A 72,089-nucleotide genomic window follows, 5' to 3' on the forward strand; every position below is an offset into this window, starting at 1 on the left:
GGCTACAGGTATCGCAGATAAGGGCCAGGGACAGGGCACAGATAAGGGCCAGGGGCGCATACTAGGGACAGGGCACAGATAAGGCCCAGGGGCACAGACTAAGATGGTGGTGGCGCATACAGGGGGCAAGGGGGCAGACACAGGTCACGGGCTGTGCTGAAAGAGCCAGGGAGGCACAGGCAGGGGCCATGGGATGCGCTGACAAGGGCAAGGGGGGAACACAGGCAGCGGGCACACACATACCTGAAAAGCTGTGCGCTGCTGTGCCGCTGCCTTGCTGCTTCTCTTGCCTGCCATTACCTCCTCAGGTCAGTACTGTAACTTGGTGGGCACTGGGCGGGCCTAATTATAACAGCGCGCTGTCGGATTATACCAGCTTGATTCATGCACACACTGTCTGGCGGGGGTGGGGGGGGGGGGGGGCTCAGGCAATGTCGCTGGCGCCGCACTGTAAGGGCCTGGCCTAAAAAACTGTATTAAAACTTGACTGACATGAAACGCTGCGGGCCCCTTGTCAGCCCGGGCCCCCGAAGCAGCCGCTTCCCCGGTAGTTACGCCACTGCTATTTGCTGAAGTGAGACAACCCCAGTCTTGATAAATCTGTCTTGTAGAAGTCCCATGTGGCCGGCTCTCGATTATCATACATGCCACACGTGCATCCTCCCAGGTAAAGCACAGAACACATTGCCATCTGAACGCCCAGACCTTTATTTTATACAAAGCTCACAAAACACCTCCCATGATAAGTGACAAAGTCACAAATGTCCAACAAGAGGGAATGTGGGAAGAAGGAGCTGAGAGATTCCAAGTCCAGCTGTCGTTCCTCCGCACGCCTCATAAAACCGGCCGGGGCTGCTGGGTGAGCAGGAGGCCAAATCTCTTCTTGATGGAGAAGCGATGTCGGGAATATTTGTCATCGGGAGAGAAGCGGGCGGGATGGGCTGAAGAGGTCGGCTGTCCACTGGGAGCCACTTTCTGGAACACACAATCGCCATATACATTACACATCCCGGTAAGCACATGTTCACACCACAAAGTCACAGTGCTACTGAGGAAACAGGTTGGAGAAGAGTAACGATCCTGCCACCAGGGGGAGCAGCCGCTGACTGGTCTCTCATACAGTAGAGGCTGCACATAGAAAGGCTGTAGTAAAACTACAACTCCCAGCCGGCCATGGCAGTCATAAGCTGGGAGCCGCATTTCTTTTTACCTGAAAGCTTAACAATTCTCTATATGGCACACACCCATTATATGTAACTACTGCACACGAGCCTTCACAGCCTATGCTAACGGTTATGTGAACACTACAGCGCCCCCTGCCCGTCCTCACCTTCATGGTGTACACCCGATCTCCCTGCTCATCCAGGTAATACTGCAGGAACATGTCTGCCGCGTACAACAAAGCCCTCACTACAGCAGGCCACTCGTGCTCTCCAGCTCCACACGTTCTCCTCGTGCACTTCCTCTTCCAAGGACACGTCACTTCCTTCCTGGTGGCTTCTGGGAATTTGTGTCTGTCAGTTGCCGATCATACGCCCTCTACAGGCCAGAACTTGTATCACCTTGTAGTTAGCTATTCCTGCAGTCCCTATGAGTTTATAATTCACAGCCAAAGGGCAAATACATAAGTGTGCAATAAATACCGAGTGACTGCGTGAGTGGCAGACTGTGCTACTGTGCCCCCCAAAGGTGTACGCAGACCGTAGGCACGCTAAAAAGAGCCCAAAGACTGTTTTGTACTGCGTTTGCCTCATTGAAGTGAATGGATCCGACGAGAGAGATCATTTTCGGGTAGTCAAACGTACCTAACTGAACTAAGCACCAGCGCGGTGTTTTCCGTATTTCTGTTCCATTAGAGGAAAAATCGCAGATCCGTTAAATGAGTTGAATGACGACTACCAATCACCTGTCTCTAGGGCCTCATGCACACAGCCGTTGCTTGGCAGTCCCCAATGCACGGGCATCCGTGTGGATTCTGCAGACAGATCCAGACCCATTTAAGGGTCCATTCACACGTCCGTGGTGTGTTGCGGATCCGCAACACACCCGGCCGGCACCCCCTATAGAAATGCCTATTCTTGTCCGCAGCTGCGGACAAGAATAGGACATGTTCTATCTTTTGCGGAGCTGCGGACCGGAAGTTCGGGCCGAAACTCGGAAGTTCGGGGCCGCGCTCCGCAAATGCAGAAGCGGAGAGCACATAGTATGCTCTCTGCTTCACGTCCGGGCCCATAGAGAATAAATGGGTCCGCACCCATTCCGCAAAATTGCGGAACGGGTGCGGACCCTTTTGCGGACGTGTGAATGGAGCCTAACTCTATCAGAACATGTTGAAGTGAATGGGTCTGCATCTCTGATGCGGGGAGCACACGGCTGGTACCCAAATATTGCGTACCCACTGTTTGCGGGCACCTAAATTGCTTCATGCCTGGCGTAAAAATTCTTTCTCAAACTAAGTCAACCAGTAGTCAATATAGAGCAGGGATGAGAAACCTTTGGCACGCCAGCTGCTGTGAAACTACAACTCCCAGCATGCATATTTTCCTGGCTGTTCTTGTAACTCCCATAGAAGTGAAAGGAGGATCCTGGGAGTTGTAGTTTCAGAACAGCTGGAGTGCCGGAGGTTGCTGATCCCTGGATTAGGCCCCTTTCACACGAGCGAGTTTTCTGTACAGGTGCGATGCGTGACGTGAACCCGCAATGCATCCTGACCCATTCTTTTCTATGGGTCTGTGTACATGAGCAATGATTCTCATTTTTGCGTTTCGTGAGAATCGCAGCATGTTCTATATTCTGCGTTTTTCATGGGTCTTCAGTGAAAATCGCATTGCATCCAGATTTAAGGCTACTTTCACACTGGCGTTTTGAATTCCGTTTCTGAGATCCGTTTCAGGGCTCTCAAAAGCAGCCCAAAACGGATCAGTTTAGGCCCAATGCATTCTGAATGGATAAGGATCCGCTCAGAATGCATCAGTTTGCCTCCGTTCCACCTCCATTCCGCTCTGGAGGCAGACACCAAAACGCTGCCTGCAGACAAACGGATACGTCGCTGATGGTTGCTAAGAGCTGTTGTTTGTAAACCTTCTGTTTTTTTTCCTGTGCGTGAAAAACGCATCAAAACGGATTGCACGCACGTGGACAAAAACGAAACAACTGAACGCAATTGCAACCAAAACTGACTGAAATCGCTTGCAAAATGGCGTGAGTTTCACTGAACGCACACTGAGCCAACCCGTATCGTTCGTGTTAAAGAGGCCAAAAATGACTCCATCTGCACATCTGTGTCTGATGCTACGTTAGGGTCTCAGTTGCAGATTCCATCAAAAATGCCAGACTCCTGAACGGAAACCCCACAGACCCCATTATAGTCAAAGGGGTCCGTTCAGCACCATTTGTATCAGTTACGTGCTGCATCCGGCACTTCCGTTATTTTCATTGTCTGCTCTTATAACAGAGCAAAACAAGAGAAAAAACATTGCTGGTGTGAACCCAGCCTAAGGCCTCATGCACACGACCGTTGTTGTGTTCCGTGTCCGTTGTTCCGTTTTTCGTGATTTTCTGCGGACCCATTGACTTTCAAAGGGTCCGTTGAAAACTCGGATAATGTACCGTTTGTCATCCGCGTCCGTGATCCGTGTTTCCAGTCCGTCAAAAAAATATGACCTGTCCTTTTTTCACGGACAACGGTTCGCGGACCCATTCAAGTCAATGGGTCCGTGAAAAATCACGGAGGCACACAAGATTGTCATCCGCGTCCGTGATCCGTGTCCGTTTTTTTCCTATCATTTGCAAGGCAAACTTGACTTAGATTTTTTTTTCACTTTTCATGTCTGGTGATCCTCCAAAAATCAAGGAAGACACACGGAAACAAAAACGGATAACGGAACAACGGAACCCCGTTTTGCGGACCGTGAAAAAATACTGTCGTGTGCATGAGGCCTAAGTAGAAGATTCAATATTGACAGGAAATTCTGAGCAGAACACAATACTGAGTTTTACCAGGACTCTGCCGGAATATTCTGCAGCAGTCCCTGACTGAGACTGAAAGCTGCTAGAGAGAAACTGAACTGACAGACTAAGGGCCTCTTTCACCCAGGCGAGATTTCCGCGTGGGTGCAATGCGTGGGGTGAACACATTGCACCCGCACTGAATACCGTGATTTTCACGCATCACTTGTGCGTTGCGTGAAAATCGCAGCATGTTCTATATTCTGCGTTTTTCACGCAACGCAGGTCCCATAGAAGTGAATGGGGCTGCGTGAAAATTGCAAGCATCCGCAAGCAAGTGCGGATGCGGTGCGATTTTCATGCACGGTTGCTAGGAGACGATCGGGATGGGGACCCGATCATTATTATTTCCCCTTATAACATGGTTATAAGGGAAAATAATAGCATTCTGAATACAGATTGCATAGTACAATAGGGCTGGAGGGGTTAAAAATAAAATAAAAAATAATAATATTTTTACTCACCTTAATCCACTTGTTCGCGCAGCCGGCATCTCTTCTGTCTTTAACTGTGAGCAATAGGACCTTTGATGACGTCACTACGGTCATCACATGATCCATCACCATGGTGATGGATCATGTGATGGACCATGTGATAAACGCAGTGACGTCATCAAAGGTCCTATTGCTCACAGTTAAAGACAGAAGAGATTACGTACTGCTGGTAGCATTCTGTTCCACCTGGTAGTCTGTGTCACATGGCCTGTTATGGGTGGGGCTTACAGCCTTATCATCTCTCCCACTGCCTGAGTGATTTCACTATGGAGGCATGTGGGAGCTTGGCTGTAAGTTGTATCTTAGCACCTCTCAGACCATGTTTACACTCCGTAGGTAGCTTGGTGTTAGGAACCCATGCCATGCTGAGATACCTTGACGGTGGTGCAAAAGGGCTCCGATGTGTTCCTGACTGGAATACATTGGCTAAAATCTCAGTTCTTAACATCAGCTTGAGGGATTAGCCAGTGTTGTCAGTTGCTTATCATTGTGGGGCACCTTTTGCAGTGATTTATGTATTTTTATATTTTCATCCACACATTATCCCATCTTGTGTAGGATGCCATTGTGGTACATGTGGTCCGCTGCCAACATCCTCCATTGTATGCATTCTTGCTGGGGATTGCCGTTAGCAGCGGATCACATGCGGAGGAATTGCTCCCCCGGTTATAAAAACGCAACAGTGTTTGGGGGTTTTGAGCATTTCCTCCCATTTAGGCCACTTTATTTCAGTTATTTAACCATTTGTTCTGGCCATCACTATGCTTGACTGCACCAAAATTAGTTCAAGAGGTTTCCTAAAAACAGATCTGTCCATCAGTGGGTGGCAGCTGAATCTCCACAATCCTACAGAGATCCAAACATCATTCAAGCACGTCATCTCCCAGGGGAACATGGCCGCAGGGCATCATCGCTAGGTTCTTATGCAAGTTTTTTCAATACCAATTTGATGAGTGAGCCGGTTCTTTAAAGGGAATCTGTCATCTCCCAAACTAGAGTAAGCATTGCAAAGGGTAAAGATCATGGATTACAATTACTCCTGCAAACAAGAGGTAAAATGCAGGGGCGAATTTAAGGGTGCCTTCACATGCTGTGGATTTTGTTGCAGAAATTTCCGCAACTGAAAATCAGTTCCATTTACCTGAATGGGGCTTGCAGAAATCTATGTGCTTGTTGCCTGGAATTGATTTTCAGTACTGAAAAGTTCTGCTATAAAATTCAGAGTATGTGAAGGCACCCTAAAGTGGCCCCAATGTTGTAGGAGGGTCCAGATTGACAGGAGGTGGGGGAACACAGGTCGATGGGGCCAATACAAGTTGGCAGGGTCATTAATATCATAGTGCAGCACAGAATACCATCCCACAGAACCAAATATCACTCCCCAGAAGCTGTCCCTCTGTGGTTGCCATCAGTAGCTGCCACGTTCTGTCCTCCTCCTCCAATTGTCTTGGATATGGAGCAGGGGGCTTAGGGGTGAGATGTGGGCTGCAACACCAAGCCAGCCCTCCTTCAGCATGCTGCCTGGACTTCCTCTAATAATGAGCCCCATAGTTCCCCCAGTAGTACGTACCTGGCCAGCGGCAGTGGAGAGGGCTCGGGTGGCCCTATGGACATCAGCTCACCAGGAAAAAATCCTGTAGGGTCTATGGCAGTTCATCCCTGCTAAGAAGACTGCTGAGCATGCGTACGGAAGCAGTGATGGCCAGTTCGCCCGCGAACACATGCGGGCTGCCATCTTAACTCACAAGTCCGGCGAGCCGGTCTGAAACAAATGCAGTCACCAGGAGCAGGCAGTTCCGAGAACAGCCACCAGGGGGCCTTCATCGGGCTGTTCTCAGAACTGCCTGCTCCCGGTGACTGCATTTGTTTCAGACCGGCTCGCGGCACAGGCACAGGTAAGGACTCACCTGTGCATCGCCGGACTTGAGTTAAGATGGCAGCCCGCATGTGTTCGCAGGCGAACACGGCGAACTGGCCATCACTGCACAGAAGCCTCCACCTAGCAATGTAAAAAGGTAAACAAACAGACCTTGCCCTGCACAGTGCAGGGCAAGGGGGAGCATGAAATGCTCCGATGCTCAACTCAGAGAGGCTGAGTGGGGGAAGAAGGGGTTATGTCCGGGTTCAGAGCTGAACCTCTTTAAGCCCATCATTTCCTAGCTCACAGTTACAGGTTATTTTTATTTTCTAGAGAAGCATAAGGGGGTTCTCTAGATAAGCTGTTGGACAGCAAGTGGTCTATTTCCTGGTCTTGCACCATGGTCATCTTCTGTTTGTGTGTGCTTCTCAGAAGAACCCCATCCTGCCGATACATGGGCATCCCAGAGTACTTACCCATTCCTCCTCCTCCTCTTCTATCTGACATAGAAAATACATACAGGCAGCCAACAGACAAGGATTTCTGTGACCAGATAGTTGGAGGCCACACAGAATGGTGTCACTGGGCACATGTGGTCCCTGGACCATAGGTTGTGTGTAAAGTGCTAGACCCTAAAGAAGCTCCTGTACGTGCAGCCTGCGATGCTGTGCTGTCTGCTGGAAGGGCATTTATAATGCACATTTAGTTACATTTATCTAAAAAGTGCAAGAAGACATGCTCATAGCACCAATGTGTTTTTCTTTTATTCACTATGGCTATTTTTCCACAACATCCTATGATGACACAATTAGGCAAAGTTCACACAAACACTCTAAAATGCATGGTTGTGTCATCTCAAGCACATAGGTCTTCAATTAAAAAAAAGAACTTTGATCTCCGTATCTGAATTATTTATACTGGAAGGGATTTGTGCAAAATAAACCATAGCTGGGGACACCAGTGTTAAGCTTTACACAATCTGTCCAGAGTGCATTGACTCGATTAGTAAGAGCCATTAGCCTATCCGGAGAGGGGTCAATAACTGAACATTAGCTGAAATATTCATGTTAGGATAAGGTTGCTTTTCCAGCAGCGATGCCCAGATGTTCTTTCAGTTGAGGATATATTTAGGAGATAATCTTAAGGAGATGTTCTAGAACATTCCAGCCATACATCCAAATTGGGTTGTTTCATATGAATTTGTATCTATGAAACAACTGCAGACACTTCCCCATGCTACTGGCCATATGTTATATGTTCACACAATGCAGATTTGTTGCAGACATTTCTGAGACTGTCTCACCCATCTACATGCAATCAAGTCACACCTCTCATAAAACAGCATGCAAAAGTCATATGTATCACATACACTGCCCGTCCCAAACAAAAGTCGCCACCAAAAATATTTCGTTGGACCGCCTTTAGCTTTGATTACGGCACGCATTCCCTATGGCATTGTTTCGATAAGCCTCTGCAATGTCACAAGATTTATTTCCATCCAGTGTTGCATTAATTTTTCACCAAGATCTTGCATTGATGATGGTAGAGTCTGACTGCTGTGCAAAACCTTCTCCAGCGCATCCCAAAGATTCTCAATGGGGTTAAGGTCTGGACTCTGTGGTGGCCAATCCATGTGTGAAAATGATGTCTCATGCTCCTTGAACCACTCTTTCACAATTTGAGCCCGATGAATCCTGTCATTGTCATCTTGGAATATGCCCGTGCCATCAGGGAAGAACAAATCCATTGATGGAATAACCTGGTCATTTAGTATGTTCAGGTAGTCGCTGACCTCATTCTTGGAGCACATACTGTTGCTGAACCTAGACCTGACCAACTGCAGCAACCCCAGATCATAGCACTGCCCCCACAGGCTTGTACAGTAGGCACTAGGCATGATGGGCGCATCACTTCATCTGCCTCTCTTCTTACCCTGATGCACCCATCACTCTGGAACAGGGTAAATCTGGACTCATCAGACCACATGACCTTCTTCCATTGCTCCAGAGTCCAATCTTTATGCTCCCTAGCAAATTGAAGCCTTTTTGTTCTGGTTTGCCTCACTGATTAGTGGTTTTCTTATGGCTCCACAGCTGTTCAGTCCCAATCCCTTGAGTTCCCTTCGCATTGTGGGTGTGGAAATGGTCTTACTTTCACTATTAAACATAGCCCTGAATTCTACTGTTGTTTTTCTTCGATTTGATTTCACCAAACGTTTAAGTGATCGCCGATCACGATCATTCAGGATTCTTTTCCGCCACATTTCTTCCTCGAATACGATGGGTCCCCACTATCCTTCCAGTTTTTAATAATGTGTTGGACAGTTCTTAACCCAATTTTAGTCGTTTCTGCAATCTCTTTAGATGTTTTCTCTGCTTGATGCATGCCAATGATTTGACCCCTCTCAAACAGACTAACATCTTTTCCACGACCATGAGATGTGTCTTTCGACATGGTTGATTAAGAAATGATAATTAACTCATTGTACCAGTTGGGGTTAAATAACTTATTGCCAGCTGAAAGATAATCGTCCATGCAGTAATTATCCAATAGGAGGCTCACAACTATTTGCTTAGTTAAATCCAGGTGGCGACTTTTTTTTGGACAGGCAGTGCATATCAGCATTACAGGTCTGGAAAGCTGCTAATGTGGTATCACACTTTGAAGACATGGGGTAGATTTATTACAACTGGTGCTAAGGAAAAATGGCTTAGTTGCCCATAGCAACCACTCAGATTCCAAAGGAGCTCAGCTCAGTTCTCCTTTACTCCAGTTCGATAAATCTACCCCCCTATGGCATAACCCTGCTCATACAACTTTTCATCCCACTTTCTGGGCAGCACATGGCGATTAATGCTTACGGGACTTGTACAAAGATGATGTTTTTAAATCCTTCTCACAATTTCTACAATAGCTCTAGAGATTCCCTTTTTCGTTATCTGCAGATTAGACATGCTACCATAAGGGAATTCCCTGAGCCCAGACCTCATATTTCCAATTACACCTTGATAGCATTCTCAATTTACAGGGACCTAAAGGAATCAATCATTTCCGCAATTTATACCCCTCTTATACAAGACAAGGTGTTCCCCCATACATATAATGCTAGAGATTACTGGTAGGAGTACATTCCTGACATGAGGACCACCAAGAGATCCTCTCCTTCCCTCCCCTGCAGTGAACAATAAACTCATCCAGATTTATATGGTACATCACTGCTATTTAATAACGCCTATATGGCTTTTCTGTATGGGAAGACTGCCCTCCACTCAGGTCAGATTTCTGGCATACGATTTGGGAATGTTTATAGGTGTACTCTTTGGAGCACGTAATTAAAACTCTGACCGAAGTTCTGGGGTGCCCTATCCCTTTGCTACTAGAACAACGGTCCCATCACATCCATATTTTGGTTTAGAGACACATTGTTGTGATCAATGTATTGCGGTGGATGGACCCCCAACCTTCCCCCCTGTCAATACTATACCAATTGAGCAAATCATCTATAAACGTAGGCAATGCCCGTCTATATTCTTGAACATATGAGGGGCATGGTGTAGCTCCTCTCTCACGCTGTATTCCCCTCAAACTTTTCTGTCCATCAGCACATCTCACCCTTCAGGAAGCACTAGACCTCCATTTTGGTCACCTTACCATGTTCACTCTGACATCCATACACGTGTTGGTCTTCCTGCCATTATTGCTAGTTATGTATATAAGCCTGTGCTCTTGCATTGCACATGTAATTTATGCTAGGCTTGGATGATGTAACTTCCCATACTATGACTAGGCTTGAGAGAATAAAGCTTCGGAAATAGCAATCTGAAGTGGGCTTTGGTACCGAGGTATCAGCCAGTACCAAAGCCCACTTCAGATTCCTATGCGTTATGACAAATGGTGATTGGCTGCAGTGGCGTCAAGTGGAGCAGATACATGCTTTTAAACATGTTAAATTTGAAGATAAATTCTATATTGTGAGATGGGATCAATCGGGCTGAAAGAAGGAGACACCGGGGCATATCTTTCTGGAGCCCCCAACTGTTCTTTGATCAGGCAAGTGAAATCAAAGACCATTTTACCTACCTTGTGACTTTCTCATGTACATAGGACTTCTGCATGCTGTGGATGTTTGATGAGCAGTGTGATTTTATTATATCTACGGTATATAAAGTATTTTGTGGTAGTTTTTCTGCTTCCAATAGTCTGTACCTGCTCCAAAAGGGCATTCCAGCACTTTTTTTTAAATTTTTTTTTATTTGCATCAAAAATAAATTTCCTCATTCAGATGAATGGGTCTGTGAGCAATCCAGAAAAAATGCAGATCGGACATGGACACAAAATATGGTCGTGTGCATGAGGCCTAAATTATACAGACGGGTCAGGCTCCCACATTACACCCTTGTCGGCAAATAGGGTAAAATTCCACTTTATAATCTAAGGTACAGATAGAGTGAATAAGTGCAGATGAAGAAACAATCATATCAGTCACATCTCCTTCCATCTTGGGCCAAATACTACTTTAACAATAGGTAGCCCGCAGTAACCACAACACACAGATATTTTTTTATGAAAAATAATTATATCATTCAGAAACATGACAATAGCAGTAACACATGGGAACCATCAGAGATAAAATGTTGAAATAAAAGGTACAAATTTAAAATTCTTTGGGGGAAGGGAGGCTGTTTCCCTGAGAGCTGAGATATTTGGGATGCAAATGTCATCTCCACTCTGCACCCGCACCTATCCGGACTACAAGCATGCAGAATATTGCTCCTTCAGCGTAGTGTCATTAACTTCTGTCCCACCCGACTTAAGTGCATGCCGCTCAATTGAGTATTTCCAGGCTCCATGTTCCTGGCTACTTTGCCCACTACACTTCCCATTAAATTGATGCACCCAGCTTTCAGCTAAATGATTTAATGGAAATTCATGAGAATATCTTTCCCAGTATGCAATTAAAGGGATTCTGTCATGACATTTGAGGCCTATAACCTAAACATATGGCCAGGTCCCTACTAATAACCTGAATCCGAAACGGTCCTTGTTAAATGTGCCTGTGGCTCTATTAGCACATAAAACAGGTTTTTATAACCTGTCATTCACCTACCTAAGGTGCCCAAGGGACCGTCGCTTCATACAGGGTGCCCATCTGCAGCCATCTCCGTCTGGTGCCCAGCGCCGCCTTCCCACTACAAATCGCCGCCCTCCCTTTCTATAGAGCCGCCTCCCTCACCTCAGCACCGCCTCTGAAATCGTCCGCTCCCTCAGCCAGATCCCGTGCGGCTGTGAGGATGGCTGCAATAGGGCAGTCAAGGCAGGTTTGAGCGAAGTGCGCCGAACGGCGCATGTGCACTTCGCTCAACGAGGCCGCTGCCAGGAGTCCGCACGGGCGCATCAGGTTATATCTAGTACGCACGCGCGGGACCTGGCTGAGGATGATTTCGGAGGTGGCGCTGAGGTGAGGGAGGCGGCTCTATAGAAAAGGAGGGCGGCGATTTCTAGTGGGAAGGCGGCGCTGGGCACCAGACGAAGATGGCTGCAGCCGGGCACCCTGTATGAAGTGACGTCCCCTTGGGCACCTTAGGTAGGTGAATGACAGGTTATAAAAACCTGTTTTATGTGCTAATAGAGCCACAGGCAGATTTAATAAGGACAGTTTCGGATTCAGGTTATTAGTAGGGACCTGGCCATATGTTTAGGTTATAGGCCTCAAATGTCATGACAGAATCCCTTTAAGCACATCTTATTGCATGTCCTCCATCTTGTGATGAAAGAGCAACTGGGCATGCTTACAACAACCACAAATTTATCATAAAACCCCAACCCCTGCCAAGAAACCTTTGGAGTAAAACCCTCCCCACCTCCCCAACCCCCAATATAACCCCCAACCCTTAGTTTGTCAGTCTGACTTGGGCCCGTCCTCAGGATTATTCTTCCTGGCACAGTGCCCATTCTGCTGGAGACGTGATGACTTCCTACGTCCGGATGCTGGGGGGCGCAGAAAGAACAGGAAGAGATGGCGATAACAAGGATGGCTTATAGCAAATTTCATGAATCCATCTGAAAAAAAATAAAATAAAATAAAAACTTTTAGAAATGCTCTAGAATGTTTCTCTGAATTGCTCACACATAGGGCCAGATTAGAGTGTAAATGGAGAAGGTGGCCACAGATATTTGTGCATATAAACCAAAAAAGGGTAGTTTCAAACTTGCTCACATACCCCAAAATATTAAAAACTATGGAGTCTTATTGACTTAATTACATGAATTATCGGACAGTGGTGTCAAATATGTAGAAACAGACAGTTCTCTAATAACCTATATGGCACATGACTGCTGCAACCAATTAGTGACCTCAGTGATGAATGGCACAAGACCAGCGATTAGCTGCAGCGGTCATGTGCCGAATACAGCTATGGCACCGCAGCCAGTAAACATAGGTGAGGACTGGAGTGGTAGGGTTGGAGAGGATTGGGGGCAGGGAAGTACATAATAATTTATTACTTTATCACACTGAGGGACACTAGGGAGATTTCCATATTGCTCAGGCTAAAAACAATCATCTCACCTCGGGTAAGGCCGCTAGTCTCATGTGGGCACAGCTCTGAATATACTTTGCCGCTTTCTGCAGGAGGTGATCCCACCAGTGAACGAAGAATGGATGAAAAGCCATCAGCAGAAAGTAAAAAGCAGCCGTCAGCATCACAGGTAGAAAAGAGCTGGAAGGGATTGAAGGACAACAACATCAGAGAGATACAGTAACTGGTAATACAGACAGACGGTTCACACCCAAGACCAGACTAAGAACCCTGCATCACAAACCAGATGAAAAAACAATAACTGTTCAGTGCTACAATACTCTTCACTACAATATAAAAAGCCCAGCCGAATGTGAACTTACATCAAAAGCAAGCTTTGCCAACTCCTCTGCAGAGCGAGTAGCATCCTGAGCTGCTAGGACTAATGAGACTTCTCGGAAATCTATCATTCCACTAGCATCCTGAGGAGATAAAACAATGCACACCCTGAAATGTGGCACTAGATACAGGTAAACTAGGAAATATTACTGCCATTAGACTACCTCCTCTTGTGTGGCCATAGAGTTACAATACAAAGACTCCCGTAGAAGGACTAAGCTAATACCTTTTTCATAAAATAAAAAAAATAATAAAACATCTAGTCCACTTTGCCACAGTAAATGCATGAGCTTCTCAAATGGTGAGGCTCTTGTGGAGACTACAAGGGGGAAGTTTGATAGGATGTCCATGCTGCCTTTCTATTTATATTGTCACTAATTTTTCACACAATTTTGCCTAAATCAATAGAACAGGTGAATATAAGAAACATTGTAATATACCTTTTCACAGAAAAGTGCCTCCTCCCTCCCTCTAGCAGCTCACTCCTCCCCCTCAATTGATTTCTATGGGTTTCATGTAATCTGATCCTTTAGTGAGCTGACAGAGGAGACAAAGCTGCAATATAATTTCCCTTTGCCATGGCGAGATGAAAAAAATATTATATATATATCTCCTTTAAGATACAATGGCCTCGGGATACAATATTTTCAACATACAATGGACTTTCCTGGGCCATCTTACATGGAAACTCAGATTGAACTGATTAACATGGCCACGTCCCCTGTAAGACATCTTTATTGGGTGTTCATTAGTTCCTCTTTACAATATATTGCGTTGCTACATCTCCTGTACTGCCCTCTGTCTGTGCCAGGATGAGCTGTTCCTTTGGATGTCAGGTGAGGGAAAACCACACACAACAAGCCTCTTCACTATCAAAAATAATAAAAATAAAAAAAAATCCATTCTCTAGACCAGGGATGCTCAACTTGTGGCCCTCCAGCTGTTAAACTACAACTCCCACCATGCCCTGCTGCAAGCTGATAGCTGTAGACTGTCTGGGAATGCTGGGAGTTGTAGTTTTGCAACAACTGGAGGGCCGCAGGTTGAGCATGCCTGCTCTAGACCATGTATGGCAACAGTATATATTTTTCAGTATTTTATTTTTTCTTAAAAGGGTATTCCAGGACTAGAAAACCGATTGCCTATCCTTAGGCCCTCAACATTAATTCCGTGGCGGTCTGACTTTTGGCATCTGTGCAGATCATTTGTTTGACGGGAACATGGCACTCAGGGGAGCGGTTCGGCCTCTACATTATTTGGATGGCTCCACACCCCCGCAAGCTGTACATTTACAATCACAGAAACATATATATTGTGAGCTAATTTTCTATAACTCCATGAAACAAAAACCCCTGAAACATAACTTTATAATATCTATAAATAAATATCCCCCACGTATATAAAATAATCTTCGATAGTTGCCAACAGATTAGCTAGTGTGACTGGCTATAAGATATCAAATACAAGAGGCACAAGTAGGGCTAATTCTATACTGTAAATACCGCATGAATAAACAAAGTGGGCCTCTTAGTGAGGTACTAGCGGTTCCCGTGATTTTGGAATACCACCACCTGATGAGGTACACTGATGAACTCAGTTGTTGCGGTTTCTGGAGAGTAACCCACAAAGGTATGTTGTCACCGAGAGATGACCTGTCCCTGGGTGTCCCTTTGGCTATCCCTGCCTAAAAGCAGTGCACCCGCCCTGAAAGGGGCGACCCCACTTCTCGGTGGCTAAACCCTGAGAAAATGCCCTAGAAGGCCCTAGATGAGTTTGTCAAACTGAAGTCCCGACGTGTTTCCCCATTAATGGTAAAAATGGGTCATCAGGGGACAAGAAAAAAGTCCAATCAAAACAAAAGATACTGAGGACAGATAATAATGGCTACCCAGAGACTATAGGCGCAATTGTACACCCACAAGGGTCCCCTATTTATACCTAATGTGGGTTCTGTTCAAAAATGGCCCTCCCGCACTCAAACTGGAAGAGGAAGTTCACAACTTCCGGTATGTGGAACGCAAAGGGCGTTCCAAAATGGTGCCAGGTTAATATAAGATACTAGAATGGTAAAAGATAGGCAGTACACCTACAAAGTACTTGCTCACATAAGGTCAAATAAGTAGTTTATAAATGATACATATCCTCGTATTCAGCGATAGAAACAGAGCATGTCTCTCCATCGAGGTGCGACCAACTTCCTGTGAATGGACCGCACTTCCGGTAATGGAACGCACCTCGGATCCTTGGTGCGCACATGGGAGCGCTGTGGAACGCAAATAGGAGGAGGATAAGTTTATGCTATCGTGTGCGCTCCACCCCATTGTTCGGACATAGAACAGTATTGTTATAATTATAATAACTGCTAATTATTATGATAGGAGAGGGTACAATTAGAGGAACAAATGCGCAATATAAAAAGGTAACCTAGTTAAAGTGAGGCTACATAAAGGGGAAAATTAAAACCTGGGATACAGGGAATAATACCCTGAACGTCAGGACCCCCAGTAGATAATAATGTACACTATACACCAATTATGGTCAGATAAGAAAAGTAGGTTAGTGTGTGTACATAAAGTGAAATATAAAGATACCATATTACTAACACATTTTAATTTCAAAAGGAACAGAAAAAGTGAAAAGGAGCTCAAAGGAAACACGCAAAAGATATCTGTTCATTGAGGCTCAGAGGGGACACAGATTTGAGACCGTGTATCCACTGGCCCTCTTTGCAGAGAATCCTTTTATCCCAATCGCCACCCCTAGGGGATCTGCGAATTACCTTTTAAAGTCCTATAGTCACCATTATGATACTCCCAGACGTGGCGTGCTATGGGTTTGTCCCGGCGACGACCAATATCTCCAAGATGATCGCCTACCCTACGTCTTAATTCACGCTTTGTTTTTCCAATGTAATTGAAGGGACAGGTACAAAGATAAACCACACCTTGGGTCTTACAATTAGCAAAGTCTCTGTTTCTATCGCTGAATACGAGGATATGTATCATTTATCAACTACTTATTTGACCTTATGTGAGCAAGTACTTTGTAGGTGTACTGCCTATCTTTTACCATTCTAGTATCTTATATTAACCTGGCACCAATTTGGAACGCACTTTGCGTTCCACGTACCGGAAGTTGTGAATAACGTCCTCTTCCAGTTCTTCGCTTCTGAGCGCGGGAGGGCCATTTTCGAACTGAACCCACATTAGGTATAAATAGGGGGCACTTGTGGGTGTACAATTGCACCTATAGTATCTGGGTAGCCATTATCTGTCCTCAGTATCTTTTGTTTTGATTGGACTTTTTTCTTGTCCCCGATGAACCATTTTTACCATTAATGAGGAAACGCGTCGGGACTTAGGTTTGACAAACTCATCTAGGGCATTTTCTCCGAGTTTAGCCACCGAGAAGTGGGGTCATCCCTTTCGGGGTGGGCGCTCCGCTTTTAGGCAGGGATAACCTAAAAGGAAAGGTCATCTCCCGACAACAACATACCTTGGTGGGTTACTCTCCAGAAACCGCAACAACTGAGTTCATCAGTGTACCTCATCGGGTGGTGGTATTCCAAAATCACGGGAACCGCTAGTACCTCACTAAGAGGCCCACTTTGTTTATTCATGCGGTATTTACAGTATAGAATTAGCCCTACTTGTGCCTCTTGTATTTGATATCTTATAGCCAGTCACACTAGCTAATCTGTTGGCAACTATCGAAGATTATTTTATATACGTGGAAGATAGATATAGAGATAGATCTAGAGATATATATATATATATATATATATATATATATATATATATATATATATATATATATATATATATATATATATATATTATATTATATTATATATTAAAAGTTATGTTTTAGGGGTTTTTGTTTCATGTGAGCCAAGCTGTACATTTAGTAGTGACTGTGTTGGGTTATTGCAGGTTTGTGCCATTCAGTCGAATGCAAAGCCTCCAATGTGGGAGGTGAATGGAGCTTTACATAGCCAAGTGTATGTCTAAGCTCAATGTCATTAAGTGAGAAAAGCAGTCCACCATGAGCACCAAAGCCTCACCTTGTGGAAATAACTGAAGACCCGGGAAATGACATCAGTCTGTGTGAGACCCAGCTTCTCTGCTAGCTCATCCAATCCCACACGTGAACAAACTCCCTCCAAGCAGAGATCAATTAGCCCCTGTACACTGTCAAATGAGAACCTATGGAACAAGGGAACATACTCATCATAAATACAGTGTTCCTATCACTGTGGGGGTGCACAGTAGTTCCAGGTTTTGTGCTGGATCCACTTCTGAATTTTGATCAAAAACTGCACGTGTGTTTACAGACTTATTGGGGTTCTGTACCTTTTTATTACTGATGATCTATCCTTTGGACAGATCATCAGCATCTGACCGGCGGGGGTCTAGCAGTAGAGACCCCCACTGATCAGCTGTTTGAGAAGGCATCGGCGAGGCAGTAGCAAAGTGAATGGGGCTGAGCTATGCCCAGGCCACATACAGTCCTGATCAAAAGTTTAAGACCACTTGAAAAATGGCAAAAAATCATATTTAGCATGGCTGGATCTTAACAAGGTTCCAAGTAGAGCTTCAACATGCAACAAGAAGAAATGGGAGTGAGACAAAACATTTTTTGAGCATTCAATTTAATGAAAATAACGATTAAACTGAAACAGGCTGTTTTTCAGCTGATCCAAAGTTTAGGACCACATGCCTTTAAAAGTCCAAATCTGTGCAAAGATGTGGATTCATTGTCATTTTCTGTCAGGTAGTCACACGTTGTGATCTCAAAGGCAAAAAAACTCTCCCTTTTTTAACGTGGTCGGGTTGTTGAACTGCATAAGCAGGGTCTCACAGCGCACCATCGCTGCTGAGGTGGGACGCAGTAAGACAGTCATTTGGAATTTCTTAAATGATCCTGAGGGTTATGGAACAAAAAAGTCAAGTGGAAGACCCAAAAAAATTTCATCAGCACTGAGCCGGTGGATCCAATTGGCTGTCCGTCAAGACACTGGACGATCCTCGACCCAAATTAAGGCCCTTACTGGTGCTGACTGCAGCCCCATAACCATCAGACGGCATCTGAGACTGAAGGGCTTCAAAAACAAAAAACTTCTTCAAAGACCTCGTCTCCTTAAACGCCACAGAACTGCTCATTTGGACTTTGCAAGAGAGCACCAAACATGGGACATTCAAAGGTGGAAGAAAGTTTTATTCCCTGATGAGAATTTTTTTTTACCTTGATGGTCCTGATGGTTTCCAACGTTACTGGCATGACAAGCAGATCCCACCCGAGATGTTTTCTACGCGCCACAAGTGGAGGGGGCGCCATAATGGTCTGGGGTGCTTTTTCCTTCAGTGGAACAATGGAGCTTCAGGAAGTGCAGGGGCGTCAAACGACCGCTGGCTATGTCCAGATGTTGCAGAGAGCATTCCTCATGACTGAGGGCCCTCGTCTGTGTGGTAACGACTGGGTTATTCAACAGCACAACGCTACAGTACACAATGCCCGCAGGACAAGGGACTTCTTCCAGGAGAATAACATCACTCTTTTGGCCCATCCTGCGTGTTCCCCTGATCTAAATCCAATTGAGAACCTTTGGGGATGGATGGCAAGGGAAGTTTACAAAAATGGACAACAGTTCCAGACAGTAGATGGCCTTCATGCAGCCATCTTCACCACTTGGAGAAATGTTCCCACTCACCTCATGGAAACGCTTGCATCAAGCATGCCGAAACGAATTTTGAAGTGATCAACAAAAACGGCGGTTTCATTTTTTTTTAGGAGGTGTGGTCCTAAACTTTTGATCAGCTGAAAAACAGCCTGTTTCAGTTTATTCGTTGTTTTAATTTAATTGAATGCTCAAAAAATGTTTTGTCTCACCATTTCTTCTTGTCGCATGTTGAAGCTCTACTTGGAACCTTGTTAAGATCCAGCCAGGCTAAATATGATTTTTTGCCATTTTTCAAGTGGTCTTAAACTTTTGATCAGGACTGTATATAGTTGTGACGTCATTGGCCTGTGAGAAACAGCTGATCGTCGGCAGTCCCTGCTGATGATCTATCCAAAGAATAAATCAGTTATAAAAAAGGTACAGAACCCCTTTAAAGAGGTTTGTACAACTTTTGACCAGGTACGTTTTAATGATGGTAGATGATGGATCAGAACATCTTTCATGGTCCTGGTTCTCCCGCTCTCGTGTTGTGACCCGATAATAGTTATTATTCAGCTCCGATTCTGATCAAGCCCTTATACATTACATAGTTTAGGATCTTATTTTTTCCTTGGCAAGTTCTGTAGTATTATACTCCTCTATGTAGAAACATTCATATTGTACCTATGTGTACAATATGTGTCATAGGCAAAAAAAGTCACTTACCCAGCCTTCTTCAGAATTTTTCCTATTTCCCAGATTTTGGGGTCCAGTGGAACCTTCAGGTGTCCCACAGGTGAAACAGGGGTATCTCCTATCAGCTCAAACTCAGTAGCTGGTTTCCCTAGTGCCCTAAAGCCAACAGATGAAAAAGTTCCATTGAAACCTATGAACGATCTATAAATGTGCTCAATCAAGTCCCGTGTCTGCTATTGACCAGAAGTCTCTAGTACTTTCCTCCCATGTACATACTTTGCCATAAATTTCTGTATATTGTTGGCATACAACACAGGGTCTGCTTTCTCTTCAGGACTAGGATTGTAAACTGGCAGAAACTACAAAACAAAAGGAGGTTAAATGAGAATTAATTGGTGAAACCCAAAAATCTGTAAAACACGTTAAGTAGTATTGTATTTAGTGCTCATTTTATTGAAATCAAATTCTGGAGGCTCCTTAAATTTTACCATGCAAAAAAACTCGGTATGAATGAAGCAAAACTAAATCTAAACTTATTTAAATATCACTGCTCAACATTAGTGTGCAAACCATAAAAACTGTTCAAGAAATCACCCCTTTTCAAAGCGCTTTAGAACAAGTCATTTTAGATAATTGAGTATCGTTACAAATAAGGCACCAAATACGTTTGCGTTTTTTTATTTTTTATAAAAAAATAAAAATGGTTAAAATAGTGAAAAAAAAAGAAAGTTTTGTCAATTCTTTTGGGCAGCTTTTTTCTTATTTTTATTACAGGTAGCGATTGTTTCATCCCTTACATAATGCTTTGGAATACATGACCTAATAGCAGAAGCTCATGACGGACCTGGCACATTCTGTAGGCCCCCTGCTGTCATGTAACCCAATTACATGGAATGGCACCAATGGGCAAACATCTTAGATGCTGCGGCTTAAAAGGTTAGGACCAGAAACTGTTTTAATGGTTTCTGATCAATGTCCTGATTGTCCAATTGGGTAGCACCTAGCTCTGCAATCTTCTAAAGTGCCACTGTACAAAGGTGCTAAATCATCAGCGCTGCCTGCCATAAAAACACTACACCTCAGTCGTTAAAGGGATTCTGTCAGCCCGATTTCGATACTGAGAGATTTTGGTATCATCATTTTAGTCTCCATTATCTCATTAAAAATATACAAGTTTTACCCCCACCTGTTTCATTTTTGCTAAAAATAGGGTTTTATGTATCTGGTAATTACCTTCTTAACGTGCCCAAGGGGCTGTGCGCCGTAATCCCGCGCATATGCCGATGTCACACACGTCCGGGCCCGCGCGGTGTCTTGGCAGCAGCCTCATCGAGGGTGATCGGCGCATGCACGGGATTATGGTGCACTGAGGGAAAAAAAAAGGGAGTGAATAAATTAACAGCGGGGTGGCGCTGGGCTCAGATCAGGGGCGCGGCTGGGCACAAACGGCTGGAGGGACAGCCCCTTGGGCACGTTAAGAAGGTAATTGCCAGTTACATAAAACCTATTTTTAGCAAAAATGAAACAGGTGGGGGTAAAACTAGTATATTTTTAATGAGATAATGGAGACTATTATGACGATACCAAAATCTCAGTATCGAAAAAAAAAAATCAGGCTGACAGAATCCCTTTAAGGAGTTAATAACGAGTGCATGAGCAATACTCCCATCATTCTTTTCCTAATGCACCAAAAATAGATAAACCTGTTGTGAATGATTCATTCTAATTGCTAGAATCTGAATGGCGTGACTTCTGCTCCAGTCTTCTTCTCGGTCAAGTTAATTGTGCAATCCAAATGCCAGCAAATCTGCACACAACAGTTCAGATACTGCCAGGATCAAAATCTTAAAGGGAGTCTGTCGCCTACTTTTAGCGTTCTAGCCCGCTCATGTCGCATTATTGCACAGTAACCCCCTCATTTAAATATATGTCCTACGTAGAGAAGCTGAAAAAATAAGTTCATAACGAATCAACTACATGCTAATTAGGCCTCTCAAGTACAGACACCTTGCCAATGTGCCCACTCCCCTTGCAATCCTCTGGCCTGCCCTGCCCTGCCCTACTAGTTCGGCGGTGGACGGAGCAGGCGTGAGATCTCAGAGGCAGAGGAGAATGACGAACAGAGGTGGGCCAAAAGACTGCAAGGGGAGTAGTTAGGCGGGCACATTGACAAGGGGCCTGGGCACTTGCGGCCTGAACGCCACCCCTGGGCACTTGTGAGACCTAATTAGCATATTGTTCTAAACTTGTTTTTTTAGCTTCTCTACATGGTCATATATTTAAATGAGGGGTAATAATGCGATATGAGCGGTCTAAGGCTACTTTCACACTAGCGTTCGGGGCTCCGCTTGTGAGCTCCGTTTGAAGGGGCTCACAAGCGGCCCCGAACGCATCCGTACTGCCCCAATGCATTCTGAGTGGATGCGGATCCGCTCAGAATGCATCAGTCTGGCAGCGTTCAGACTTACAATGTAAGTCAATGGGGACGGATCCGTTTGAAGTTGACACTATATGGCTCAATTTTCAAACGGATCCGCCCCCATTGACTTTCAATGTAAAGTCTGGACGGATCCGTCTGAACTACTTTCACACTTAGAATTTATTCTAAACTATAATGCAGACGGATCCGTTCTGAACGGATCCAAACGTCTGCATTATAGGAGAGGATCCATCTGTGCAGACACCAGACGGATCCTCTCTGAACGCAAGTGTGAAAGTAGCCTAAAACGCTAAAAGTAGGTGACCGAGTCCCTTTAAAGGGGTTGTCCAGAGAGCAAGGGGTGGTACGAAACGAAGCAAAAACCCACATTTACATCTTAACCCCTTGGTGATCAAGAAATGTTTTTCACTTTTTTTCATCAACACCTTCCAAGTGCTAGAACTTTTATAATTCTCCATCAATGTAGCCGTACGAGGGCTCGTTTTTGCAGGTCAAGCTGTAATTTTAAAATGTCACCATTTTGGGGTACACAATATGGATGGGGGGGGGGGGGGGGGGGGGGGGAGTGATAACAGCAATACTGACGGATCCGTCTTCAAAATGCGTTCAGTGTTACTATGGCAGCCAGGACGCTATTAAAGTCCTGGTTGCCATAGTAGTAGTGGGGAGCGGGGGAGCAGTATACTTACAGTCCGTGCGGCTCCCAGGGCGCTCCAGAATGACGTCAGAGCGCCCCATGCGCATGGATGACGTGTCCATGCGATCACGTCATCCATGAGCGTGGGGCGCCCTGACGTCACTCTGAAGCGCCCCGGGAGCCGCACGGACGGTAAGTATACTGCTCCCCCGCTCCCCACTACACTTTACCATGGCTGCCAGGACTTTGGTTACCATGGCTGCCAGGACATTAGCGTCCTTGCAGCCATGGTAACCATTCAGAAAAAGCTAAAAGTCGGATCCGGCAATGCGCCGAAACGACGTTTAGCTTAAGGCCGGATCCGGATTAATGCCTTTCAATGGGCATTAATTCCGGATCCGGCCTTGCGGCAAGTGTTCAGGATTTTTGGCCGGAGCAAAAAGCGCAGCATGCTGCAGTATTTTCTCCGGCCAAAAAACGTTCCGGTCCTGAACTGAAGACATCCTGATGCATCCTGAACGGATTTCTCTCCATTCAGAATGCATTAGGATAAAACTGATCAGGATACTTCCGGCATAGAGCCCCGACGACGGAACTCTATGCCGGAAGAAAAAAATGCAAGTGTGAAAGAGCCCTTAGTGGCTAATAATAAAAATTTAAAAAAAATAAAAAAAAATTTTTTACAGCATTTACCATGCGGGATAAATTACATGATACTTGTGTAGTGCAGGTAGTTATGTAAGCAGATATACAAAATACAGTGCCTTGAAAAAGTATTCATACCCCTTCAAGTTTTCCCACAAACTTACATGTATTTTATTTGCATTTTATGTGATAAAGGAACACAAAATAGCAAATATGTGAAGTGAAAAGAAAATGAGACATGGTTTTCACCATTTTTAATAAATACAAATCTGTAAAGTGTGGGTTGCATTTGTAGTCAGCCTCCCTGAGTCAATACTTTGTAGGACCACCCTTCACTGCAATTACAGCTACAAGTCTTTTGGGGTATGTCTCTATCAGCTTTGCACATCTAGAGGCTGAAACGTTTGCTCATTCTTCTTTGCAAAATTGCTCAATCTCAGTCAGATTGGATGGAGATAGTCTGAACAGCAATTTTCAAGTCTTGCCACAGATTGTCAATGGGACTTCGGTCTGACTGGGTCATTCTAACACATAATATGCTTTGATATAAACCATTCCATTGTAGCTCTGGCTGCATGTTTAGGGTTGTTGTCCTGCTTGTCCTTTCCATCAACTCTTAGGCCTATTGCACACGACCGTAAGGCTTTTTCAGTGTTTTGCGATCCGTTTTTCACGGATCCGTTGTTCCGTTTTTTGTTTCCGTTGTGTTTCCGTTTCTGTTCCGTTTTTCCGTTCCGTTTTTCCGTATGGCATATACAGTATACAGTAATTACATAGATAAAATTGGGCTGGGCATAACATTTTCAATAGATGGTTCAGCAAAAAACGGAACGGAAACGGAAGACATACGGATGCATTTCCGTATGTGTTCCGTTTTTTTGCGGACCCATTGACTTGAATGGAGCCACGGACTGTGATTTGCAGGCAATAATAGGACATGTTCTATGTTAAAACGGAACGGAAAAACGGAAATACGGAAACGGAATGCATACGGAGTACATACCGTTTTTTTTGTGGAACCATTGAAATGAATGGTTCCGTATACGGAACGCAAAAAAACGTCCAGTAAACGGGAAAAAAAAACGTCCGTGTGCAATAGGCCTTAAAAGCATCCCCACAGCATGATGCTGTCACCACCATGTTTCACAGTGGGGATAGTGTGTTCAGGGTGATGTGCAGTGTTAGCTTTTCGCCACACATAGTGTTTTGCATTTAGGCCAAAAAGTTCAATCTGACCAGAGCACCTTCTTCTACATGTTTGCTACGTCCCCTAGATGGCTTGTGGCAAACTGCAAATCAGACTTCTTATGGCTTGCTTTCAAAAATGCCTTTCTGCTTGCCACTCTTCCATAAAGACCAGATTTGTGGAGCACACAACTAATAGTTTTCCTGTGGACAGATACTCCCACCTGAGCTGTGGATCTCTGCTGCCTCTTGGCTGCTTCTCTAATTAGTTCCATGTCTTGGTAGGTTTGCAGTTGTGCTATACTCCTTTGGATTGAGTGTTCTGCAAGATGTTCAGAGCTTGTAAGAATATATATTTTTTATAACCTAACACTGCTTTACACTTCTCCACAAGGTTTTCCCTGACCTGTCTGGGGTGTTCCTTGGTTTTCATGATGCTGTATGATCACTAGTGTTGTCTAACAATCTTCTGAGGCCTTTACAGAACAGCTGTAGTTATACTGAGAATAAATTACACACAGGTGGACTCCATTTACTAATGATGTCACTTCTGAAGGCAATTGGTCACACTGGATTTTATATAAGGGTATCAGAGTACAGGGGGCTATAAATGCACACCACACTGCAGATTTTTTTTAAATTAATAATTCTGAAAATGATGCATCATTTTCTTTTCACTCCACACATACTTGCTACTTTGTGTTGGTCTAACACATAAAATTTAAGCATTTAAGTTTGCGGATGTAACGTGAAAAAAAAAATGTGCAAGGGGTATGCATATCTTTTCCAAGGCAGTGTATGTGGAAGGGATTTTATTTTTGCTATTTTTTCCATTAAAAAGCATTTTTTTTCAATGGAAAAAGAGCATTTTTTTTTAACTTGGATATTTTTAAAAATTTTATAAAAACTAATTTTTACTATTTACTAGTCCCGCCATAGGACTTTGACAGGCGATCTTCCGCTTCTATAAAACACAGTGTACTGCTTATGCAGTACAGGGAATTATCCCATTTAGGTGCACCAGAGGGCACATCCTGATAGGCATAAGGCTTTTGCGGATACGGGCCTTTAGAGCGGAAGTCGAGCTCCTGTTCATCACTGCACAGGAGACTTGTGCAGCACTTAGACTAGGCTGCCTTAAAAAGGCAGAGGCCTACCCAAAGGCCGTAAAAAGGCTTGCTGGCGGTCAAAGGGTTAAAGGTCCCGCCACTCCAATTTCCGCTGGGCCTCAGTGGTCATGATTGCATGAACAGCGCATGATCCATGAAAGCCCAGTGGAGATTAGACAGGTGGCCTAGGAGCTGCAAGACATTAAAAAGGAGAGAGTGTTTCTTTCTTATACACACAGCCTCCTGCTGTCTGGCACTGTTTAAAAATTCTTGGACAACTACTAAGTCCAAAGACCAGAATAAAAAAAGTTAACATTTCTCACCTCAATCTCCAGGTTGATGTAAAACTGAGACATTGTCAGCCAGAGGACCTTTAGCCTGTAGGAAGATACAGTAAAGACTCACAAAGAATTGACCTACATGACTGAGTGAAAGCCATGGGGAAAAGTGACAAAAATTAAAAAAAACACTATGAAAAAAGGAGCACATAAGCTTGTACATGTGGTGGAAAAACAGTCAATAACGACCACAAAAGCGTTATATGGTTCAAGCCTCAACTTCTAATTTTTACAGTGATTTCTGTTAACAGGTTGATTATGGAACAAAGCGACTCCAAGACATGAAAAGCCGCAGAGGTAAACTGCTGACAGCCTGTGTCGTGCGGGACGAAAACCAAGTCATAAAAGGAAATGGAAATATTACTTACACGCCATTCCCTTTCCAAGTCCAAACTGTCGCCGGCTGCAAAGGAGGAGTGAATACAAGGTTACATAAAGTGAACCCCTGAAATTAATGTAAGAATATGGATACAGCCTTTGTACCCAAGCCTCCATATTCTCTTCATTTAACTTACCAATCTGTTTGGATATCTCATCAACACTGGCTGTACGGGCACGCCAGCCACAAAGGCACCTGCAATAGCAGGGCAAAAAAATCAGGTTGAGTAAACATCCAAGAACAGTCACGATCAAATGCACACTTGTAGTGTTTTCTTACCAGGTTTAAATTTTAACAAAACTTCTCCATTACCATTTGTGCCCTCTGGAAAGAACAAAACCTACAGGAAAAGATGCATCAACTCAAGTATATGCAGCCTGATGGATGTACATATAGAGGGAAATGGAGGGAAGGAGTTGTGGTGGCCGGTTCTAGTAAACTGAAGCTCCAACCTGAGGCCACTCTCCATTGGAGGTTGCTCGTCTCTTCACCTCCTCCACCACTTTCTTCCGAGATGCTGGGTCATGACGGGATACCATAATAGATTGATTGAAGCGAAGGAGAGCTGAGGGAGAGATGATGACAAATCTGTGGCAAGATTCGGTTCAAATCCAAATTTATTGACAACGACTCAAAAAGCCCTACTGCTAAGAAAAAACAAAAGCTCATCAAGCTTTCAAGTTAGCAGGAGTGGACATGGCGTCTACAGGACACAAATGACATCTCTCTGTAAGGCTGGCCATTAGATAACTGAAGCCAATCAGTCTAGAAGCCTCCTGTAGAACAAAAGGAACCAATCCTTACCCCCCATATCTGCCATTGGGGGATAGGCAGGAGGTCCACCCATACACATTAGATGGTCGGCGGGTTCAGTCAATATTTATCTAATGTGTATGGCCAGCTTAAGGGTGGGTGCATAACTACCTTACATCCTGTTTAAAGGAATGTTGTCCTAGGCATTCTCGCCACTTTGTGGATACTGCAAGCAGGATTTGCTACAAATTATCCGTAGATCGCCAGTTTCTGGGAGGTGTCTATCCATGTACAACATAAGGGTCCATTCACACGTCCGCACTTCTGTTCAGCATTTTGCGGAACAGAATTGCGGACCCATTCAGGTCTATGGGGCCGCACGACGTGCTGCCCGGATCCAGAAATGCGGATCCGCACGTCCGTTCCCCCAAAAAATTTAATATGTCCTATTCTTGTCTGCAATTGTGGACAAGATTAGGCATATTCTATTATAGTGCTGGCGATGTGCAGTCCGCAAAATGCGTAACGCACATTGCCGGTGTCCGTGTTTTGCGGATCTGCAAAACACATACAGATGTGTGAATGGGCACTAAGACAGGTCAACAGGAGACAGGAAAAATTAAAGGGGTGGTCTCAATTCAGCAAATGGCATTTATCATGTAGAGAAAGCAGTGGTCGTGCACACTATAGAAAAAGGCGCCGTCCGGGACCAGCAGCTTCCATCCTGACAACCTCATATCTGCACTGCAGCAGTGGCCATAACACCTGGAAACGAGCAGTATATAATGCAATGTAAAAATGAATCCAGCCAGAAAAGGAGGCAATATGGACAATACATTAGCAAGTGCCTTGTATTAACTTTCTCTACCTAATAAATGCCATTTGCTGACCCCTTTAAGCCAGTTCAACATTTGAACGGTTTTAGCTTTCTATACGCATTTCTATCCAATACTCCTGCCCAACTGGTATAGCAAAGGGAGACCGGTCAGGAGCATGGTTTACATGGCAAAACATAGGTTATGTTGAGCAGAACCTTGGTGAGTAGTTGTATTAGATTCAGGCAGATGGCAATGTGAACCTTACTGTTAGACCACATATAAGGATTAAAATACTCTCCGTACACGTTATCGGTCATGGGTCTCCCCATAATTGTGGGTGACATGTTTCAGTCATAGATATGTTTTGCATTAGAGTCCACGTAGGAACCCACCAGCTTTACCTTTCGGCCACCTGCATACAGGTGCGGGTGAACGCGCATAAGATCCGCATGGATTTCTCCGCATCAAAATCTTCAATGTCCAATTGCGGATTTGATGCGGTTTTGCCACAGATCTCACCCTTCCATTGAAAGGAGGGAAATCTGCAAACAAAATTGAAATGCTGCAGATTTTGAAATCCACAATGCAGGTCAATGTCCGCACTGAATAAATCTGCAAAGTGTACATGAGATTTGTACAAGGGGAATCTGCGCAGAAAAAAAAACGCACATATTCCGCAATGTGTGCAGGTGGCTTTAAAGCGTCACTGAGCATTTAATATTTTTTTTTTTTGATATGTCAGATATAGCAAAGGTTTAGAACAGTGGGGTCTGAGACCTCCTGAGATCACTAGAACGAGGCAAGAGAAGTACTCTCAGACTTTCTATTGAGCCCGAGGAGAGAGAGCGACTATCTCCTCATTCTAGAGATCGGTGGTGGTGGTCTCCGCACTCAGCACTCCCACTGATCAAATCCTTTCATATGTCTCTCTGACATATCAAAAGTTTGGTGAAATGGCAGTGACCCTCTCAGCCTATGAGCACTTGTACGTTTACCAAATGGTACGGGGCCTTCCACAAGCTGTAAGTATTCTGCTCACCTCCAATGACGGGAATGCTGAGATTCTCCACTCTGGACACAACGGATGGGAGGTCACAAACCACAGTAACAATGGGATCAAAGAAGGTGGAGTGAGGGGCCACAACCAGAAGTGGGGCCTCAGAGCTGGAGGCGCGGCGTCCACGGATGGTGATCCAGTGGAAACCACACATGAAGAACATAGTGCGGCTTAGAAGGTAAATCAGGTGATGTAGAATGCTGTGTGCATAAGGAGACACATGGAATGGGAAATGGAGGGGGGAGAGATGGGAATAAATGAACATGTTGCACTGCATAATGAGGACACATAAGTCTATACACTACCACTACCACCATTGCGACTGGCTTTGGACTTACGTGCGTCTGTGTCGTATTGGTCGGCTGAGCTCTTCCTCTGTCATCCCTGCTACGCGAAGAGCAGCAATTGGCCACATCAGAAAAAGGAAGATGGACGCCAGAAGGAAACGCAAGGGGAATAGTATTGGACCCAAGACATAGAACTGAATGTAAAAAAAAAAAAAAAAAAAAAAAAACTATTCACAGTAAGTAACACAGAACATACAAAGAGCACTAGCAAGTGCCTGCTGACCATCCGTGATCAGAAGCTGCTGGCACGTCACTGATGGTACCCACTCCTGTGCCACCTAAGGCCACTTTCACACCAGCGTTTTTGCTAGATCCATCATGGATCAGCAAAAATGCTTCAGTCATGATAATACAACCGTCTGCATCCATTCTGAATGGATCCGGTTGTATCATCTCTAAAATAGCCATGACTGATCAGTCTCTAAAACCATCGTAAGTCAATGGGGGACGGATCCTTTTTTTGTGTCTGAGAAAATGGATCTGTCCCCATTGACTTACATTGTCTGTCATGACCACAACACGGACAGAAAACCTCTGCTCGCAGCGTTATTCTGTCCGCGATGGGGACGCAACCAAAGGGAATGGAATACATTTTGGAGCATCCTGTTCCGTTCAGTTCTGTCCCCATTGACAATGAATGGGGACAAAACGGAAGCGTTGTCCTCCGGTATTGAGATCCTATGACGGATCTCGATAGCGGAAAGGGAAAGCGCAAGTGTGAAAGTAGCCTAACCATTACCACCCGCACCTACAGCGTCTAACCATATGCTGCATTACTGGCCATACTTTCAACTGAAGCTTTAACAAGCGTTTCCAGCAGGTGGGGTACACGTCATAAGAGTACCCTCAAAATGTAGTCAATTGCCTGTACCCCAATAAAAATAGGCAAACTATAATCTAGCAAAGGTCTATGGCTGGCCATACACAGATAGCTCATCAAGCATTTGGCCAACAGCTATCCGTTTCTTCCAAACCCACCATACAAGTGCACACTTGGCTTGGCCAAGCATGCACGTATTCTCAAAAGGGGGAAGGGAATAAGCCACGGCTAGACACCTCTGGCAGTAACTTACCTCCACTGAAGTCCAATATGTCAGACCAGTGTCTCTGCAACCTTCAGCACCCCAGTGATTGTGATACTACAACTCCCAACATGCTCTATTCTCTTCTACGGGATGTCTGAGAACAGCTGAGCAAGTGTGCATGCTGGGAGTTGTAGTTTCACAACAGCTGAAGGTTGCTGGCCCCTGCCGAAATCCTCTAATGTGTGGGACTACCTTATCTTAGCCTGCTCTCACTAGCCGTGCTCCTTTTAAAATACTGCGCAGTGACACTGACAGGGTCAAAGATGGGGAGGGGGTCCACTTCCTAGGACATCCCAGTTAGAGATCAATGTAAACATCCTGGTCATTGGCTTCTAGGCCTGAAGCCAGGACTCCAAGAACAGACAGCGATGAGAAAGCGACATTGAAATGTAGTCACACCGGCCAATGACACATGGGCAGAAAGCAACACCCACTAAAAGCAGTCTGCAGGACAGACAGCCGAGTACAGCGCTCAGCCATCTTTGCCAGGGCCCACATTCTCATGGTCGATGAGACCCCCAGAGATCAGACACTCATCACCTGTCACTGCGTGCGCCTTCCCTTCATACAGCTGATCGGCAGGGGTGCCGGATGTCGGACCCCCGCCAATCTGATATTGATGACCAACCTCTATAATGCCCCCCATACTGGTTATACTTACCCTGATCCCCTAACAGCTGCCACTGCATCTCCCTGCCGCATGGATCAAAACATCTGGCGACGGGAAGGGGGGGGGAACGACGACACACTGTCTTGTTTTAGTGTCAGCCAATAGCAGCCCCCGTCACCAGATGGGGAGATGCAGTGGTGGCCTTGCGGGCATTAGAAGCAGCGCGGGTGCCAGGGAGGCAGGGTAAGTATAACCAGTATGGGGGGCCTGGGCATTTTGGGGGGCATTATAGAGGTTGGATAACCCTTTTAAATCATTTCTTTGTAGAGGGCAGGAAGCGATCCCCTGCTACCCTTCTCACCACTGCATTTGTGAAGTAGTTTTTGGCTGCAACACTGACTTGTCTGTATACCACGTGACCACTGCAGTCAACCACTGGTCTCAGCAGTATACAGCACAGGACCACCAGTGATTTGCTGCAGCAGTCACATGCAGTATACGGTCACATCACTGCTGTAGTCATCAAAACAAAGCCCGGCGGGAAGGACTGGAGATGTGGCACTAAAAGGGGTTCAAAACGCGGTGTATAACTTAATAGCTTTCCTGACAACCCATTTAACAATCTAGCGGCATACGGAGAAGACTTCACAGTGACCATTGCCCCCCTATACTGGAGAAATAGAGCGCAATACAACATGATCACCAAGTGGCTGCAGTGGATCTCCTCCCCAGCCCGTGCCCCCCATGGAGCTGACAACCGGATTTCCATTTAAAGGGTTTCTACCACCAGAAATACTGTTATGTAGCTGACTGATATAGCGATGCGCTAATGTCAGCACTACATAACAGTATGTTTCTAACGTTAGTCCCTGCAGCCGTTATTATATGCTAATGAGCCTCTAGGTGCTATGTGGGCGTAAAATCAGCACCTAGAGGCTCCGTCCACTCACGCTTTATCCCGCCCAGGTCCCCTGTTCTGCCCGCCCCGCTCCTCTTGATTGATGGCACGGTCCACCGCATCGTTGACGAAATCCCGCGCCTGCGCCGTTCACTTCTGTCTTCGGCGCAGTGAGTGAAGGCCGCTCTCCTGATGCCGGCTTCCTCACTGTGACGTAGTCGGCGCAGGCGCAGTGAGGAATCTGGCACCAGGATCGCATCATTCACTCACTGCGCCGAAGACAGAAGTGAACGGCGCAGGCGCGGGATTTCGTCAACGATGCGGTGGACTGTGCCATCAATCAAGAGGAGCGGGGCGGGCAGAACAGGGGACCTGGGCGGGATAAAGCGTGAGTGGACGGAGCCTCTAGGTGCTGATTTTACGCCCACATAGCACCTAGAGGCTCATTAGCATATAACAAAAGTGCTTATTTTTACAAAAACGGCTGCAGGAACTAACGTTAGAAACATACTGTTATGTAGTGCTGACATTAGTGCATCGCTATATCAGTCAGCTACATAACAGTATTTCTGGTGGTAGAAGCCCTTTAATAAGCACACACAAAGATGAGGGCGGTCTCCATGAGACGACTGACCTACTTGCATGTTTCTGGAGTGCAGGAGGAGACAGGTGTGTCTGGAAGACGCCTACACAAGCACTAGGAGAACATAGAAACTCCATGCTTGCCAATGGTTGGGAATCAAACCAGTTGCACGTGCTGCTGGTATACTGGTTTCTGGCCAGGGAGAGAGTAGTACATGCACAGCATCCGGACCGAATCCTGACCCACTCGCTTCAATGGGCCTGTGTACACGAGCGGCGGTTTCCACGCATGATTTGTGTGTTCAGGAAGAATGGCAGCATGTTCTATATTGTGCGTTTTTCACGCAGCCCTGGCCGCCATAGAAAAGAATGAGGTTTGTGTGAAAAACGGAAGGCGTCCGGATGCAATAAGCTTATCACTGATGGTTGCTAGGAGATGTAGATGTTTTGGGGGGGTTTTTTACGCACTTTTATAGTTTTATTTTTTCTTCAAGCACGTAAAAAACCGATGCAATCTGGATACAATGCGGACACTTGCATCTACTGAATTGTACTGACAGTGTTATGTCAGTATGGCCAAATATGGCGAGGGGTTAAAGGGAAACAGTTTTTTTTTAACCTGACAACATGATGTCTGCAACTAGTGCGTTTTCTTTTTCTTATGTATGGCTGGTGGAATTTTCCTGAACTGTTACGTAGCACCGAACCCGCAGCAGATCTCAGTCACCAAATGACATAGCTGCCACCCAGCTATCCCCTTACTAGGTGCCAAGCTATGAGGCTGCCCAGTGGAAGGAGAGAGAAGCAGCAGCATACTTGGATCACGGGAGAGTGAACAGGAGCTTAGGCCGATAAAGGCCACGGTCTGCAGCCCCTTCTGCATCATCAGGAAAACAAGCAGTCTTGCAGAAATCTTAAGACCAAAAGGGGTTTATTTCCTCCTGATCCCTTTGTTTTCCTGCTGACACATGACTGACAAGGCAGTGCCCATTACTCAGGCTGGCTGTCCTACAAACCATTTTCCTACCAGTCCTGCTCTAAAAAATTATAACGGAGCAGGAGGCCAGATATTGTAGTGGTGACGTTTGGATGTTTTGCAGCCCGTAAATTGCAGATCCGCAAAACACGGATACCAGTCGCGTGCATTAATCCGTATTTTGCGGAACGGAACAGCTGGCCCCTAATAGAACAGTCTCATCCTTGTCTGTAATACGGACAATAAAAGAACATGTTCTACTCTTTTGTGGAGAGGAAATACGGAAACGGAATGCACACAGTCATTTCTGCCCCCGTTGAAGTAACTGGTTCCGCATATGGGACGAAAAAGAACAAAAACAAAAAAAGGGACACAGAAAAAATAAGTACATGAGCCTGAACCCTCAGTGTGAATACATGACAGGGCGGTCCGGTAGGGACTTATCTTATCAGCCACTTATCAGCAGTTCACAGCTTCACCAGGGAAGGTGCGACAACGGATTACTGCACAGAGATAAGGGCCAGTGACAGCTCTCATACCCACCCTAGTCTCAGGATCTCATAGGTGGTCCGGTACTGTCCAAAGGGCCCGCCCAGCCAATCATAACTCCGGAGCCTGCAGTTTTTCTGATGGTTTCCCAATGACTTTAAAGTCATGAGTAACATAAAAAATGTCGCAGCTCTCTCCCTATAACAGCACAGGAGGGCAAGTCCTTTCTGCTGCAAGTCCCTATCACTGCTCAGAGGTGTGTCCTTTTAGCTAAGTTCTCCCTGTCACAGCTCATGGGGGGGTCCTTTCTGCCGCAGCTCACCCTAGCACACCTCAGAAAGCGTGTCCTTTCTGCTGCAGCTCTCCCTGTCACAGCTCAGGGGCGTGGCCTTTCTGCTGCAGCTCTCCCTGTCACAGCTCAGGGGCGTGGCCTTTCTGCTGCAGCTCTCCCCGTCACAGCTCAGGGGCGTGGCCTTTCTGCTGCAGCTCTCCCCGTCACAGCTCAGGGGCGTGGCCTTTCTGCTGCAGCTCTCCCCGTCACAGCTCAGGGGCGTGGCCTTTCTGCTGCAGCTCTCCCCGGCACAGCTCATGGGCGTGTCCTTTCTGCTGCAGCTCTCCCCGGCACAGCTCAGGGGCGTGTCCTTTCTGCTGCAGCTCTCCCTGTCACAGCTCAGGGGCATGGCCTTTCTGCTGCAGCTCTCCCCGTCACAGCTCAGGGGCATGGCCTTTCTGCTGCAGCTCTCCCCGTCACAGCTCAGGGGCGTGTCCTTTCTGCTGCAGCTCTCCCTGTCACAGCTCAGGGGCATGTCCTTTCTGCTGCAGCTCTCCCTGTCACAGCTCAGGGGCATGTCCTTTCTGCTGCAGCTCTCCCTGTCACAGGGGCATGTCCTTTCTGCTGCAGCTCTCCCTGTCACAGGGGCATTTCCTTTCTGCTGCAGCTCTCCCTGTCACAGGGGCATGTCCTTTCTGCTGCAGCTCTCCCTGTCACAGCTCAGAGACAGAGAAATAAGGAAAGGGATAAAAGACAGCAGGTGATATAATGTATTGAACTCAGTGGCTATACTACATTTTTAACTACATCCAATTACAGAAGTATTGAGATCCAGGCGCTGGCTTAAACTGCACAATATTTGTCATGAGAAAACCCCTAATCTATTAAAATAAAAATAAAGTGTAGCTTTAGGGGGCAGTTCATGTCGGCGCATCTGGACAACAGGTCTGCTCCCAGCATGGACACTGACTGCACAACGAGGGGCCCGGTCATACAATGAGCACTGACCGCGTATCGGCAGAATGAGTGACCGTTCCTGCCATGACGACAACTAAGAGCCGGATCTGGTTACCTGTCAGATGATACAGGATCAGGTGTACGTGCTGGACGGAAATGAAACACTGCCTCTACTTAAGGGTTAACCTGTGCCATAGTATAACCGTACAGAAGTCCATGACAGCAGCAGGGAGGTTATATGTATTTCTAGCAGTCATATCAATAATGTATCTGTGCCTACCGGATGCCGCCTGCACACACGTCTCTTAGAAATGGGGCGCTGAGACGGCTCTGCTCAATACCTGACGGATCAGCGTGGCCTCCGCGACGTACGCACAGACATATATATCGCCTCTGTAAACATGTGGTCAGCTGAGGCGCTACATGCCAGGATGGGCCAGGTTTCCGTGGTTACTAATTAGCAGTTAGCGTGGTTAGGCCTGTCACAGGCTTGAGGGCCACACAGGAGCGCCGCTCTCCTATGGCTCCTGAAGACACTAAATGCCTCTGCGACGTTGTGGTGACCCAAATATGACACGTGGGGAGGTGAGCGGCGCCTGGACCTCCATGGCCCATTTAACACAGTATCCATACTGCAGGCAGCAAGACCTTGTATTACTAGAGGCTAACCACTGGACAGGCAACCAATCAGATTCCAGCTCTCAATTCTCCAGTGAGGGGTTAAGAGATGAAAGCAGTGATCTGATTGGTTGCCATTAGCGATTATACATGAGGGTCATTTCATAAGGAAGTGACCGTTCAGGTACTTGTGTGGGGGGTCCCCAGGAAGTTATCACCTGTTCTGGGCCCTTGATGTACCTCCAGGGAATACCCTGCAGAACTTGGGGCCCAGTCAGGTGCCAGAACACTGTACCTGTCTGTGGCAGCCATTATATATACTCCTGCCCCTGTTCTAGTTCCCTTCCTCTAGCTGGTGGGGCCCCTCTTCTGCTAGGGGCCCCTAGGACTCACAGTGCCGCCCCTGTGTGTACATACATGGCAGGCTGGCTCTGCTGCATAGTTGGCGCCGCTCTCTGCATTGCTGCCCGCCCTGTGTATGCCAGGCTCTTTCCTGCCCCTGGTAGACCCCCGAGCTAGCACCCCAATCACTCCACACCCCCTCCCCGCTCATATTTCTCAGGTGACCCCCCCCCCCCAGACCCTCTCTCCCCAGACCCTCTCTCCCGTCAGCTCCTTCATTCCGACTCACCCTCAATTTCTGCCAGAACCCCTCGGGGTGAAACTCGTGCAGGAAGGGGTTAAACGGGGTGCCCTCCTGATGAGTGCCCTCCACTTTGTCCCCGGGCACCGCAGCATCATCCATACTGGCGGCCGCTCTGACTGGAGCTGTACGGCGCCACTAACCTGGGCCCGGGTGGGAACGGCTTTTAGGATGTGGGAGGGGCCGCACGGACACGCCCCCGTTTCTGTTTTAACGGCATCGCTGCCACCGCCTTGTGATCGCCTCCAGGGCTGAGCAGACTAGAGGAACCCGCTCTGCTTCATGAAGAAAACTGCTGACAGGCTCCCAACTACTGCCCCCACTATTACCTGTGAGAGCTGGGTGCTTTTTATGGCCACCACCTACCCACCTGAGTATAGTGTGAGGGTGAGGCCTCATGCACACAAACCTATTTTGTTTCCGTGTCCGTTCCGTTTTTTTTCCGGATAGGATGCGGACCCATTCATTTCAATGGGTCTGCAAAAAATGCAGACAGCACACCGTGTGCTGTCCGCATCCATATGTCCGTTCCATCCATATGTCCACATGTCCTATTCTTGTCCATTTTGCGGACCAGGATAGTCATTGTTACAATGGATCTGCAAAAAAAACGGATGACATACGGACTTCATCCATATTTTTGCGGATCCGCAATTGGTGGACCGCAAAACACGGTCGTGTGTATGTAGGCTAAGTCTGTAGGCTACACAACAATGAAAAAAGATGGACCATAAAAACTGTCAATTTTTCCACGACCATTTTGGATCGTGTGTGCCTCTTTTATTTTTGTCCCTCTATCTGTTTTTAATGGATGTATATTATTGACTTTTATTTAAACTTCTGCAGTGCCCTCAGTATAGATTATGTCCCCGTCCTAGTCCCCTCAGTATATATAATGCCCCCATAGTGTCCTCAGTATAAATAATGCCCCTCCGTTGTGCCCCCAGTAGTTTTAATGGTCCCTATTATGACCCCATAGTGTCCCCAGTATAAATAATGCACCTCTGTAGTGCCCCCAGTATCTATAATGGCCCCTATAATGACCCCTTAGTGTTCCCAGTATAGATAATGCCCCTCTGTAATGCCCCCAGTAGTTATAATGGCCGCCATAGAGCTACCAATATCTATATTGACCCCATAGTGCCCCCAGTATCTATAATGGCCCCTATAATGACCCCATAGTATCCCCAGTATCTATAATTACCCCATAGTGCCCCCAGTATCTATAATTACCCCATAGTGTCCCCAGTATCTATAATTACCCCATAGTGCCCCCAGTATCTATAATGACTCCATAGTGGCCCCAGTATCTATAATGGCTCCATAGGGCCCCACTATCTATAATGGCCCCTATAATGACCCCATAGTATCCCCAGTATCTATAATGACTCCATAGTGCCCCCAGTATCTATAATTACCCCATAGTGCCCCCAGTATCTATAATTACCCCATAGTGCCCCCAGTATCTATAATGACTCCATAGTGGCCCCAGTATCTATAATGGCTCCATAGGGCCCCACTATCTATAATGGCCCCTATAATGACCCCATAGTATCCCCAGTATCTATAATGACCCCATAGTGCCCCCAGTATCTATAATTACCCCATAGTGCCCCCAGTATCTATAATGGCTCCATAGTGCCCCCAGTATCTATAATTACCCCATAGTGCCCCCAGTATCTATAATTACCCCATAGTGCCCCCAGTATCTATAATGACTCCATAGTGGCCCCAGTATCTATAATGGCTCCATAGGGCCCCACTATCTATAATGGCTCCATAGGGCCCCACTATCTATAATGGCCCCTATAATTACCCCATAGTGCCCCCAGTATCTATAATGACCCCATAGTGCCCCCAGTATCTATAATTACCCCATAGTGCCCCCAGTATCTATAATGATCCCATAGTGCCCCCAGTATCTATAATGGCCCCTATAATGACCCCATAGTGTGCCCAGTATCTATAATGGCTCCATAGTGCCCCCAGTATCTATAATGATCCCATAGTGCCCCCAGTATCTATAATAGCCCCTATAGTGCCCCCAGTATCTATAATGACCCCATAGTGCCCCCAGTATCTATAATGACCCCACAGGGCCCCAGTATCTGTAATAGCCCCTATAATGACCCCATAGTGCCCCCAGTATCTATAGTGCCCCTACTATCTATAATGGCCACTATAGTGTACCCACTATTTATAATGGCCCCTATAGTGCCCCCAGTATCTATAATGGCTCCATAGTGCCCCCAGTATCTATAATGATCCCATAGTGCCCCCAGTATCTATAATGGCCCCTATAGTGGCCCCAGTATCTCTAATAACCCCACAGGGCCCAACTATCTATAATGGCCCCTATAATGACCCCAGTATCTATAATGGCCCCTATAGTGCCCCTACTATCTATAATGGCCACTATAGTGTACCCACTATTTATAATGGCCCCTATAGTTCCCCCAGTATCTATAATGACCCCCATATGGCCCCCCAATATCTATAGTGCCCCCAGTATCTATAATGACCCCAAAGTGCCACTATGTATAATAACCCCCAGTTATGCCTCCAGTACAGATAATGGCCCCCAGTTGTGCACCCTCTAGAGATAATGCCTCTCAATATTGCCCCCATGATAAATCTTGGCCCTCATTTGTGCCCCCAGAATAAATACTGGCCTTCATGTCCAATTTTTTTTATGGCCGCCATTCACTAACTGTTAAAAAAACAACCATGTGAATAGCCCCATAGGCTGCAATGGTTCTGGTCTTGTGATGGCCGTTTTCCACTGTTGTGTGAATGCACTCTAAATTCCTTACCAGTATGTTGTTCGAGTATGGGTGGAACCCAAAACGCCCAGAGGAGACCCACAAGACCAAGAAGAGAACATTCATGCTCTAGGCAGATTTGAAGCCAGGACCCCAGTCCTGTAAGGCAACAGTGCTAACCACGAGGACCTCTGCTGTCAGGACTGAGGGGCTTTCACATCTCGTTTTTGCTGTACGTCAAGTGGATACATTTGTACACAGAAATAACATAGAAACGTATGGCTTGACTATAATTGGGCAAACATAGCTCAAAAGTGTATACATTTGCAGGACAGTATAATGTAGCAAACCACACTTTTCTGTCCTGAAAATAAATACGCGTAGAAAGTTATATGTCTTTTTATTTTACATTACAGTGAGAGACGGATGGAATCGTAACACAATACATTTAAAAAATCCGTTTTTATTCAGATACTTACTATTTCCTTTGATATTTTTGAAAACTTTATAAAAAAAAAAACTGTTTCAAAAAAACATACGGTATACTTTTCTTTGTTAAAAAACAGACACAAACACATTGAAACGTATGCACATCCGTCAAACGTTATATAAGCAAAGATAACCACAAAATTGCATACGGTTATATACTTCATTTTACTGTATTGTCTAAACGTATCCCCTTGACATATAGCAAAAACGAGATGTGAACAGGCCCTGATCCGTATGTTATATGTGTTTGAGAGCGGAACCCCTACTATAACAGGAAAGGGGGTTCCGGGTCCTCTGTTTGGAGTGATGGCCACCTATGCAAATGAGGTGTTCAGTGCACTGAGGAGTGGGCCCAAGCCCCTTGGCTCTAACACTGTGTCTGAATTGCCACTCTACCGTCACCTTAATTGAGGCGTCTCAGCTTGCCCTGTCATGCAGCATTGTGTTTTCATACTCCATTGACTGACCCCATTATCAGTGGTGTCCATAAAGCAGCATTGGTGTCCATCATTTGGTGGATCCATCAACGCTTGAATTCTGTTTTTCTGTTCCTGTGATGGCGTTAGTGGCCATACACATTACATCTATGTCAGCCAAGCCCACTGATTTTGGTGGGTTCGGCGTCCTCTTGACTCTCCCCCAATACTGATGTCAACAGAGATAAGGATAGGGCACGTTGGATTTCAATTGTCCAATCCTTTAGTTCTCTGGGAGATAAGCCCTGCCAGAGAAGCCCCATTCACTTGCATATATATGAGAGGATCGGGAGAAATAGCAGTCGGCTGAACGAGCATTCGGCCACCAGTGAATGGCCAAGTGTATGGCCAGTTTTACAACTACAGGTCCAGTCAGGTCACGTCTGTCTGTGCTACTTAGCCTTGTGCCTTCAGAAAGGATTAGGGAGTCTAAATACCACTTTTCACCTTCCATATAGACCAACTCATATAGACCAACTTCATGATCAAATTCTTCTAGATAGTCAGCATTCCCCATACAAAGCAATGAAGACCCCCCCCCCCCCCCATAAGAGTTATTGATACTGTATTTTATTGGCATCCCTCACAGACCTGTTTTCCCTCTAGTCATATGTATGTCAAGAAGTGAGAGTCAAAATCCTCCAACCCACCAGCTAGAGGCATACGCCAGCAATCTATGACCCACCAGCTTGGCGAAACTAGAACAAGGTCTGGGCTGAGGATGGGAAGCAGCGATTCAAGCTTAGAAGCCTCTCGTACTTCAAGTTGACTTACCAGAAGTTACATTACAAAAGATCACTTAGCATAACTGAAAATAAAATACTTCTGACATCAAAGTGACATTGTAGAAGTTTTCATTGTTGGAGGTCTAGGTTCTGAGACCCCCACCAATTGCTGAAATAATGGGTTAAGCACTGAGTTGAACCCTGTGCCCTTTCGGCTGTGAATACTTCTCCTCAGAGAACAAGCAGAGCAGTGTAAGTGGTGGAAACAAAATTTATGGCAGGTTCTCAGGCTGGATGATAAATCTGGTGCAGAGTAGACACTTGTCCCTGTCTCTATACCAACTGTTGATTGGTTTACTTTGAGATAGATGTTTACGCCAGAATTGTGTCACAAAATGGTGTATCTTTCTAGCAAAGCTCCACATCCATTCCTCTAAACCCTGCCCCCTTGCCAAGCATGTTGGTAAAACATGTGCAGTACCCCAGACTTGGGGGTATCTGCAAATGTTTAATGTTTTATATGCAATGTTATGTAATAGCAGGCCAGCAGGTGAGGTAATGTTGTTAGGAGTGGGCTGGTCCTGTTCCTGCCAGGAGGTGAAGTTGCAGTCTAGTGAGACAGAGAGGGGAGAGGAGTTTATGTTCTGATGGTGGGGGAGTGAGGAAGAACATGTCAGAGCTCCCACTCCCAGGAACCGTATCTTATTCCCCTATGAGGGAAACTCAGGAGCCAGATATTCTTCTCCTGTGAGACCAACTTAATCCTGCCTCAAGAAAACACATGAGAGACAAGACAGCAGAGTGATCAGCAAAATATAGTTTTACCGACACTGCTGCAAGGTGAGCGACAACAGCTCAGACACCGCCACCTCCATAAACCATTACTAGGCCAGACTAACATTAAGGTGTAGAGACCTATAACCACAAGTGCCTGCTAGTGCCAATCAATTGCCATCACACCAGCCGCCATACCTCAAGTAAAGAGAACCTGTTTACTTCTGGCCTGATTCTTTAAACTACATTTTCACTGCACCGATCCCCAGAGATCAACTGCCTGAAGGAGTACACTGTGACACAACATCACATCAGGGCCACTACCAGGGGCGTAGCTAAAGGTTCATGGGCCCTGGTGCAAGAGTTCAGCTAGGACCCCCCTTCCCAGGGGCAGGGAAGCACATGAGGCAAAAATGTAAACCTTTAACCCCTTCCCTCCAGCCATAGGTGTAACTTGACCAGCATGCACTTTCTATAATACCAGTGTCTTCTTATGCAGCACAAGGGTCTTTGGGCCCCTCAGGCTCCTGGGCCCGGTAGCGACTGCTACCTCTACGCCCCTGGCCACTACCACTCCCATCCTCTGCACCAGCTTCTTAGGGGTGCTGCATGTGCCAAAATGCACCAATTTGAGCCACTTTTTAAGATGGATTTTTGGCACAGACATATGAGTAAAGGTAAGCCTAGGAGTCTGTACACTGCTAATGCAGCGACCCGGGAGGAGAGAGGCAGAGGACAGGAATAGCAGTGGTGGCAAGGATAGGAGGAGTAGTAGTCACGGTATCCAAGAATGTATTTTATTGGAGGACTCTCCCATCCCTTGGTGGTAGCCACTTTCCTCAACGATTCTTGGAACTTTTGCTGGGGGGATCCTCGTGCCACGAAGGATGTTATAAGCTTCTTCTTTAAAGCAGGACATAACGACTTGTGATGATTAGACATAGATGTTCTTCTCTTTCTTTTCCTGTTTTTTTTTTGTTCGTAGACTTCTCAGTTTCATCAGATTGTCAACTCTTTTTTTGTTGTATCAAATCTTTATTTAAGATTGCAAAATGGTACACTTACAAGGTAAGAAGAATGGTGCGTCTATAGCACTAAGCAATAAACAAAGGCAACATGCCCACAGGTCACAAGTACATAGACATATAATAAAATGGTTGAAGTTAACTTGCAATGTAATACAGTGTTATCATGAGGTAGGTAACAGAGCCTATGTTACAGAAATTGCTGACAATAAGTATATGAGGTAAGTAGGTCAAGACCTGTCTTGGTGAACTTGGGGTTGATTGAGGTCCACCACGGCAAAATAGAGGTACCGAGTTCCTACACCACTGGTGCCACGGAGACCAGAGGTCCAAGAATTTATCATGAGAGAAGTTCTCCCAACTGGATAGTTCTTCAACTCTACATATGTCATGAGTTTTATGAATCCAAGGAAACCTCTTTATCAGAAAATGTTAAACCTAACTCTCTTTCCCATTGTTTAATAAAAGGAGGTACATTGGGTGAGTTGGCTTCTACTAATTTGTTATATATCAGAGAGATTAGCTTTTTCCTAGGGTTTGGAGCTGCTATAATGGTATCATACCAGGAAGGAATATATTCATTATGCGCAATATTGAAGTATTGCTGGCACATTTCCTTAAAGTGGGATTAATGGAGCAAGGATCAGTTTACTGCGAGATGCGATGCCTGAAGGTCTAGCAAGGAAGGGACTAAATTTTCCTTTCAGCACACCCCCAACAGTAGCATCGCCCAGGGAGGACCAAATTCCTAAATTGTCTATGTAGTCCTTGTTAAAGTAAAAGGGAAGAAGTCTCAGCGGCATAAATGGTGAGGGGCTTTGAGGGAGATTAAAGAGGGAGGACAGTTTTGCCCAAACGTTAAGGACCCCCTTGTATGCTGGAGAGAGCTTGCGACTTTGTGTGGACAGGGCTGGCACGGTCCAAAGGCGTGCAAGGACGGGGGGTGGAATTGTGGCTCGGGCAATCTGACAACCTAATTTGTTGTTTAAGGGGTTTACGAGTTCTGAACGAAGTCTTATTTGGATGGACATGTAATACGCTTTAATGTTCGGAAGCCCAAAGCCGCTCTTGTACTTGGGCAGTACCAGGGTGGAGTAGGCCACCCGTGGCCTGGCTTGTTTCCAGATGAAGGAGGAAAAGGCTCTGCGGACGGCTAGAAGGAACGAATCTGGAAGGTCAATGGGTAAAGTCTGTAGTAAGTAGAGTAATTTAGGCATAATAAATGTTTTTAGAAGATTCTTCCTGCCTATCCATGACATATAGGGAATATTTAAAGCAAACCTTTCACCTGCATTTCACTTAATAAACTATCAAAAGTACCTTATAGATTATCCTGATTGTGTTATCATACAGTCTTGTCCCGTTTTTCTGCCTTTTATATGCATGAAAAAATCGCCTTATAAAGTACTCTTCTCCGGCTCCTGAAGTCACGTTAGAAGTCAAGGGGGTAGCCCTTCCCTCACTCCGGGCTGTAACTCCCCTGCCCTAACCCCGCCTCTATGCAGTCTAATTGACACCCGGCTCAGTCGCCGGGACCGCATGCGCCGTCGGACTCAAGCGCGATCCTGTAAATGAATCGCGCATGCGCCGTCCCCGATGCCGTCCCCTCGCGCGCGTGAGGAAGAAGGCAGGCATCGGGGACGGCGCATGCGCGATTCAGTTACAGGATCGCGCTTGAGTCTGACGGCGCATGCGCCGCCTGTACAAGCGTGGTCCCGGCGACTGAGCCGGGTGTCAATTAGACTGCATAGAGGCGGGGTTAGGGCAGGGGAGTTACAGCCTGGAGTGAGGGAAGGGATACCCCCTTGACTTCTAACGTGACTTGTGGAGCTGGAGAAGAGTACTTTATAAGGCGATTTTTTCATGCATATAAAAGGCAGAAAAGCGGGACAAGACTGTATGATAACACAATCAGGATGATCTATAAGGTACTTTTGATAGTTTATTAAGTGAAATGCTGGTGAAAGGTTCGCTTTAAGTCTTTAAATTGTTGCTTGATATTTGACAGGAGAAAAAGGTAATTTAGTTAAAAAGACAGGTTAGGGTCTTTCGGGATGTTCACCCCCAGGTAATTTATGTGGGAATCAGCACATTGAAATGGGAATTCCCCAGCCAGTTTTGAAACCGTATGTGTGGATATATTAATACTTAAAGGGAACCTGTCACCTGGATTTTGGGTATAGAGCTGAGGACATGGGTTGCTAGATGGCCGCTAGCACATCCGCAATACCCAGTCCCCATAGCTCTGTGTGCTTTTATTGTGTAAAAAAAAAAAAAAGATTTGATACATATGCAAATTAACCTGAGATGAGTCAGAGCTTGAAAATATGACTCTTCTCTGGTCACACAAGTAAGATCTGACTCTTTTATGTTAATTTGCATAAAACGCAGGAAGTACAAAAATGCATAATACTTATTCAATTCGTCTGCAAGTGAAATTAAAAGTGTAATTTATATGTTTAGGGTAACACAATGAACATTTAGAAACGCTCAGTGAGGGTAGCATAGTAGAGGTGGCAGGTTCCCTTTAAGGCATTGCATTTAGTTAGGTTTATCTTGAAATTGGAGATGTGCCCAAACTCTTCAAATAGTTTAAGAATAGCTGGGAAAGCTGCTTCGTGGTCTGATAGGAACAGCAGCATATCATCTGTGAATGCAGCGATCTTATGAGTCACTGTACCCACAACCAGGCCCTTAATCATGTCATCCTGCCTGATGGCCTGTAGAAGTGATTCTAAGCAGATGATGAAGAGTGAGGGTGAAAGTGGGCAACCCTGGCGTGTGCCATTTGAGATGGAGAAGAGCACACCATTCACCTTAATTCTAGCGTGCGGGACATGATCGCCTTGATAAATTGGTGAGGAAAACCAAACAAGACAAGAGTGGCTTCCATATACCTCCAATCCATCCGACTGAAAGCTTTCTCTGCATCTGTGCTGAGCAGGGAGAGCCGGGTGCCCATAGCTAGGGCATGTACAATGGCCTGCTGTACTCTGAAGGCGCTGTCTCTGCACTCTCTACCCCCCACAAACCCGGACTGATCAGGGGATATTAGTTTTGAGAGCAGGGGAGCAATCCTACTAGCTAGGATTTTTGCCCATAGTTTAATGTCGGCGTTTAGGAGAGTGATGGGTCTTTAATTCGAAGGGAGTTCAGGATCTTTATCTGGCTTGGGAAGGACCACAATATGGGCTTCTAATGCTTGATGTGCAGGAGAAGAACCAGAGAGTAGTGTATTGAAATGGGTCACCAACTACGGTCCCGATACCGGGAGGAATTTTTTGTAGTAGGAGATTGGTAACCCATCGGGTTGGGGGCTTTTATCTTTGGGGATTGTGGTGAGGACTTTCTTCACTTCCTCTAGTGTTACAGAGGTAACCAGCAACATACAATCTTTAGGGTCTAACACGGGCAGTTTAAGGGTGGAGAGGAACTTTTGTATGTTTACAAGTCTGGTTGGCAGGGGGTTCATCGGGACGTATATTGTAGAGGGACTGGTAGCATGTGGTGAAGATCTTGGCTATGTCAGGGGTTGAGGTGCTAGTTGAGTCATTATGTGACTTCATCTGTTTAATATGTAGCTGTTCTGCTCTCTTTTTAATAAGCGCTGACATGATTTTGTTGCCTTTATCACCATGGGCGTAGTGCTTGTGTCTTAGCCTAATGAAGGCTTTGGCAGTTTTAGTGTTCCGGATAGATTTGAGCTCGTTCCGCAGCGTCAATAAAGTGTCGTGATTGTCAACTCTTATTGACAAGGAAACAGCATTGTAAATTTCCTCGCATTTACTAAATGAATGGCATCCTTATAATATTGTATTAGACAATGAGGTACACTTTGATTGAGTCATCTCACCCTAGTTTGGGGTCTCCTGCCTGGTGGTAAGTGGGTTGCCCTTACATATGTCAATGAAGATAGAACGATGAATAGACAGGAGGATAATAGGGAGGTCCAACATGCGATACCAACTAGCAATAGATATGACCTATTATCAGAACATCATTTTTTAGACCATACTCCTGCACACCACAAAACTCGGATGAGACAAAGGGAACAATCACCAAGTTATTATCGCCAACAATCACCCACTCACAATTACAACCTGAGACAAAAAAATCCCCCACACCAAATACCGAGGGAGGAGAACTTTTATCACACTCCCCCCACCCCGGAAACATTATGGGAGATCGAACGAGGAACAAATGAACAACAAGAGATCCCAACATTACAATTCGTCAGAGGAAGGAAAACTAGGAGGAGCAAAAGGAAGAGAAATGAGATACAGGAAGCATCATTAGTATCAAATAAAAATGTTATCGTGAATCTCAGCTCCATTATACTTACAGAACCACAAATCTCTATATTAAATAAGGGTTTAAAATATGCTCCCACTATGCAAATAGATAAATTCTCTATATATATAGGGATACAGAAATTTATTAGGAAGATCTGCCTGAAGAAACATTTTATTAAAAATCCTATAGAGACTAAAAGGAATCCGTCCACTAATTTGTTTCAATATACAACCTTAAAGAACAAGTCGAAAATGTACCCACGTAACGAAATTAGTAAAGAAATGGCCACCTTCCAAAAATGTGTGAAAGGTGACTTAAGAAAGATAAAAAATAGGGTTAATAATAACAATCTGACCACAAGAGAAATTTCAGCAATTAAAGAGCTACAGAAAAATGAAGCCATTACCATACGTCCTGCAGACAAAGGGGGGGCCACAGTATTATTAGATACTGCAAAATATAACAATGAATGTTGGAGACAGCTGAAGGACACAAATACTTATGTGAAATTGTCAAAGGACCCACTGGTACAATTCAAACAAGAATGGAAAGCATTGTGTGAAAAAGGGTTACAAGATCAGGTGCTTCTCCAACAAGAACTGGATTTCATATTGGGCACACAGGGAAGGCTACCTGCCTTCTACTGTCTGCCCAAGATTCACAAAAACCTAGAAACCCCCCCCCCCCGGACGTCCTATAGTTTCCGGCATAGGCTCCATTACCTCAAATCTGTCCAAGTACATTGACACCCACCTTCAACCGTTGGTGAAGAAATCCAAATCATATGTGAAGGATACCACCCACATTATAAATGTGTTGGAGGAATTGAGGGTGGAGCCTGACTGGATTATGGGGACATTAGACATCCAGTCCTTGTATACGGTGATAGATCATCAACAAGGATTGGATGCCATTCGAAGACAATTGATTAAGGACGCCTCCTTACATGATACTCAGATCGATTTTATCTTGAAAGCTATCAAATATATTTTGCAGCATAATTATTTTTATTTTGAGGAAGACTACTATCTGCAGCAACAGGGCACCGCCATGGGTACTAGGTTCGCCCCCAGTTACGCCAATTTATTCTTGGCGGATTGGGAGATAGACACAATAGACCACAAACTGGGGGGTGACCTAGTCCTATGGCGGCGCTATATTGATGATGTCATTTTTATTTGGAAAGGAGACAGAACATCATTGGAAGAATTTCTGAAATGTTTGAATGGAAATGATAAAGGCCTGATCTTCACCTCAAGTATTGAAAGGAAGACAGAGTACCTAGATTTATCGATAGAAGCATCAGATGGGAGGTATAAGTGTAGTACCTTTCAAAAACCTACAGCAACCAATAATTTTATTCCCTTCTCAAGCTGTCACCTCCCAAGGTGGTTGATCAATGTTCCCACCGGACAGTTTAGACGCATTAAACGTAACTGTACAGAAGATGCGAAATTTGAGGAGGGGCCATAAAAATGCAATCCTATTTTCTGGACAAACAATATCCCACAGGAACAATCAATGAAGCCTTAGCCACTGTGAGACAATTAGACAGACAAGAATTCTTCAAAGAAAAACAACAATTGCAGATAAATGATTCATTTTTGGATATAAGGTTAGTACTTCCTTTTAATAACAATTATAAGAGGATCCAAAAAATGATTAGGGCTCACTGGCCATATCTATTGAGTGACAAGGTAATAGGTCACCTTTTACCACATGCACCAAAAATAACTTTTACCAAAGCCCCCAATTTGGGTCTAAAAGTAGCTCCAACAGTACCAAATAAAATCCACAAAGATAATACCCTAAGTTCTTTCATGAAGATGAAAGGATTTTATAAATGTGGAAGATGTATAGGGTGTAAACTTAACAAACTACCACGGAAAACCCTGGAGGTCCGTTCAACCCAAAATAAATATATATGGGAAATTGACGATTGTATCTCTTGCAACACATCGGTGGTCATCTATATGATTCAATGCCCCTGCAATCGTCAATATATAGGCCGGACGAAACGACCCTTAAAAACAAGAATTAGGGAACACATTTCCAACATTAAAAAAGGGTATGACAAACATTCATTGTCAAAACATTACAAAGATATGCATAACAGCAATCCAGGGAACCTAAAATTTGTTGGATTAGAGAAGATCAACCAACATTGGAGAGGGGGCGACTACATTCAAAAAATGTCCAGAGCAGAGTCTAGACAGATATACGAGTTCGGATCCTTATTACCATTTGGACTGAACTCTGACATGGAGCTGTTTGGTTTTATATAGGGTCTCAGCCCCATCCCCGATGTCGGGACCCAAGCTTGGCCTTTGATCGGCGCTGGGACCCGACCTCTGGTTTGGGACCCCTACCCAATCCGACCTTCTCCATGTCTACTAAGTAACTCTGCAAGTCATCTGTACTTACCATATTGGATCCTGATATTATTTTTTTAATGATAATATGCTGCTTCAACTGTTTTATATTGTAACATTTTTTATATTGTAACATTATTTATCATTTTTATCACTTACTATAACCTTTTATGAGTTTTAAAACCACATATAGATGTTTCGCAACTAATAGAACAAGAATTTAGTAAAAACGCATCAACCTGAAAAAAAACGCAAGAAAAACGCAATAGAACCGCAACATGGCGAAAATCAACAATTGTTACTCCGATTCTGGATCACATATCCATGACTTACGGAATACCTTATAAATGTTTAAAAGGAGGAGGTTAGGAGTGCCCGATATCACCACTGAGGAAGGGATTGGAATCATCCCGAAACGCGTCTGGGCTATCAGACACTCTGCTAGAACCTCCATAGAGAAGACTTTTTGCATGGCCATGCTTTAAAGACAAAGGATCAAAGATTGCAACCTTGTGACAATTGAACTGCCCTTAACACAGTGAGTACGTAGACCGGACGGAAGTCCCACTCGTATTATCGCGAGATTTGGGCCGGATTGTCAGAGCCTGCAAGTTGTGAGGACGGAGCGGCGTCTCCAGCTGAGTTCTTACAACGGACCAAGGAAGCGATCATAAAACACGGCATTAAAGGAGGTAAGACTCCTCACTCCTTAGAAAGGATTACCCTCTATATAGAGGTGAGAGTCAAGCAGTTATTATAGACTGTTCCTACGAACGTACTATACAATAGACTGAATACAGACAACGGCTGGAGTATTTGATGCGGTTGATTGCGAACTGATTGCTGAATTTTCAATCCTTACAGGAAAGATTATAAGCGTATTAACGCACACGACCGTGCAGCGCACGGCTCCATCAGGTGTCCTTTCACTCTATATTTTTGGCGCACTTGCCTCTCATCACATTTTTTGCACACCAGGACATCACTATTTTTAACACACCACTGTGTTTTTGGTCTTATCAACACAGATATATATATTTTTTATCACATTTTTCATTCTCCTATATTCTTTCACTATTTCATTGTCACTTTATTTGTATGATCATTTCATTCACTAGGATACCGTTGGAGTATTATTCAATTGTATTGCGATATCTCAAATAGTGGTTTATATATGAAAGTAATCAATAGAATGGAGTGGCTCACTGCTGATTGTGGGTGGTAAGGTGCTGCAAACTCAAATTGAGGACACCCAACCTCAATTAATGAAATTTGCCTTTTAGTGGTTTATATATGGTCGACCATTATTTTATATATCATATGGTATTAATATTTTATTGTATTGCATTTTATTAGTCATCTTATTGAATTGTATTATTTGACATTTTATTATTAAATCTGAGTATTTGCCATACAGTGAGTGATCGCTTCCTTACTCCTATATTTACTTATCACATTGAGGTGGGGCGTCCTCAATTTTTAGTTTGTAGCACCGTACCACCCACTATCAGCAATGAGCCACTTTATTTAATTAAGTGGGTTGCCCTTGGTGTCAGTGGGTTTTGGGGTGCAAGGCAGGGTTCTGGTGAAAGTGGCAATGATGTAGCAGAGCAGACTGGTGAAGCAAGCAATGATGAGGCCAGTTTTGGGGTAACAAGTCCATTTTACTGTACTGAAGCAAGTTGGAGGACACGCACACAGGCACTTGCAAAAATAAGCTCAGTCTTTCCAGGTTGAATACAGAGTTTTCCCAAGGCTGTAAGTAGAGATATAGGCCGTACAATTAGTACCTGAGTCTCTTTCCAGTTAATCTACACAACTTTGTACTGGTTTCAAGTCACTTTTCTCGTTATACCCAGCTTCCAGGACTGGCATATCCCTGTCGGCTGCTTTTCTCTCATGCTCCACCAACCCCTGAATTGCCCCCCTATATGCCCGGGCACCTCACACACAATGTACTTAAATTGCTCCCCGGCACCCATGTCGCTTCTGAAGCCCGCACGGCCGCTGCTGCATACCCCCATCGCGCGGATGAAAACATCCGACATCGGGAAGGGGGCGGCAGTCAATACCAGGCGGTGACGGGGGCGAGCCTCCCTAGCATCACGGGTGACATTTCAGGAATTGGTTAACCCCTTTAACTATTTCTCCAATATATAGCCTGTGGGACATAGCATACTCAGTAACGTCACAGAACACCATTGAGCAGTGACACACCGGGTCACTGCACTCAAGGAGAGCTTAATAGAGCTGCTCACAGCCAAAGGGGCTCATCATTTCATCAATCGGTGAGGACTGCCATATACATAAGATGGCATGTGGCCAAAATGTGTCAATCCTGATCGCCTCATACACATGCATGCTCGGAAAGAAAGCATGTGTTCTCAGTAGGAAGAGGGGCATGTAGTCATGCCAGACTTCTCTTGCTGCGGCTTATATCCCGTGAGAACAAAAGAATTGGGTATGTTAAAATGCTACAGTTTGAAACTTTTGCCCCCTGAAAAATGGGCCCGCATACTGGTCTGGTCCCTCTGAAATGGTCTGTTTCGTATATGGCCAGCCTTATAAAAAACTTGGGCAACCCGTGTGCTGGCCGCATCCGTTGCACCGTTCAGTGGCCCTGCAAAAAAAATCTAGCATGTCCTATTCTTGTCCGTTTTGCGGACAAGAATAGGCATTTCTACAATGGGCCGCCCGTTCCGTTCCGCAAATTGTAAAAAACAAGTACCACTGGTAATTGAATAGAAAGGCTTATGAAAAGGCTTAAAGGGCATTTATCATGTAGAGAAAGTTAATACAAGCCACTTACTAATGTATTGTTATTATCCATGTTGCCTCCTTTGCTGGCTGGATTCATTTATCCATCACATTATACACTGCTCGTTTCCATGGTTACAGACCACCCTGAAATCCATCAGTGGTGGTCGTGCTTGCACACTATCAGAAAAAGCATCAGCCTCTCTGGTGGTCAGAATCATGGGAGCTCACATAGGCTATTGCTTTTTCCTATACTGTGCAAGCATAGCCACCGCTGATGGATTGCAGGGTGGTCTGTAACCATGGAAACTAGCAGTGTATAATGTGAGAGAAAATAAATTAAGCCAGCAAAGAAGCAATATGGAGAATCACAATACATTAGTAAGTGCCTCGTATTAACTTTCTCTAGATAAATAAGTGGCATTTATCAGTAAGTGATAAATGCCACTCACTGAAGTGAGACAACCCCTTTAAGGGGTTGTCCGACAGCCTCTTTAAAGGGGTATTTCAGTTAGATAAAGTTATCCCCTATCCTGATTGCTATTAGACTGCAGGCTTCTCAATGAACTGCTATGGGACTTCTGAAAATAGCCAAACCAGTGCTCTTGCTGCAGTGCTGCACCTTTCAGACATAAATGTCCAGAGGGAAGTACAGTTGTGTTCAAAATTATTCAACCCCCACTGAAATTAAGTGTTTTGGCCAGTTTGACATTGATTTTGATCATTTCAGTCATCTTGTTTACAATTAAATCAAAGAGGCACTTGTAAGTCAGACAAATAAAACATAACATTTATAATGAAATAACCACAAATGTATTTTCTGTGCTCACATCATTATCAGTTTTATTCAACCCCCAAGTGACATTCAATCTTAGTACTTAGTACAACATCCTTTTCCAGTTATAACAGCTTTTAAACGTGAAGCATAGCTTGACACAAGTGTCTTGCAGCGATCTACGGGTATCTTCGCCCATTCTTCATGGGCAAAAGCCTCCAGTTCAGTCACATTCTTAGGCTTGCGCGCTGCAACTGCTTTCTTTAAGTCCCACCAGAGGTTCTCAATCGGATTTAAGTCTGGTGACTGCTATGGCCACTTCAAAATGTTCCAGCCATTAATCTGCAACCATGCTCTAGTGGACTTGGAGGTATGCTTGGGATCATTGTCCTGTTGAAAGGTCCAACGTCTCCCAAGCCTCAGGTTTGTGACGGACTGCATCACATTTTCATCCAATATCTCCTGGTACTGAAGAGAATTCATGGTACCTTGCACACGCTGAAGCTTCCCTGTACCTGTAGAAGCAAAACAGCCCCAAAGCATGATTGACCCCCCACCATGCTTCACAGTAGGCAAGGTGTTCTTTTCTTCATAGGCCTTGTTCTTCCTCCTCCAAACATAGCGTTGATCCATGGGCCCAAACAGTTCTAATTTTGTTTCATCAGTCCACAGAACACTTTTGTGGTTTGTCCACATGACTTTTGGCATACTGCAGTCGACTCTTCTTATTCTTTGGAGACAGCAAGGGGGTGCGCCTGGGAGTTCTGGCATGGAGGCCTTCATTACGCAGTGTGCGCCTTATTGTCTGAGCTGAAACTTCAGTACCCACATCTGACAAATCTTTTTTCAGTTCCTCAGCAGTCACATGGGGACTTTTCTCCACTTTGCGCTTCAGGTAGCGCACAGCAGTCGAAGTCAGCATCTTCTCTCTGCCACGACCAGGTAGCGTTTTAACAGTGCCCTTTGCCTTGAATTTGCGAATGATGCTTCCTATGGTGTCTCTTGGTATGTTTAACATCTTTGCAATCTTCTTACAGCCATTGCCCTTCCTGTGAAGAGAAATCACCTCTTCTCTTGTCTTCCTGGACCATTCTCTTGACTTCACCATGTTTGTAAACACACCAGTAAATGTCTAGAAGGAGCTGAGTATCACAGTCCTTTTAAATCTGCCTAATTGGTGCTTATTATGCTTGATTGCTGCTCCTTGACATCCACAGGTGTTTTCAATACCTGATCGAAAACACTTGAATGAACCTCTGTTCTTAAGAGTGGTAGTCTTTAAGGGGTTGAATAATTGTGTCAATGAAGAAATCACAAAAAAAAACATTTAATACTGTATTACAAAAACAATTGATGTCATTTTAGTTGCATTTGGTTCTTTAAAAAGTCCTTGTAAGATTTCATTCTGAACACAATTACAAATGTACACTAAATTCCCTAAAACCCTTTACAGCATTGGGGGTTGAATAATTTTGAACACAACTGTACATCTTTAGGTAACTGACAAGATGTGTATCTTAGTAAATCTGTAATTCACTATGGAGGACATTTATCAAACCAGATAATCAGGTTTTTGGTGTAAAAATGTCACACATGCCAATTGCAACTTATTTTTTTCAACATTTCTGCAACATTTAGGAAACACCCCACTCTTCAAAGTGGTCTATGTTTAAGGCAGAAAATTAAGATTAGACCTGGACTATAGCACATTAACTGTCTGCGACACTTGAAATGTCACAAAAAGTCACATACTACACCAGACAGCCCCCTTCGGTCACGGTTTTTCACTGACATATGCTATCCGCATTTAGCACATCAGTATTTTTTGAGCATGGTCTGTAAATAAAATCACGGAGACATGCACTACTTTGGTCCATGATGTGGACCAAACACGCCCATTGAAGTCTATGGGTCAGTGAAAATCACGGACACAACACGGATGGCATCTATGTTGCATCCGATTTTCACTGACCATTGATGCTCTGGAAATTCATTTTCAGCTGAGCAGTGCCAGTGGAATACGGATCTTCAAAAAGAAGGCACGGAGTTACTGTAAAGACAACAACATAGGGTAAGTAGGTCCGGGGCGAGATTACGGCGCTCTGGCTTTCTGACGTCGGGGAGCAAGGAGGAGATTCTGAGGATGCGGGGCGGTGCTGCGCTCCTTCACGCTGGACTCATCTCACGTACAGGACACATCTCAGGTTAATTTGCATATGGATCAAATCGGTTTTTTTACACAATAAAAGCACACAGAGCTATGGGGACTGGGTATTGCGGATGTGCTAGCGGCCATCTAGCAACCCATGTCCTCAGCTCTATACCCCAAATCCCGGTGACAGGTTCCCTTTAAAGGAACCAATATAGTTTTGGAGGGTTTGCTGTTTGGCGCAAAGGAACCGTCACGGACGGATAGTATAAATAGATCATCTTTATTGTAGATGAATCAGTATGAAAACAACGTGTTTCGGGGATACCCAAGTCCCCTTCATTAGGTTACACTTGCATGGAATACGGATGACACACGGAGGGTAAAAAAGGAAATACGGACCAAACGCGGATGCTTCGTGGACATCTTCACGGTTGTAACATGGACTGACAAGGAAATGTGAACGAGGCCTAAGTTATAGAACACACTGCAGCTGCACCAAATACAGTGGATATAAAAAGTCTACACTCCCCTGTTAAAATGTCAGGTTTCTGTGATGTAAAAAAATGAGACAAAGATAAATAATTTCAGAACTTTTTCCACCTTTAATGTGACCTATAAACTGTACAACTCAATTGAAAAACAAACTGAAATCTTTTAGGTAAAGGGAAGAAAACTAAAAAAAATAATAATATGGTTGCATACGTGTGCACACCCTTAAACTAATACTTTGTTGAAGCACCTTTTGATCTCATTACAGCACTCAGTCTTTTTGGGTATAAGTCTATCAGCATGGCACATTTTATTTGCCCACTCTTCTTGGCAAAAACACTCCAAATCTGTCAGATTGCGAGGGCATCTCCTGTGCACAGCCCTCTTCAGATCACCCCACAGATTTTCAATCAGATTCAGGTCTGGGCTCTGGCTGTGCAATTCCAAAACTTTAATCTTCTTCTGGTGAAGCCATTCCTTTGTTGATTTGGATGTATGCTTTGGGTTGTTGTCATGCTGAAAGATGAAGTTCCTCTTCATGTTCAGCTTTCTAGCAGAAGCCTGAAGGTGTTGTGCCAATATTGACTGGTATTTGGAACTGTTCATAATTCCCTCTAGCTTAACTAAGGCCCCAGTTCCAGCTGAAGAAAAACAGCCCCTTGGCATGATGCTGCCACTACCATGCTTCACTGTGGGTATGGTGTTCTTTTGGTGATGTACAGTGTTGTTTTTCTGCCAAACCTTTCTTTAGGAATTATGGCCAAAAAATTCAACCTTGGTTTCATCAGACCATAACACCTTTTCCCACATGCTTTTGGGAGACTTCAGATGTGTTTTTGCAATATGTAGCCTGGCTTGGATGTTTTTCTTCATAAGAAAAGGCTTTCGTCTTGCCACTCTACCCCATAGCCCAGACATATGAAGAATATGGGAGATTGTTGTCACATGTACCACACAGCCAGTACTTGCCAGATATTCCTGTAGCTCCTTTAATATTGCTGTAGGCCTCTTGGTAGCCTCCCAGACCAGTTTTCTTCTCGTCTTTTCATCAATTTTGGAGGGACGTCCAGTTCTTGGTAATGTCACTGTTGTGCCATATTTTCTCCACTTGATGATGACTGTCCTCACTGTGTTGGAAATTCTTTTGTACCCTTCTCCTGACTGATACCTTTTAACAATGAGATCCCTCTGATGTTTGGAAGCTCTGTGGACCATGGCTTTTGCTGTGGGATGCGACTAAGAAAAGTTCCGGAAAGACCAACTGGAGCAGCTGAACTTTATTTGGGGTTAATCAGAGGCACTTTAAATGATGGCAGGTGTATGATGACTCCTATTTAACATGATTTTGAATGTTATTGCCTAAGGCCTCATGCACACGTGTTTTTTCCCTGTCAGTGATTTGGCTTCAGTGGTCCGTGTCCGATTTTGTTTCAGTTGTGTTTCCTTGTGTCTTCCTTTTTTTTGTCTGACAGGGAAAAAAAAAAGGAAGGTTAATGAAAAGTGTAATTTTATTGCACCAAGGTCTTGTAGAAAAAAACGGAAACGGACGCGGACACGGATGACATACCAGTTGTGCATCTGTTTTTTTTGACGGACCCATTGACTTGAATGGGTCCGTCCTCCGTTTTCCACTGACAAGAATAGAACAGGTTATATTTTTTTGACAGACTGGAATCACGGACGCGGAGAAAAAACGGAGGACTATCAGTTTTTTTTCACAGCTCCATAGACCTGAATGTGACCTCCGCTAAACTGTGAAAAATGACGGAACGGACGCGGATGCACACAACAGTCGTGTGCATAAGGCCTAATTCTGAACACAGCTACATCCCCAGTTATAAGAGGGTGTGCAACCACATTATTTTAGGTTTTTTTGTTTTCTTCCCTCCACCTAAAAAAAATCTGTTTGTTTTTCAATTGAGTGGTACAGTTTATAGGTCACATTAAAGGTGGAAAAAGTTCTGAAATGATTTATCTTTGTCTCATTTTTTTACAGCACAGAAACCTGACATTTTAATAGGGGTGTGTAGACTTTTTATATCCACTGTACATAAAAACTGTGAACCATTGCATAAATTTGGTGCCGTCACACAATGCAAAGCCAGACTTAAAAGTGACATGAGACCGATGTCAAATGATAAATGTCCCCCTGAGTGTTTGTTAAGGGAAATGTTTCAGCCTTGGGCGCATGCTAAAAATAACACTGAGGGATTCAAATAATTCCTAGTTCCCATGCTTGCCCCGGCGTGCCCCCAGTATGTGCTGTCCCCAGTGCTCCCAGGGCATGCTCACTGGTTTTGTATTCTGCCCTGATTCACACATGCAGTTTTTTTGTGCTGTTTTACTTTAGCACATGAGTAGATAAAAGCATGGGAAGTATATTTCTGTAACTGCAATTCTTTTAATACAGCTCTGCAAATCCCATCCAGTCAAAGCTTTGGTTGAAAAAAAAACTGCACCAAAAACTCCTTGTTCTGAATTCGGCCTCAGGGCACTTTTACATAGTCAGGGCTCATGCACAGGGCCGTTGCCCGGCTGTGCCGGTATTGTCCGCAATATGCAGGCACCGGCCGTGTGCACCCCGCATCACGGATGCGGACCCATTTGAATGGGCCCACAATCCGGAAAGTTGGTGCGAAACGGAGGCACGGAGCCTCATGGAAGCACTACGGAGTGCTTCAGTGGGGTTTCTGTCTGTGCCTCCACACCGCAAACAAGTAGTGCATGCAACACTTTTTTTGTGGTGTGGACGGACCAGGGACCAATTCAAGTTGAATGGGTCTGGATCCGTCTGCGGAATCCACACGGATGTTGCCTGTGCATTGAGGACTGCAAATTGCGGAACGGCCGTGTGCATGAGCCCTCAGTATTTGTAAGCCAAAACCGGGAGCAGGTCCAAAACACAGAAATCGACATTAGAATACTGATCGCTGTAGGTTCCACTTACAGCTCATGCACACAACAGTATGGCTTTTTCAGTGTTTTGCGGTCCGTTTTTTACGGATCCGTTGTTCCGTTTTTTTTTGTCTCCGTTGTGTTTCCGTTTCGTTTTTCCGTATGCCACATACAGTATACAGTAATTACATAGAAAAAATTGGGCTGGGCATAACATTTTCAATAGATGGTTCAGCAAAAACGGAACAGATATGGAAGACATACGGATGCATTTCCGTATATGTTCCGTTCTTTTTTACGGACCCATTGACTTGAATGGAGCCAAGAACCGTGATTTGCGGACAAGAATAGGACATGTTCTATCTTTTCACGGTACGGAATTACGGAAATACTGAAACGGAATGCACATGGAGACACTTCAGTTTTTTTTGCTGAACCATTGAAATGAATGGTTCAGTATATGTACCGCATACTGAACTCAAAAAACGGCCAGTATACTGAACGCAAAATACTGTCGTGTGCTTGAGCCCTTACAGCTCATGCACACAAACGTATTTTCTTGTCTTTCTTTGTGTTTTTTTTTTTTTGTGGACCGTATGCGGAACCATTCACTTAAATGGGGCCACCAAAATAATGTCTCTGTGTGCATTCCGCTTCTGTATGTCCGTTCCACCAAAAAAATAGAACATGTCCTATTATTGAACGCATTACAGACAAGGATAAGACTTCTATTAGGGGCCAGTTGTTCCGTTCCACAAAATACGGAATGTACCCGGCCGGTATCTGTATTTTGCGGATCCACAATTTGCGGACAGCAAAACATCCAACGGTCATGTGCATTAGCCCTGATAGTTAACGCCACAGCGCATAGCGAGGGCGTTTTTGACTGCAGAAACAGGGAGTTAGAGTCTGAGGGGTTAATTTTCATGTCTTCTGCCTGCATCTCGTGGTTTGTTCCGCACAGGGGGGCGTTTGTCTATAGTTGCCCCCCTGGCTGGTTATGTCACTCTCTTTTCTCCCCCTCCCCCTTGGGATATTCATTATGGTACTGGTCGTCCCTCCCCTAGAGTTATTAAATAGGAGGGCTTACCTTCTCCCCGGGCTGTTCCTCATCGGCACCTTCATCTAGCGGTTGCTGTAAGGTTTGGCCGACGAGAAGGTGATCCTGGCAGCCATCTCTGCTAGGATTCAAGCTGAGGGTCCAAGCTTCCTGTCACGATTGCTGGCTGGCCTGCAGGAGCCCCCTCCTGCTCCTCCAGTATCTCCCTCAGTTGGTGGCCGGCGGACCGCTCGGCGCACCCGCCCACCATGCAGCCTTAGCGCCAGCGACGAGCCCGGGACTCACATTATCCTTCCAGCTGCGCGTTCTGTGGCTCCACCCCCGCTCATGCTGCGTGCGCTTCTTCTCCCGCGCGCTCTGCAGTGCCTGCCCTCACCTCCCTACTGTCTCCCGGTCCTTCCGTCTCTAACAGCGTTATGGGCAACAACCCCAATGCCTCCTCCTCTGCTGAGGAGCCTCCTGTGTTCCAGCCTGCTTCTGAGCAGCCTGGGGATGCACTGGCTAAAATAACCCCCCTCCCCCTCCTTCTGCCCTTATCACAGCCCCTTTGCCCCATGAGGAGGCCCTGCCAGGTTTGCAACAGCCCGATAGCCTGGACATGCACAGCTCCCAGGCTCAGCCTGGCCATTCTTAATCCCCGCGGGGGCGTTCCCCTTCAACATCGCCTGAGCGCCACTCCAACCGCTGTGCTAGGCACAGGTTGGGATTTCATCATCATGGCTGTTCCCGCCACCGGTTGAGGTCCTCCCGGCCCGATCACAGAGATGTCCGCTCCAGGTCCTCACGCTGGCGGTCCCCATCCTCCTCGGATGCCAGTTCCTGTAGCGATTGTTCTGGCAGGCCTCATCCACGCTGTAGGTGGGTATCTACTCACTCGGCCAGTAGGTCGTCTCGCGGGGCCACTCGGGTCAACGCGGTCCAGAAGCCAGCTCCTACGGCGGTACCTGTGGAGCCTCCGTCGACTTCCGCTGGCGGTGAGTTTAACTTTACTGGGGCTTGGGGTTCGGCTTCTATGGGGCAGCAGTTAGTTCCAGCCCTTAAGGCATTGCTATCTCAATTGGATCCGGGTGCTTCCCTCCTAAGCCCACTGGTTCGGGAATCCTGCCGCCTAGGGCCAGCGATCATAAAGAGTCTCTATTTTGTGGCCTTTCACCTCTGGGAGCACATTTAGATAATGACACAAAAACAAAAATCTGGAACAACCAGTATGTGGACAGAACATCCAGACCGCTGTTCAGAGTCATTTGTATATATGGACTCTATTTACAGAGCCTACAAGTCCCATGGTGGGTCTGCTTGGTGGCGGTAGGATGAAGAATTTCGCAGATGCCTGGCGCTTAGCCCAGATATTGGTTGGGGTGTTAAAGCTACGGACCTCTGGTTACGTCTAATGATGTCCCAGAGAACCATCCCTTTCCTGCCGCAGCTCCTGCCTCCGCTAGCGGCCAGGGGCCAGCAGCCGTTCGCAGACCGGGAGCTTGTTGGTTCTATAATGAGGGCCACTGCAAATTCTTTGCATTGTGCAAATATAGACATGAATGCTCCGTATGTGGAGGAACACACGCGGCCATTCGCTGTTCCCGACAGACAGCCCCCGGACCCCCAGCGCCCTTTAGTGGAAAAGACCCCAGTGAACGTACTCGCAATGTCCCTGCACCTCGACCTGTATCTCAATAAAAGTGCCGCCGCCCAACTTCGCAGCGGTTTCACTTTTGGTTTTTTCATCCCCTTTTATTTTTCCAGTACCCCCACTCGAGCTATAAATTTACCCTTCGCCAAGCACCACCCAGAGGTTTTGCGTGCAAAAATTCGCAAGGAGGTCGAATTGGGCAGAATTGCTGGCCCATTTAAGTTTTTTCTAACATCCGGGTCTCCCCGTTGGGTATTGTTCCCAAACGGGAAACCGGGAAGTTTTGCCTAATTCACCATCTCTCCTTCCTCAAGGGTGCCTCAGTAAACGACGGCATTTCAAAAGACGATGCATCCGTTTCCTATGTGTCTTTTGATAGGGCGGTCACATTAGTCAGGGAAGCAGGCAGAGGGGCTTTGATGGCAAAGTTGGACATTGAGTCTGCCTTCAGGCTCCTTCCGGTGCACTCAGATTGTTACCATCTGCTGGGTTGCATGGTGGACGGGTATTATTATTATTATGATACCTGCCTCCCCATGGGTTGCTCCATTTTATGCCATTTTTTTTAGTTATTTAGTTCCTTTTTGGAATGGGCAATTCGCTACGAAACAGGCTCCCGCTCCATCATTCATTACCTAGACAATTTTCTCTTCATCTCCCCTGGTGATTCTTCTCAGTGCCAATTCATTTTGAACTCCTTTAGTTTTTTCATGTCCCGTTTTGGCGTTCCCCTTTCTGCAGAAAAAACATTAGGTCCGGCCACCTCCATTACCTTTCTAGGAATCGAGATCGACTCCTCCCTGATGGTTTTCCGACTCCCCCAGGATAAGCTATCAAAACTCCTAGGCCTTATTGGCGGTTTTTGTGCAGTTAAATCCATTACACTAAAAGAGCTCCAGTCTCTTCTGGGTTTATTGGTTTTTGCGTGTCGGGTCATGCCAATGGGCAGGGTTTTTTCCAGACGTCTATCTTTGGCCACACGAGGTGTTTCAAAACCCCATCCTCACGTTCGTTTAACCATGCAGTTAAAATGTGACCTTATGGTATGGCGTGATTTTATGCAGAGTTATAACGATCACACATGCTGGCAGTTTCCGGACATTACTACTAATGACCTCTCCCTTTTCACTGACTCCGCGGGATCCACGGGTTTTGGTGCGATTTTGGGCACAGAATGGTGTGCGGCTCCCTGACCGTCCCAGTGGCGCACAGCTGGTTTTTGTTCTAACATTACCCTGTTAGAATTGTTTCAGGGCTTCCCACGTCCCAGGGGTTATCAATGTGGCTGCTGATTCTCTCTTACGTTTTCGTTTGCAGGAATTTCGGGAGCTTGTTTCGGACGCTGTGCTAGAGAGTCTTCCATGCCCTTCTCAGCTTTGGGAACTACCTATGAACGGCTAATGCCCCTTGTCCGAGCTTCAGTGGCGTCTGGGACCTGGTCTGGTTATGGTAAGGCATGGCCAGAATGGGTTTCATTTGCAGCGGACCAGCCAGTTCACAATTCCGTATCTACACGCCTCAGCGTTACCATTGATTATTTGTTGTCGTTGCGCACTGCGGGGGTGTCGGCGGTAGTTGCGCAGCGTCGGCTGTGGTATATCGGTTTCCATTTTCGGTTAAAAGGATGGTCGGATGTCACCAAGTTCTTTATAGTTCGCCAAGCCCTTAAGGGGTGGCGAAAAGAGTAAGTTCGCAAGGAATGCAGGCGCCCTGTTTCATACCAGGTCCTCACCCAGATCATACAAGCTTTAGACCGCGTCTGCCCAACCCCCGTAGAAGTTTCCCTGTTTACTGACGCTTTTTTGCCTCACTTTTTTCGGCGCTTTTAGGGTCGGCGAACTTCTTCCCCAGTCCAGACACCGGCCGGGTGGCCTCACTCCCTCTGACGTTTCTATTTCAGATACATCTGTCCGCATTTGTATTCGGCGCTCTAAAACTGATGTTTTTGCCATCGGGTCCTGGGTTCTGTTGTACTGCATTGATGGCCCGGTTTGCCTTTACCGAGCCGTAGTGAATTACTCCGCCTCTCGGGCCGATAGCCCCTCTTTCTTATGCCATGGCTCCGGTTTACCCCTTACCCGTTTTCAGTTTTGCACCGTGCTTCGGCGATGCCTCGCTACCATCGGCCTACCTCCCTCTGACTACGGCTCTCATTCGTTCATGATCGGGGCGGCCATGGAGGCTGCTAGAGCGGGGTTACCTAATTCCGACGTACAGCGCATTGGCAGGCAGAAGTCTGCCTGTTTTGCTTCTTATGTTCGCCCCGAGTTGTTAAAGGGATTCTGTCACCAGGTTTCACCCCTGTCAGCTAAAAATATGCTGATGTTCAGGGCGTCTTCACGATTCCTAATGTGGGCTTATAAATGTCATCTGTGGCTTATTTAGCTAAAAAAACAGCTATTACTAACCTGTCAGTCAAACAAATAAGGTGCCCAAGGGGATGTTAATGGGTGCAAGGTGCCGGCCGCACCCACCGCCGTTTGTGCCCAGCGCCGCCTTTCCGGACTTCTGCGCCGCCTCCTAATCCTCTGTGCCGCCTATAGCTCTCCCTCCCCCCTCCTTCTGCTGTAAGATCTCGCGCTTGCGCACAGGGCTCTGCCTGATGCGCCCTTGCGGACTTCTCCATTTGGCTTCTTACAGCGAAGTGCGCATGCGCCGGCACTTTGCTCAACCCCTGTATGAGCGAGATCTTACAGCAGAAGGAGGGGGGAGGGAGGGAGAACGAGAGGCGGCACAGAGGATTAGGAGGCGGCGCAGAAGTCTGGAAAGGCGGCGCTGGGCACAAACGGCGGTGGGTGCGGCCGGCACCTTGCATCCATTAACATCCCCTTGGGCACCTTATTTGTTTGACTGACAGGTTAGTAATAGCTGTTTTTTTAGCTAAATAAGCCCACAGATGACATTTATAAGCCCACATTAGGAATCGTGAAGACGCCCTGAACATCAGCATATTTTTAGCTGACAGGGGTGAAACCTGGTGATAGAATCCCTTTAAGATTATTTTGATTTTCTTTTCAGACCCCCCTCGCCCCACGGTGTGTTTTCTGGGGCATTCGTATATTCTTTGGGCTGGGCAGAGAGCTGAGTTCAGGCCGGGTGGCCGAAGCCTGGGTTTCAGGAACGTGGAGGTTGTGTGGAGTGGTATTCGCGGGCTCCGCTGGTCGCAGGCCCTCCCGGAGGCTGTTGTGCTCAGTAAGGTGGTACAACCCCCGGTCATTCTTGTGGTACACGCTGGAGGGAATGATTTATGTGTGCCTAAGGTCGCGGAGCTCATTACCCTCATCAGAGCCGACATGGAGAGGATCCAGTCTTTTTTTTCAGAGGTGATCTTGGTTTGGTCGGAGATTGTCTCAAGAGTCACTTGGCAGGGTGCTAGGGACGCAAGCGCAAATGAGAGAGCCAGACGTACTGTGAATGCCAGAATTTCTCGTTTCGTTCGCTCCAGGGGGGGCATTGTGGTACGTCATCATCAACTTGAGGGGGATAATCAGCGCCTCATGCTGCCTGACGGGGTGCATTTAAATGAGATTGGCCTTGATATTTTTCTTTCTGGCCTTCAGGATGCGGTGGAACAGGCCTTGTTCTTGTTGGGGGGGGGGGGGGGGTCGGAGCGCCGTGTAGGTTTACACGGGCTCCTCTGTGGAGGTCGGTTCTAAGAATATACTAAGAGGGAGGAGAAGGCGGACTTGCCCACTGGGGTGCAGTGGTAGAATATCGCTTCTCACACTCCTGAAGTGGTTTTGGTTTTGGAGAAAAGTTTTGTAATTTGCAAAATTAAAGAAGGAAAATATAATAAGAAGTTAAATAAAGCTGTGACCGACCCTCATTCCAACAAAAAGTCGTTTGCGGGGGGAAGACATGTGGTTAGGTGGTTGGGTGCAGTTCTCGGCAGTCTATAAAATACTTACCAAAGTATGCCAGGGTGAAAGTGATTCTCTTAGGCTAGGTTCATAACTGCGGCTTATAGGAACATAAAAATGGAAGCAGCCAATCCAGCATATGCTGGACACAGCTAGCGACTATATTGGGGTCAGTTTATATGCTGGACACAGCTAGCGACTATATTGGGGTCAGTTTATATGCTGGACACAGCTAGCGACTATATTGGGGTCAGTTTATATGCTGGACACAGCTAGCGACTATATTGGGGTCAGTTTATATGCTGGACACAGCTAGCGACTATATTGGGGTCAGTTTATATGCTGGACACAGCTAGCGACTATATTGGGGTCAGTTTATATGCTGGACACAGCTAGCGACTATATTGGGGTCAGTTTATATGCTGGACACAGCTAGCGACTATATTGGGGTCAGTTTATATGCTGGACACAGCTAGCGACTATATTGGGGTCAGTTTATATGCTGGACACAGCTAGCGACTATATTGGGGTCAGTTTATATGCTGGACACAGCTAGCGACTATATTGGGGTCAGTTTATATGCTGGACACAGCTAGCGACTATATTGGGGTCAGTTTATATGCTGGACACAGCTAGCGACTATATTGGGGTCAGTTTATATGCTGGACACAGCTAGCGACTATATTGGGGTCAGTTTATATGCTGGACACAGCTAGCGACTATATTGGGGTCAGTTTATATGCTGGACACAGCTAGCGACTATATTGGGGTCAGTTTATATGCTGGACACAGCTAGCAACTATAATGGGGCCAGTTTTTTTTATCATTCTGCCTGACAATGCTGCATGCGGCGGTATTTTGTCCAGGCTTGTTGGTGGAATCTGCGATGGAAGCTCAAGACAAGATGTGAACCTATCCTAATGCATTCACTTACCAGACTTACACCAATTGTGAACTGCAGAAGTCCGGTAACAGAGCAAGGAAGCCTCGCACCTCTCTAGGCAAGATACAAGGCACTGATCACTGTGTCATTGTGTCACATGTGCTACTCAAACTCATAAAAGAAACAATTCCACCAATACTATATTAGGAAATTACTCTAAAACACAGAAGAACCACTTGACTTGCTACTTGTCCATGCTAGTGGGTGCTCTTCTCATGCTGTACCTGTAGACTGATGCTAACTGGATCATGTATAAGTAATGTCAAGGTACCCCAGCACAAGCTCCAAAGGTGTTGGTATCTATAGTGTTAATATAAAGCCGTGCCCACTTTCACTCCCATCTCAGCCCATGGTCACATGCCCAGACCGTATTGCTCCCATGGGCGGCACTCTCCAGTGAGGTTACTACAGGGCACTAAATAGCTGCTCCTACTCCAAAAGACTATTCACAGCTACTCTCTGTCTAGTTTTACACCAGCACAGTATTACAGCACAGTGACATACCGTATAGAATTATTTTTCTATTATAGTCCTTTTATTATATAAGTGCATTAATACATTTCTGTATTCTAGCTCCATGTGACAGCTATATATATTGCACTGAAACTCATAGTCCAACTTTTCATAGGAAACCCCCCTTAACAAATCCCCATATTAGCACAATAGTCAGCTTTCACAATATGGAAGTATGATTGACGCCCTCCCGAAATACTGCTTTTATGAGCTGAGGAAAGTGGGTAGAGCCAAGGATGTGTGTAGATGTACAGGGCATAATGGTGGAGATTCACTAAGCTAAATTGCACCCACAGAAATGGGGCCCAGATTTATAATGTTTTCAGACACATTTAGGAAAAGTGTCTAGAAAAGGGACACGGCTACATTAAAGGAGTGATCCAAGACTATTAAATGTACCCCATATGCCCGGGCCCCTCACACTGAATATACTTACCTGGTCCCCACACTGCCGCTGCAGCTTCTCGCAGTGCGCGGATAAAAACACCCGGTGTTGGGGGGGGAGAAGCCAATGGCAGGCGGTGATGGGGACGAGCCTCCCTAGCATCGCGGGTGACGCTAGGGAGGCCCATACCCGCATGTCATTGGCTACTCCCCCCAACACCAGATGTTTTCATCCGCACACAGGGAGAAGCAGCAGCGGCAGTGCGGGGACCAGGTAAGTATATTCAGTGTGAGGGGCACGGGCATATGGGGTACATTTAATAGTCTTGGATAACCCCTTTAAAGGGGATTTCCCATTTCAACAGTTGTGCTGTTAAAGGGGTTATCCAAAGTCTAAAACATGCCCCCCAATGACCGGGCCCCTCATATAGATTATACTTATCCTTGCACCCACGGCGCCGCTGCATCTCCTTGTCATGCGGATCAAAACATCAGGCGTTGGGGGAAGCAGCCGATAGCAGACCACCACGGGGACGAGCCTCCCCAGCATCACCCGCGATGCTAGGGAGGCGCGACTGGAAGATGCAACTGCGGCCGTGAAGGGATCCAGAGGGACGCAGGTGCCGGGGAGCTGGTAAGTATAACATACCTCCCAACTTTTTGGACATTGAAACATGGACACTTATGGTTCACTGCGTGGAAGATACATTTTTTTTCCATATTTATACACTATAATAGTTTTCTCTTACGAAATTGCGCAAAAATGATCTGAATATACAAATTTCTAATATTCTAATTGCATCAAGCAATGAAATAATATACAAAGCTGGCTCTAATTTGCATATAGGAAGCAGACAGACACGTTCTGGATCTCTATTGTAAATGTAATAATGAAAATCTGTACCTCAGATCAAAAAGAGGGACATTTATGGAGTAAAGAGGGACAAGGGGACTTGGGTCCCTCCAAAAGAGGGACACTTGGGAGCTCTGGTATAATCTAAATGAGGGGCCCAGGCATTGGGGTGCACGTTTTAGACTTTGAATAACCCATTTAACTCTTGACGTTACATTATTGAAAGCTGATGGTACAGATGATAAGCAACAATTCAGAATAAGCATGCAGTAATGCAAGATATGAACGTAGATCCTTAAAGGGGTTTTGTCACTTCAGCAAGTGGCATTTATCATGTAGAGAAAGTTAATAATACAAGCCACTTCCTAATGTATTGTTACTATCCATATTGCTTCCTTTGCTGGCTGGATTCATTTTTCCATCACATTATACACTGCTCGTTTCCATGGCTATGACCACCCTGCAATCCAGCAGTGATCGTGCTTGACACTATAGGAAAAAGTGCCTGCCTCTCTGGTGGCTGGGACCATTGGAGTTCACATTGGCTGGTACTTTTTCCAATAAAGGGTTTTGCCACTATTTTTACACCAATAGCTGTCATAAAAATATTCGGAAATGACTCCCACAAAGTCCAGAGGAAACAAGCAGGCTCAGGTAAGCAGCCTCTGCAGCAGAGATGACTTGGCAATAGTAACATAGGATAGCCAGGTTGACTCATAGAATGCCTATGGGGGTCACTTACCAAAGGAAGTACCTAATTTATGACAAGGCGCAGGCTTCGTCATAAATTAGGCACACTTCCAGCAGTCAACTTCTGCAGTAGTTTTCACTCCTATGTTTGTTTCCAGGTGTAACTGTAAATTTGCCAGGAACAATATCTCAGCCCCTTCGCCACTCCCAAATGGGGCATGTTTTGCAACTTTTTAAGCGCCCAAGCAACAAAATTTTGTCACACGGGCATTTCAAAAGTTGCAAAACGGGGTCTTGTGACTTTTTTATGCCAAAAACTGGTGTAGGCGTCTTAATAAATTACCCCCAATGTGTAATAATGATATGGCCAAATGAAGCAGCAACCTCGTATGTGGAGCACAGAATAACCAACTTTCACATCTACGTTTTCCTTTCTGTTTTTGAGATCTGTCAGAGGATCTCAAAACCGGAGGAAAACACTTCAGTTTTGTCCCTATTCATTGTCAATGGTGACAAAACTAAACAAACTGGAACGGAGTGCACCAGAATGCATTCCATTCCATTTTGTTGTGTTCCCATGATGGACACAAAAACGCTCTAAGCAGCGCTTTTGTGTGCATGACGGGATACTGATCAAGACAGATCCGTCATGAGACACAATGTAAGTCAATGGTGCTGCATCCGTTTTTTCGGAAACGAAAAAAATGGATGCGGAGCCACTTGAATTACAATGATTTTGGCGCCAACTCCGTCTTGCTCACTTTACAGATAATACAACTGGATCAGTTCTGAAGGGATGCAGATGGTTGTATTATTGCCCTGATGCGTTTTTGCTGATCCCCTGCCGGATCCAGCAAAAAACGCAGATGTGAAAGTAGCCTTAACACATAGAGTAGCAGAGTCATACTTGCAACACAACTGGTTTGACTTGGAGTGGCATGGAAGACTGGCATCAGGAAATGCACAAGGCTTGGCTTGAAATAGATTAACTGGAGTAGTCCTGCATAATGCAGAACAAAGCAGAGCTGTAACTTAGCTGGAGAATGGAGGAAGACCAGGCAAGCTGCCATCAGAACCGGACGTCAACACAAACAGAAGTGGCTTGGCTAGGAGTGATAGTCGGCCAGGCTGCCATCAGGAGCAAACTTTGACCAGGACAAATGCAACAGGCAGCGAGACAGGCCTCAGACCAACTTGATAAAGAACAGACTGGGCTCATGCACAGGTCAGCACACACAGTAAAGAACATTCACACTGGAGTAGTTAAACTGACTTGATCAGGAACCATGTATCAGGAAGGCTGACTTCAGGAACAGACTTGACCAATAGCAGACATAGCAGGAAAGTTGGCATCAAGAACAGACCTGAACAGGAGCGAACATGGCTTGGCTAGGAGAGGCAGAGAAGCAATCGGGCTGTCAGCAGGAACAGCCATGACAGACAACAGGCCAACATACAGGAATGAACGTTGACAATAATGTGGTGATCAGTGCCCCGCAGGGGAGGTGTTGAGCAGAGGGAATTGGAGTGGTGGCTGTCGTTAGGATGATTTTAGTAGTGCTCACGGTGGCAAGCTTTCTCCAGCTCTCCCAGGGCTGAGCACCCACAGTGAAGGGAGGGGCACAACCCTTTCTTCATCTCGGGACACACCCTCGTGTTGGTGGTCTCCTGTCTGGTGGTAGTTCGGGGTGCCCTTGATTTTGGTGCAAGATAAAGGTGTTGGTGCAACCAGGTGTGGAACAAATAATAGTCCTTTACTGCCAATAATGGCGGCAAAGTTCAAATACATGTCCTATGTCCTCACAGTAGTAGTTACGGGTTTTGTCATGTATGGACTTGCAATTCTTACACTTCTTGCAGTTTCCACAGTTCTTACAGTTCTAGAGGCTGCAAAGGTAGTAGACAGGCTTGGTTGTTATCTCTCTGAATCATTCCTACAACATCTGTCTTCTCTCTCCAACCACAGGCATGCAACATCTCTCTTGCCTATCTCTCATCAAAAAGCGGTACTACAAATACCCAACTGCAGATCCGCAATCTCCCTCCAAAGTATGCCTGGGTGCTTAAAGGGGTTGTTTAAGAATTGGGACTTGGTCGGACCTGTAAAAGAAAGATTACTTACCTACTTTCCGGGCCTGGCTCCATTCTTCTTCTCCTCCAGGCCTGCAGTTTGCACTCAAAGTTCCCAAGAGCACAGTTGCCTCCATTATTTCCATAAGTTTGGAACAACCAGGATTCCCCCTGGAGCTGGCTTCCTCACCAAACTAACCAGGGGAGAAGAGCCTTAATAAGAGAGGTGATCCAGAAGCCAATGGTCACTCTGACTGAGCTCCAAAGATGCTTTGTGCAAATGGTTAGAAACATTCAGAAGGTCAACAGTCACTTCAGCATTCCACCAATCTGGGCTTTATGGCAGAGTGGCCAGAAAGGAGCTTTTCCTCAGTAAAAGACACATAAAAGCCCACCTGGAGTTTGCAAAAAAGCACCTAAATGACTCTAAAGCTGGATTTACATGGGCCAACTAAGCTTCCGATTGTCAGGAAGGAAGCGTTCCTTCCTGACAGTCGGCTACTCGTTCAGTGAAGGAGACCTCCGCATTTACATGCAGTGATCTCCTTCACTGTATTGCGATCCCTCATCCTCATACAGAATCATGGTTTCTGAGCAGCAGATCACTGTTTAGACAACACGATCTCCTGCCCATAAGCCATGATCAGTGGTGCCTGAATGAGCGACAGAATCACCTGAAGAACGAGCATTTCGCTCATTCTTCGGGTGATCCGTGGCACATTTACATGGCCGGATTGTCGGGAACGACTGTTCGCAGGAACGGTTGTTCCCAATAATCTGCCCGATTCTTGGACCATGTAAATGCACTTTGTGGAAACCATGCACTGGTCAATATCATCCCTACTGTGAAGCATGGTGGTGGCAGCCTCATGCTGTGGGTGGTGTTTTTAAGCGTCTGGGACAGGGAGACTTGTCAGGGTTGGGGGAAAGCTGAATGGAGTAAATTTCAAAGATATTAAAAATGAAAACCTGATCCAGAGTGCTCTGGACCTCAGACTGGGCTGAAGGTTCACTTTCAGGTAGGACAATGACCCTAAGCACACAGCCAGGACAACACAGGAGTGGATTAGGGACAACTCTGTAAATGACCTTGAGTGGCCCATCCAGAGTCCTGACATTGTGAAGGAAATAATACCTACTCCATTTTGTTCCTGTCTCCTCACAGTGGGCTCTTCCCCTCCTTCTTTCGCACACTCAATTATTCTCATGCTGAAGTTTTGCAGACCCTACAGAGAAGCTGCATAGTAAGAATTTTTTTTCTTACAAACCTTTCCTCTGTCTCTCCCTGTGCTGAGTCTTCTGATCTGGGTGAGTTCTGTGTCTATAATGTCCAGTCCAAGAACCTTTTGTAAATTAATTTTGACATGTGATGATGGTTATGAGTAACTAACCCGTGTTAAGTCTGCAGTTGAGACAATCTGTGGACACTGGGGTTGACTTTTGAAGGACCAGTTAAAGTGTCTCACTGCTATGTTTTGGTAAGTGGCTCTGGGCGTTCCCGGAGTGCCGCGAGTGCTGTAGCCTCATACTAACAGACCAGAACTAACAGACGGACTGTATGAATGTACATTATTGTCAATCTTGTAAGACATCTGTTAGGGCTATAGGGCATAGTAATATAAGTGGGGGATTC

General features: G+C 45.6%; 1 protein-coding gene and 2 long non-coding RNA genes across 3 annotated transcripts; 1 reads left to right on the forward strand and 2 right to left on the reverse strand.

The window, feature by feature from the left end:
- Positions 1 to 692: 692 nt before the first annotated feature.
- Positions 693 to 1,486, reverse strand: LOC120988960. Its single transcript, XR_005776206.1, has 2 exons — positions 1,331 to 1,486; positions 693 to 975 (listed from the first exon to the last, which is right to left on the reverse strand). It is a non-coding gene; the product is annotated as an uncharacterized LOC120988960 (long non-coding RNA).
- Positions 1,487 to 12,096: 10,610 nt separating this feature from the next.
- LPCAT4 (lysophosphatidylcholine acyltransferase 4) lies at positions 12,097 to 36,631 on the reverse strand. The gene is made up of 14 exons (XM_040416775.1): positions 36,458 to 36,631; positions 29,332 to 29,474; positions 28,976 to 29,193; positions 26,818 to 26,930; positions 26,645 to 26,705; positions 26,502 to 26,560; positions 26,355 to 26,389; positions 25,972 to 26,026; positions 19,909 to 19,991; positions 19,663 to 19,788; positions 17,341 to 17,482; positions 13,262 to 13,360; positions 12,929 to 13,079; positions 12,097 to 12,420 (listed from the first exon to the last, which is right to left on the reverse strand). Exons 1-14 carry the CDS (start codon positions 36,569 to 36,571, stop codon positions 12,260 to 12,262), a joined length of 1,560 nt encoding a protein of 519 aa, XP_040272709.1. The 5' UTR covers positions 36,572 to 36,631; the 3' UTR covers positions 12,097 to 12,259.
- LOC120988961 lies at positions 19,295 to 21,404 on the forward strand. The gene is made up of 3 exons (XR_005776207.1): positions 19,295 to 19,461; positions 21,268 to 21,269; positions 21,394 to 21,404. It is a non-coding gene; the product is annotated as an uncharacterized LOC120988961 (long non-coding RNA).
- Positions 36,632 to 72,089: the final 35,458 nt, after the last annotated feature.

This window comes from Bufo bufo, chromosome 2 (genome assembly GCF_905171765.1).
Source record: "Bufo bufo chromosome 2, aBufBuf1.1, whole genome shotgun sequence".
Lineage (NCBI taxonomy): Eukaryota > Metazoa > Chordata > Amphibia > Anura > Bufonidae > Bufo > Bufo bufo.

What these genes read in the sequence shown, in the direction of transcription:
- LPCAT4 (XM_040416775.1), bottom strand. Translation starts at nt 36,571, where the DNA reads ATGGATGATGCTGCGGTGCCCGGGGACAAAGTGGAGGGCACTCATCAG. An exon ending in GGTTCTGGCAGAAATTGAGG is followed by an intron (nt 29,475 to 36,457) that starts GTGAGTCGGAAT and finishes TTTTACATTCAG; the next exon opens with TTCTATGTCTTGGGTCCAAT. An exon ending in CAGCATTCCCGTCATTGGAG is followed by an intron (nt 26,931 to 28,975) that starts GTGAGCAGAATA and finishes TCTCTCCCTCAG; the next exon opens with CTCTCCTTCGCTTCAATCAA.